The sequence below is a fragment of the Vigna angularis genome, chromosome 1 (assembly GCF_016808095.1).
Source record: "Vigna angularis cultivar LongXiaoDou No.4 chromosome 1, ASM1680809v1, whole genome shotgun sequence".
Classification (NCBI taxonomy): Eukaryota; Viridiplantae; Streptophyta; class Magnoliopsida; order Fabales; family Fabaceae; genus Vigna; species Vigna angularis.
Genome location: NC_068970.1, coordinates 16112956 through 16183703, shown reverse-complemented (window position 1 = coordinate 16183703; position 70748 = coordinate 16112956). Strand labels below are relative to the sequence as shown.

Genomic DNA, 70748 nt, shown 5'->3' with positions numbered 1-70748 from the left:
AGCACCTTCTTTCACCACCATGAAACTTCATAATACATCTCACACTTACAGTCATCCAAAGCTCATGGAGAAAAAATGTGTATCAACCTCAAGTTAGATTTGAAAACATTAGTATCCCACTGATCCGTTCATTTTCCTCGTCCTCAAATTCACATATCCAAATACAAATATCAATCGCAAATTCATCCTTCACTATTGCTCTCAACAATGAAATAACCGGAAATGAACATAACATTAAAAAAAATAATTAGAAAAGTAAAAATATACTGTCAATCGAATTTAGATCAAATTAAAAGCATGTCTTAACTTTTAAATTAGTCATCCACTAACAAAAATTGATTCACTGTAAATTTAGCTTTCAGAATTAGCAACCATTCATAGACTGGAAGAATTAAAATAATATATTTCAAAAAGAGAAAAATTGGAGTGGGGTGGAGGAGAGCTTATCGATTAAAAAAGTAAGGATGAATATTATTTTATCTCAAGATATATATTCATGATAAACATTAACAAATACAAATTGGTTTAAATTAATTCTTTAGGTAAGTATGCTTTGACAACTGTATTTTATTGATAGGACTGACGCCCCATCTTTATGTTCTATTATTTTTTAAGGCCCGTTCTAAGAAAAAAAAGAGAGAAACAAAAAAGACATTTAGAAATTTGATGAATATATATGCAATGTAAATAAAAGAAAAAAAGTTTATATAAAAAAATATATAAAAAAAATTAAGAATTTTAACTTCTCTATTTTTATCATTTTCATTATATTATTCCCTCTTTCTCTCTTCCTCTCTCTATCTCTTTCTTTCTCTCTCTCTCTATATATATATTCTCAACTATTTCTAATTCAAAAAGTAGTGGAAGAGTTTAATTAGTTATCCTTGAGAAGATCTTGGAACCCTCCAAATTATTTACATATATAAATTAATATATAAATATATTTCTTAAAATTTTAATATATTTTATATATTTAATATATTTAAAATTTATGTATACTAATATAAGAATTCTGACACCTCTAAAATACTTTCTAAAACTGTCACAAGAATGTGAGTTATGATGAAAGATTAACCAAAATATTTTATAAACTATATTCATGATAAAAAATAGTACGATATAAAATATCATTATTAATAATTTATTTCTCTAATTGATAAATGTATTTAAGATTTTTTTTTTCATATAAACAAGAGACAAATGAAATATGAAGACATAAAAATATTATCCTTTTGACATATGAAACAAAATATACAAGATATCCAGTTTTGACTCTTACTTTGAGTTATTAGTATACATTTTGAAGAGCAAGTTATGTTTTATGAATGAATATTTTTGTCCTGATTCTGCACATGGAGTGTAGCAGAGCATGCACCTTCCCAGAATACTGTTACGACAGAATGAAGTTCGGCATTTCAGCATTGAAATATGTATGACACATATCTACACCTCAGGCCATTACTATAAATATCAACCCATATCTCTGCTTCCTATATCACAAACCATTCTATCATCACTTCTTTTCTCTCCTCTCTTTACCTCACCTCATTATTTCTCATTTCGATATATATGGAACTTAGTTTTAACCACCAACTTTGCCTTCTTTCTGTCATACTCTTTCTACCTGCACTGTGTTTATCACAGGACACTTTTACATGCTCCAGAGCAACATACTATGGCAGCCCTGATTGCTATGGGAATCCAAGTATATCACCTTCTTCTAGTTAGCTACCTCATTATATACCCATCTCATCTCCTTGTACATTTTTTTGCATCTTTCAATAATCATCTTGCATGCTTTTCAAACCAAAATTCAAATAGTTTACTTTGGTTGGGATGCTTTTTCTGTACTGTGGTAGTCTGACATTACACTATAGCTCCTTATTTCAACATTGTATTCATCATTAATTTTTTCCATCTAATATTTAACTACTTTACTTTATTAAATAAAAAGACTTAATTTATTGCTTTCTCCAAAATCAACACGACATTTAAAGATGAACATACGAATTAATATTTTAGACTTGTATTTCAAGAACAGTTCTGTAGAAGTTGGAAGAAAATCATTAATTTATTATTATTTTCAGAGGGAGCTTGTGGCTTTGGCGAATATGGAAGAACGGTGAATGATGGAAGTGTGGCAGGAGTGTCAAGGCTATGGAGGAACGGGAGCGGTTGTGGAGCATGCTATCAGGTAATTTTCTTTCGCTTTTAAAAAAAAATAGAATTTTTATATGTGCTAATGTAAACGATGATGATTCAGGCTAGGTGCAAGATACCACAGTATTGTGATGAAAACGGAGCATTCGTGGTGGCAACAGATTATGGTGAGGGAGACAGAACAGACTTCATCATGAGCCCACGCGCCTTCTCGAGATTGGGACGCAACGCAGATGCATCTGCAGAGTTGTTCAAATATGGTGTAGTGGATATTGAATACAGAAGGGTCCCGTGTAGTTATTCTGGCTACAATGTCGTGTTTAAGGTCCATGAACACAGCAGAAACCCTGACTACTTTGCTGTCGTGGTTCTCTATGTAGACGGAACATACGATGTCACTGCTGTTGAGTTGTTTCAGGTAAATATTTTGATCAGTTCCTCCACTTATTTGCACGCAGTTAATTCTAAGTAGAACAATTTCTATACATAAAAGCTTTCTCTTTTTTGTACTAAAAAGTGGTAAAAGGAATAAGGACACTAAACTTGATGATGTTAATTTTGCAGCAAGACTGCCAAGAATGGAAGCCATTGCGCAGGGCCTTTGGGGCAATGTTTGACTATAGCAACCCTCCAAGTGGTGAAATCTACTTGAGATTCCAGGTCAGTGGCAGTGCAGGGATTTATTGGGTTCAGTCGAGGAATGCTATCTCTAGTGATTGGACGGCCGGAGCAACATATGACACCATGGTGCAGCTTAATTAGGAACAAAAAACCACTTCAAGATTCCAGGAACAGATTCGAATTAGATAGGCTTTTGTGTGTACTGCTGTCTGTGTCTCTGTTCTTGGGGACTAAAATAATGGGAATTCATGTACTTTTCCATCTTAGATAACATGAATTTGGATAAAATAAATGTATCATCTCCTTTCTCCTTTATTGGTATCTCATCTTTAATTTTCTCTGTTATCTCTTTTTGATTTTGCTCAATTACGAAGAGAAATGAAAAACAAGCGAGACAAGTATACCGTAGTAATTAGAATTGAAAAGTAGAAACTCTTGTTTTGTTGAGAAAAGTAATTTGTATTAGTAAACAAGGCAGAGTAGGAGGCTTACGTTCCATTATGGCTGCATGTAGTGGAGTTTGCAGAAAAGAAGATAAAGAATATAATGGCAATCTGTCTAACTCTATTCTTTCTACAAGGATTAGCCACCAACATCAATCCATTAATCATGCTCTTTCTTCATCTATTACATCAATTTTTGCATATGGCCACAAAATGACCTTGATAACATCACAGTTCTTAGACCAACAGGCAACAACATGAAGTACAGTATCTGCTCTGTTCCATGATTCACCTAACACTGTTGCCCCCAGACAAGCTATTACTTTCAACTCAAAATATTAAAATATTAAATTTACAAAAAGATTCAATATCAATAAATTAAAAACAAATTTACAAAAAAACTAAAACACTATTTTCAACAAAAGAAAAATGTTAATACAGTTAAATTTATAGATCCTTCTATTTATATATAAATCACTTTACTATTTTTCTACTGATTTAAAACTTCATCTCACATTAAATTAGTCTCTATCTCTAATGGATTAAAATAAGTATTGGATATGTTAAATAGATTGGGGGTTATTTTGCGGGTAATGATTGTTTATTTACTCTGTGAATCAAGTTGTACTTGCTTATTTGGATACGCCTCTGCTGCTTTATTTTGGATAGAATGTAGCACTACAAAAAGAAAGTCAAAAACTAACGAATAGTCAATTGATTTGTGCCCATAGGTATACACTTTACTGTAATTTAACTACACGTATAAACATCGTAAATATGATGTATTATGTAAACAGTAAGATATATATTCATTTTATACTATATCAACGGAATTTTTAGTCAATATTCTAGAGTTTAATTAGATTATTGCTAAGTAAATAATACCCTTAATATTAAAGATAAATTTCTTTCTTTGATTACAAAAATTTAGAATGATTGTTTTCTTATTAAATTTTTAAAAGTTCTTATATGAAATATTCTACTTATAATATAATATCTTGAATTATAGAATATTATATATATATATAATAATATTTTATAAATTCAAATTTATTTAAATTATATAAAAGTATATAGATATGCAAGAAATCTAAATAAAAGGCTTTTATCATATAAAGGACTTTGATAAAATCCAATATAACTGAAAGATTCTGTTTTAGAATCCAAGAAAAACCAAAGTGGACATTAGTTAACAAGAAGTCTTTTTGAGGAGAATTCAATTCAATTAAATAGTTGGAACAAGATTATTAATCCTGAAATTACTTTCTGATTAATTGTAATTAGTTGTTTTCTGCTTGTTCTTTAATTTTATTGTTTATAGTTCTTTATTTTACCTTTACTGCTATGTTAGTAATATGTTATAGCTTAAATTACATTTGTTGCACCTTACCCTTCATTGCTCAATTGTTAAATCTTTACGTTTGGCTTGTGACTATGCATTGGAAATTCTAGTTTTTGCATAATATAATTTTAGCAGTCCAATTCATTAGTTCTGTTTTAGCATTTACCCCATCAGAGGATTTTTCATTTCACTAATCTTTTAGTTCAACTAGTTGTAGTTCAATATTGAGTTTGTCCAATTACGTTCTTCAAGGATATGAAATCTTTTTAAAAGGTTATAGGGTTCTCTTCAGAAATTAAAAAATTAGGAAGTGTGTTTTATAAAATATATTTTATCTTGATTTGAGTTTATTAAAGTAAATAAAATAATAGTTGTTTATTATCATTTTGGTAGCTTCCAGATCTTAAGTAAATGAATTACTTCTGTCATCCCATTTCCAGACACCTTCCTGGAAATTTCTGAATTTGTTTTCAGAGTTTATCATAACACTTTCATCAATGTAGTGATGTGATTTCTGAATTTGTTTCCAGACCCTATATCATCATCATCATTTAGATAAATTTGCCTTTTGTTTGATTGAGCTCTTAATTAATGTAGTGACGTGAATGTCGGAAACGATAGAAACCCTCACACCAAATACTTCTGGAATGAATCGTTTACCTCTTTGTATCGATTCATCGTCAACCAAGAATAGTAAAGGTCAATCAGATATTTGGGGACATTTTACTAAACAAAAACCTTATTATGCGAAGAAGGCTAAATGCAATTATTGTGGTGATTTGATTAAATATTTGACTGGAACAAGCGAGATGAGGAATCATTTGGCGAGATGCAAAGAAAATCCTAATAGAGAAGCATTCAAAAGGCGAAAGCTTTTATCATCAACTACAGAAGTTAGTGTTAGCCCTTCACCAGCTATTTCTAAATTTGACCAAAATGTATCTAGTTTGAAGTTGGTGAAGATGTTTGTGAAGTCCGAGCTTCCTTTTCGATTTGTGGAAAATGAGGACTTCCGTGACTTTGTATGGTCCTTGCAACCACGATTTGAAGTCCCATCCCGCACTACATTGAGGCGTGAAATGTGGGAACTCTATGAAGAGGAAAAAGCAAAGTTGAAAATGTTTTTATCAAAGCAGTGTGAGAGGGTTTGTTTAACTACAGACACATGGACTTCAATCCAAAACCTAAATTACATGAGTTTAACAGCTCACTTTATTGATAATGATTGGAAACTTCAAAAGAAAATTTTGAATTTTTCTCAAACAACAGGACATTCAGGGGAGCTCATTTCCAAACATGTTGAGGCTTGTTTGAATAATTGGGAGTTGAAGCGAGTCCTTAGTATCACCGTGGATAATGCTACATCAAATGATGTTGGAGTTCAGTACCTCAAAAGAAGGATGTTATCATGGAACTGTATTGTCTTAAAGGGAGAATATGTTCATATGCGTTGTTGTGCTCACATATTAAGTTTGATTGTGAAGGATGGCTTAAAAGAGATCAAATATTCAATTTCAAAAATCTGGAGTGCAGTTAAATATGTGAAATCTTCTCCCGCTAGATTCGCTAGATTCAAGGCATGTGTTGAACAAGAGGGAATTTCTTATTAAGGCATTGTTTGTCTTGATGTTTGTCAACACTCAATTTTGTCCGGGTTGAAAAAATGTGTTTTTATTGGTTTTTTTTTATTTTATTTTTATTTTACCTTTTTGTTTTACTCTATTTTTATGTATTTAGATTTTTGCTTTTAATTCAATTTCTATTTTTCTTATCTTCAATTTGTTTTAATAGAATTAATTAAAATAATTTTAAAAAAATAAAATAAAATAAAAATAATAATAATAAAATAAAATTGAAATAAAAAATAAAAAAATAGAAAAAACGTGGGAAATGGCGTATGGGAAGCGTGTCTGAGGAGGGGGGACCAGGTTGTTAGAATGGAATATTTTCCAAGATTTTGAGAGGGGGAATTTGGTGGGATCAGAGAGAGAAAAAAGGAAAAAGGAGGAGGCACACGGGGACCTTCATCTGGGATCATCATCATCCGGATTGACCATATTTTTCACCTGGAGAAAAAGACAGAGGCTAGCAAAAGGAGAAGAAAAAAAAAACCCATTGGAGACGCAAGGTTGGCAATAGCAATCGAGAGGTAAGTAATATCTAACACTCTTTATTCTACTGAGTTACTTACTTGCTCATGAACATATCTCCGATTGTTGTTAAATTTGTATGTGAATAGTGTTGAATGCACTGGATATTTGTATATGTTCGTTATTACCAAATATCATCAATCTTCACCTCCAACACTTGATTTCCAATACCCATGATCATTCCCTCATTCACTCATAAACCATCATCCTCAACCTGCATTATACAAAGCCACAGTCTAGAACAATGACCAATTTCCAGCATCCAAACACAAGCCCATACTTTACCTTCACTGAGCCAAAACAGGGATTGGCCACTGTGTCGTTCACTGTCTCCTTCAACCGCGCAACACCTATCTCCCTTTCCATTCATTCTTGTTCAATCTAAGAAAAGGCACACGCCACCACCTTCAGGCTCACCATCCCGTTGTAGAACACTAGATTAGGATAGTGGTGCTGAGGGGAAGAGGAGAAGGTTCTCTGTGCTTTTTCTCGGTGAATCGGACGACGGCTTCGGCGGCAGGCGACGCTACTGGCGACGCCATAGACGACGCTACTGGCGACGCCATAGACGACGTTTCGCGACGATCGATTTGAAGAAATATTGGCACATGTGCGGCGGAGGAAGACCCTCCCTGGAGATCGCTGTTTTCGAAAAGAGAAAAGTGGAGAAGGTGGCGTCGTGGCTGGTGGTGGGTTCTGGTGGCGCGAGTTGTCGCCGGCGAGGTCAAGGCGTGTTCTGGTTGAGGTGACGGTGGCCGGATATGGTAGAGGTGGCGGTGAGTTCGTGGTGCAGAGCAGGAGACCTTGGGTCTCTAGAGAAGACGTGAGCTGGGGAGTGGGAATGAGGATGAACCTCCTGAACCCCTAGAAAATTCTAGGTTAGAAATTGACCATGTGGGCCAGGCCCAGAAATGAGCGTACGTCCAGGAACCTTAGGCCTCTTTTGGAACGCTCGTTATTTAGCGTCCGCTAGCCATCTCCACACAACGAACGCTCGTTATCTAGCGTCCATTCGCCATTTTTCCAACGAGCGCTCGTTATTAGGCTTTCATCCCCAACGTCCGTTCGCTATCTCCCCACAACGAACGCTCGTTATTTAGCGTCCGTTCGCCATTTTCCCAGCGAGCGCTCGTTATTAGGCTTTCATCCCCAACGTCCGTTCGACATCTCCACACAACGAACGCTCGTTATCTAGCGTCCATTCGCCATTTTCCCAGCGAACGCTCGTTATTAGGCTTTCATCCCCAACGTCCGTTCGCTATCTCCCCACAACGAACGCTCGTTATTTAGCGTCCGTTCGCCATCTTTACCCAACGAGCGCTCGTTATTCAGCGTTCGTTCCAGGCGTCCGTTCGCCATCTTTCCTCAATGAGCGCTCGTTATTCACCTTTCGTTATTTAGCGTCTGTTCGCCATATCCCACAACGAACGCTCGTTATTTAGCGTCCGTTTGCCATCTTTCCCCCAACGAACGTTCGTTCTCTCCCCAACGAACGCTCGTCATTCAGTTTCCATTTCTAAACGTCCGTTATATTCCCAACGAACGTTCGTTCTCTCCCCAACGAACGCTCGTTATTCTGAATCTGTCCCCAACGTCCGTTCACCCATTCCCATTTCTTTTGTTTATTTATTTTATTTCTTATTTTATTTTGTTCTATTTATTTATTTTAGACATCTACTTATCTTAAAATATATATTTAATAATACAATATTTATAGTTTAAATAAAAAGAATTTATAAAAATATTTTGAAAAGGTTTAAGCACACGTGCGACCGCTCGCGTAGGCCTTGTGCTGAAAATCTTTTCCTTTTCTTTTACAAAAGTTAAAAATCAAATAAAAATATTTTGAAAAGGTTTTAAGCACACGTGCGACCGCTCGCGTAGGCCTTGTGCTAAAAAACCTTTTCCTTTTTTTACAAAAGTTTAAAATCAAATAAAAATATTTTGAAAAGGTTTTAAGCACACGTGCGACCGCTCGTGTAGGCCTTGTGCTAGAAAACCTTTTCCTTCTTTATTAAAAATACTAAAATATTCCCAAACTACAAGTAATCTCTCAGCCAGAACTACGTGATCCTTGATTCTCCATCAAAAGTGGAGATACGTAGGAGCAAGGCTAGACCTTGTCAGGTTCATTTCCCCAGAAATCCAAATTCATCCAAAGCAATTTCCTCAAACAAATCTCAAACCAATTTCAAAACTAATTTTCAAGCAGTTTCTGAAAGAACTATGTAACCCTGATTTCTCATTTTGAATGAGAATACGTAGGAGCAAGGTCAATCCTTGTTGGGCCCAAAAAACTAAAAAAATATATTTTGTTTATTTAGAATTTTATTTTAGGGAATAGTTAAACATTTTGAAAACCACATCATATTTGTGCATTTAGTTAAAGGTACTGCCTTAGGGCAGGCGTTGTAGGGTGCTAACACCTTCCCTACGCGTAACCGACTCCCGAACCCAGAATCTGGTTTTCGTGGACCGTGTCTTATTATTTTATGGTTTTTCCGTAGTTTTCCAGAATAAACTATGGTGGCAACTCCAAAATCTTTTTTCAAAACCTGTTTCTTTTTGGATCGTCGTCCCGTCGCGATTCCGGTTGCGACAATGTTGAAACAAGGTGGAATTCAACTTACTTAATGTTAGAGACAAGCTTGAAGTACAAAGATGCCTTTGTCTTGCTAGATATGCAAGATAAGAAATTTAGTGTTGAAATGGCCAAAAGTAATGGTGGTGTGCCATTAGAAGAGGATTGGGAATATTCGAGGTCTATTCTACCATTTATAAAGATGTTTTATGACTCTACCCTACGCATTTCTGGTTCTTCTTATGTCACCAGTCATATGTATATGAAAGAGGTGTTTGGAATTGGTAAAAGGAACCGACAATATTCTGAGAGTAGTGATCTGAGCATAAAATTGATGGCAATCAGGATGAAGGGCAAATATGAAAAATATTGGGGAAATCCTAATGAAATTAATATTTTATTATTGATTGTTGTTGTGCTTAACCCTTGAAGTAAGTTGGATTTTGTTAATTACTTCATTGACTACCTATTTGAATCTAGTATGGCCAATGAATTGAAATCAAAATTATTGTCATCCTTAAAAACACTTTAGGAACAATATCAAGGTATTGAGGAGGGTTCTCAAAGTAGCCAACAAGAATCTCAACTAGATGATGATGATGACTCATGACATGAGTTTCTACTTAAGAGCTACAAGACGTAGATTTGATTATATATCAAAGCTTGATAAATATTTGAGAGAGGATCTTGAACCTTATATGAAGTCAGTTGAGCTTGATATTTTACATTGGTGGAAAGTCAACTCGACTAGATTTCCTATCCTTGCGAATATGGCTCGAGAGGTGTTAGCCATTCCTATCTCTATCGTAGCATCAGAGTGTGCATTCAGTACAGGAGGAAGAGTGGTTAGTCCTTATCGTAGTTGCCTAACGCCTAAAATAGTGGAAGTGCTTGTTTGCACACAAGATTGGTTAAAAGGAACACCTTTCTCTATACTTTTTGATGAGGATCCTAAAGAACTTGATAAATTTGAGCAATGTGGGATTATATGACAAATTTATATATTTTTTAATTTATATTTTAAGTGTTCAAAAATTATGAAATATTTAATTTATTTTTGTAGAGATAACCTCTCAAGATGAAGTGGGACCTTCAAGTGCTGCTATTAATTTGGATGATTGAAGCTTTGCCACAATTTGTTAGTTATCTAAAGTACATGTGCGTAAGACTATAAACTTAATGCTTTGTTTTTCATGTTGTTTTGTCTTGGAGACAGTACACAAATGCTCAATATTGTTTTTTAAAATTACTACTTTTAATGTTAATTTCAATGTTGTGCTACAAGATGATTCATACATTGAGAGCTACATAAGCACCATCGGAGTTGATTTTGTGAGTACAATATAACACCTGTTCAATTGATCATTACATTTTACATTGTATGTGACGCCAGTGTCAGACATTTTCTTCACTTCTTTGTTCTTTCATGGTATAGGAGAAAATGCTCTCATGGGTTTGCCAGAGATAGGACTTGCAATAATCCCTGCGTATGTTTCATACAATTTTTTTTTCAACCTTTTTCATACTGTGTCTTTGATGTCATTTATTTCTGTCATGTATCTCTTTAGTTTTGTGATCCAATAAAGTAAAAACATTAAATCTAAAGATAGATTGTGGATTATATTTGAAATATGTAGACAAATATGAATATAATGGTGAATTTGAATTGTTTTTAATTTTTTGATGAATGTGTGTAGTAAGGTCAGCTTGATGTTATACTAAAAAAACTAATCCATTTTTACTAAAAGTTAAATATATTATTTTATAGTTCAGATTTTAAAACTGAACTTATTAGATTTTTAGTTCAGTTAATTCTAAGAGAACTATATTGTGCTTTTTCATTCCTCTCTCATTCTTCTCAGTTTTTAAATTATATCATATCTTTTTTTCCAGTTGAGGGAATCCTTTATATCCCTGTGTATGATGCAAGTCTATGCTTTCAAGTTTGACCAATGAGATCTATATAATTGCACAAGAGTATGACCTTGGTTTGATTAATCTCTTTTATAGGTCAATAACACAGATGCAGAGGGTAGGCTTACTCTTGCAGATGCTCTGGTGTATGCTTGTAACCAGGGTGCTGAGTGCTGTAAAGGTATGGTGCTAAGAATCTGAATCTACAGTTACATAAATCATAATGTATTGGTGTATAGTTTAATATTTCGCAAGTGTTAGATTTGACCGATAACTATTTTATTTCTAATACAAGTTCTAGAAAATGTTGTAACCTTTCTAATTTGTCCTGTTGAACTAAAGTTCAATTGTGTTTTTTACAGTTCGTTGATGAAAAGGTTCAATGGCTACATATTGACATGGTTGGTCCAGTTTGGAATGAAAAGCAGTACTGTGCAACAGGATTACTGCATGTATTATAAGTAAACTAAAAATTAGTTTACTGAACTGCACTATGAGTGGACTAAAAACTAGTGCAGTTCAGTTCACCCGAACTATTTTTAGTTCAGTTTAGTTCAGACGAACTGTTTTATAGTTAATTACAATTTTTTATACTATAGTGCAGTGGAGTATACTTTGTCCACCCCTAGAAAGATGTTTGAATGCCAATAACTATTAACAAATTTTGGATCAGGTCTCCTTCTCCTTTGTTTTTTCTTCTTTTTCTCTTTCTTTGTTCTTTTTCCAGCTTTTTCCTCTTTTTTTTCTTCCTTGTCCCTCTTACTCGTCCTTCACTGTTGTCACTATTATCGCATCAACCACCTCAAACTCTTTATCTTTCGTCTTCTCTTATTCTATTGTAAATAATATGCAGGGAGCATACAAAGGTTGTGGGAAAAATTGTTTAAAAAATGAATATAGATAACGCTAAGTACATTGCAGAATGTATTAGGGATTATGTTTATTACAATTGCGCTCAATGTATGCATGTGTTCTAGTATGTATACATGAAAGTACTGAAAGATTAAAGGAAATTAGGGACTGCACTTTTTTCTTTTTTTTATCACAAGTTATGGAGTGAATGAGTGGATGCAATGAACCACGGTGTAGTTGTATTTTCACCCATGCTACAATATAGAGTTACATCTTTTTGCATCTTAGATTGTAACTTCAAGTTAGATAAATGTCTTTTTGTTGAAAACTTGTGTATTCATAAGGTCTCTAATTTGGTCGGAGAAAATCTTATGGTTATATAAGATATAGTCATTTGTACATAACTGAATTACATTCTAGTTTTCTATTATTTTATAAAGTTTTATTTTTGCTCATAAAAAAATAAAGTCAATTCATTAGCCTGAATGACAAAAAAAATGTTTGTTATACCTTTGCAACTTATAATATATTCGAGTGACACTTCTACCACGTCACAGAAGACGTAGATATTGAGACAAAACGCTTGCAGAAGCGCCAAATGATTTTTTTTTTTTAAAATTTGTTAAACTTGTCGCTTCATCTATGCATATACATGTAAAAAGTAACCTATTAATTCTAACAAATGATTTCTTTTATTTACTTTTAAATTTGTTAAAATGTCTCTTCCACTAATTTCTCTAAACATTATTCTGTACTTGAAGAGATATTTTATTAATAATTCTTAATTTTTAGGCACTTTTTATTCTTTAGTCGTTATCACTTGTATACATTTTGTTTCATCTGTTATGTGAGTGTTATTTAATAGCCTCTTTAATTTTAATAAACGTACTCAGTTGGCAAGAGTAACAATATACATCTTTTATTCTTTTCAAACAGGTATTAGAGTCCATGGTTCAGGTCTGGTGACCGGGCTCAGACGAATATGTCCCTCTGTGATCAGGTGAAGCCCTAGAAGGTGGTCAGTGCCAAATAGCCAGATGAGTCATGAGAGGTGGAGAGCAAGAGATGCTCAGTGGTTTGACTATGGATTGTGAAAGAGGGCAAGGAGATGGTCAATGTTGACCATGGTGTACTCAAGGATAAGAAAAGACTTCCGCTGTAGGGGAGGTGAAGGTAGGAGAACCATAGTCCTTTGTTTGAGGGAAAGATATTGGGTACAAACAAAGTCCCACATTAGACAAAATAAGAGATGAACATGAGTTTATATACACATAAGATACCTCCATTGGTAAGAGACCTTTAGTGATACAAAAAGCAAATTCATGAGGACTTAGCCCAAAACGGACAATATATTATCAGTGCGGTGATCTTATGTGTGTGTTGAACCTTCCTACAAATCTTACTGCAAATTCACACTCATAACTTGAAAGTTAATTTTCCATAAGAATAATTAAGGAAAAAATCCAATTAAATACAAATACAGATTTAAAAAAGTAATTAAAAAGTCTCAAATAGTTTAAAATCTATGAAACGATTTACGACCACTAACAGAAACAACAGCAATTAATAATAATAATAAAAATAGATACACTTGCCTTACACGTTAACATTATTAGAGACTAATTTTTTCATGAGATTTTCTATTTGACCTGATCCAGTCCCATGCAATTACGATTTGATCGGATGGAACAAAAGAATGAATCTGTGGGTTCATTATAACAAAAATAAACTTGCACGTTATACACTTTTTTCGCAGTAGAACTTTTGAGTCATAATCAAACTGTAGTTGTATAGAATAGAAATAATCAACCTAGTTGCGTGTGCGTTCTTTCATTTATCTATTTATATTATAGCCTTTAAACTAATGTTATTATTTCATGCTTTTTTATTTAAATTTTGTGTGAATGGAAAATATGACTCTGTACCAAACAAGGAATACAAAGATTTAGCAGGTTAATTATAATTAAGTTAAATTATAAATAGATATAAGTAATTGTTTTTAATATATTAAGATATTGTTAAGTTTAATTTTAATCCTCCAAAATTATATTTCTTTGTTAAATCTCCAACACCTTAATTGCTGATTACATGGTCAGTATGACATTTTAAAATAATCACTTATGTGTTGTATTTAAACTTTTACGTACTATATCACCAAGCAAAAGAAAATTTAGTCTTTAGAAAAATATAAACAATTATCCTTTTGTTTCAAGGGTGTCTTATTAATTCAGCCCTTTTATTTACCAATTTTATTATTTATCCTTCAATCTAGTTTCTTAAGGGGATTATAGTTAAAAAAAAAAGAAAAAAAGTAGCGGGGAGATAGGATGGAGGACGGAAAAGTCTTCCGAATGAGCTAAATTTGAATGTGTATCTATACGATGGAGAGACTTAAAAAGTATATGTAGAACAAACAATGAAGATAATTGATTTTGAAAAATTGGTTACAGGAGTAATACAAACTTTTGGCATGACAAAAGACTGGACAAGCGTTATTTAGTGTTGGCATAGACATTTCTCAACTTAGGCCAAAAGAATGATACAATTAACAACATGAGTTCATGGAAGCAAAATACATACAAGTATAGAGTTTAAAAGGTAGAAAAAGAGGTTGAGACTCAAACAAATTTAAGAAATTTAAGAGTTAAATGTTAGAAGTATGATAATGGTGGAGAATATGACATTAATGAATTCAAAGAGTTTTGTTTAGAGAATAAGATCAAAATGATCATTACAGTTCCATGAACATCAGAAGAAATGATGTGACAGAAAAAATAAACATAACCTTAAATGAGAGAGTATAAGATGTATGAAAATTTACTTAAGACTACTTAAGTTATTTTGGGCAGATGCAATAAACACAACAACCTATCTTATAAATAGAGGATCATCAGTTTCTTTACATTATAAGTTACCAGAAGAGATATGGTATCAAATGAGGTAAGTCTTTCACACTTGAAAGTCTTTGGTTGTGCTTCATATATTCAATTGGACTCTAATAGTAGAGATATATTGGATCCTAAGGCAAACCGATCATTGGCTATGGATCTGACATGTATGGTTAAAAGTTTTGGGATGACCAAAACAAGAAAATTATCAGAAGTAGAAATGTTACTTTTAATGAAAACATGTTCTATAAAGGTAGAACTGTAGAATCAGAAAATGCAACACCAGAGCAAGTATCATCAGAAGAAATTTCAGAAAGTAATGTAGTCAACTGAAGGCATAATATAGAGGTAGAGCCTGATTCAAAACCGGAACACATAACAGAGTCAGAAACCCCTGAAATCATGATTAGAAGAGTTAATAGAACAATTGTAGCACCATAGAGGTATTCTCCTTCATTACACTACTTATTGTTAACTGATGATGGTGAATCTAAGCATTTTGTTGAGGCTATGTAGAGAGATGAATATGTTAAGTGAGAGTTAGCAATGAAAGATGAGATAAAGACTCTTTCTAGTGAATTCTCCCTCAAAAGACTCATCAATTGTTAAGTTGATAACAAAAATAACAAGCACAAAGAAAATCCATAGCAAAAATTTTCACTCATGATATTAAATAAGAAAATCTCAATAAATAAGATGTGGTATAAAACCTCTTCTATAAGCTAGTTATCTAATCATACTTACACAAGCTTCATTAATTGTTTTTGTTTTTTCTTCACCCTCTCTTGGTAGTTTATTTTCCTTTCTCACTAGAAACACTATGAACTTTTGTTTTTTTTCTTCCTACTAAAAAGTTAATGCAAAAAGTTACATTATTTTAAATTGTATAATAGATTGATAGTACATAAACAAAATTATTATTTTTTAATTAAATTAACGTGAGCCAATAAATTGGTGATTTGTCTAACATCATTGTAACTACAACAAAGTTATTTTTGCCTAGATTTGTGGCCAACTTGTACCTTTTCTTTGGATTCAACTCACTCTTTAAATCAAATTGAGATATTTAGGATGCAACATTGTGTTGAACTACACCAACATTGATGGAGATTGCTTTGAGGAAGCTCCTTCAACATAAGATGATCTCCATGATGAGTTAATGAAGCTTCTTCAAAGAGATGGACTCCTTATGTGATCAATGAGAGTAGAGGAATGAAGAGATGAAGATGTTGGTGTTGTATGGTGTTGTATGGTTTTAAAATGAGTCATATATATATATATATATATATATATATATATATATATATATATATATATATTCGGGCATGAGGTCGAGTCACTTTAAATACCTACACAATTTTTGAGTAGCTAACTCAAGTCTTCGTCTTCACTTCATCGTTGGGAGGGGTACTTGCCAAAGGTTCTCCGATGCTAAAGTCACTAAATTGTCTATACGATATTTTTGATTGCTCACTCTGTCATGTTGTGATTGTGGTTTCCATATACGATGATCGTACTTGTACGGGAGTAGATGACATTACAGATAAGACTGGATCGAAGTAGCTGACGCGAGAGTTGGGATATTTTATTTAGGAAATGACTATTTATTCTATTTAAAAGTCTCATACTTGATACTTTTATTTTAAAAGAAATTATTGGAGATTTTCATTTGAAACAAACAACGTTTATATTTATGTTTTGCTTCCGCATTTTAATCAAATAAAGTTTGATTATCTAAAGGAGTGTTTTATGAAAATATTTTACTAAAAATTTTGACACCATGACATGTCGAAAATCGGGATGTCAGCATAATGGTAATAAATGTCAATAAATACCTCTTACCTTTAACTTATATTTATAGTTTTTGGCATGGGTTTGAAATTAATGAAACATTAATCACAACCCAATATCTCTAATTACTATTTACCTTAACCCTTGTAGAAAAAACATGTTTATTGACTAAGGTCAGACGTCTATGCTCCTGATCGTTCGGTCTTACCTTCTTATTATGCCACGTTCAATCATTACTTAGCTGCTTCTTACTCTCGGAGGTTGTCCGACTAGCTTGGTGTGAGGTGATGTATAGCCGTCTGGGCCATACAGTACTATATATATATATATATATATATATATATATATATATATATATATATATATATATATATATATATATATATATATCTTTGGCGATTAATGGCATACATATATACTCTTTGCGTAATTATTTAATAATACAAATAATTTACTTTAATTATTTAAATAATTATTTAATTTGGAAAAGATAAGTTGAAATAATCTTACAAGATGTGATATATATATATATATATATATATACTTTTGGCGATTAATCGCGTACATATATATACTACTTTGCGTAATGAGATTGTTCAATGTACTATTTAAAATAATACTAATAATTTACTTATATATAACATTTTTTACTTCATTAATAAAGAGTGCACTAAGGTGATTTAGAAGAATTGTATAAAATAAATATTTATAATCTGACTGGAAAGGAAACTCTCATAGAAAGTGACGAATCAATTTTATTTTTTAAATAAACATCGGTCTACAATTAACATGGTCAATATTTCATACTTATAACATAAGGATTCCAAATATAAAAAATACAGAAGAGTGTATTGTTTTCATTATTCAATGTTGTCCACAACCCGATCTTCATCCGATTAGAATTTAGACAATTGGAAAATCAACCTCATCTTATCCACGTATGCCAACATATATCTCAAACACATGCATTCAAGTTTACTTTGTCTTAAGGTACGACACAAATATTACCTAACCCACCGTGAAACAGTCGTGGTCTGGTGAGAGAAAACGCGTGCACCTTTTAGCCATCTAAAACTTACAGTAATTAAAATATGCCCAAACAATTTATATGATGCATCAGATACTTTATTTAGAAGAAAATCACTATTTCTAATGGTTAAATAAAAATGACAGTTTACAGAATTATTTTAAAAGGTTAAATAAATGATGGTATAATTTGCTATTAATTAGGGCATGTGTAGGGGTTGATCTTTTGATGATATAGAAATGATTTCGGATATTATTATATGCGTAATGAAGGACCCTTATCTCTTTGATCCAGTTGTCTGAATCTTCTAGCATGTACAATAGACGCCAAAGTGGAGAAAAACTGGGGTGTATCACAATATTATATGTATCTAGAACTAAGACTGTGTACTATAAATACATCACCCCATAGCTTTCTTTCATCCCATTCTCATATACTTCATTAGTTTATCGTCTCTCTCTCTCTTCTACCTGGGAATTTAATCTGTGATTATGGAGCTTAGCTTTAAGCACCAAATTGGCCTTGTTTGTATCATACTGCTCTTTCCTGCACTGTGTTACTGCCAGGAATATACTAAATCGAGAGCAACCTTTTACAGTACTTCTGATGGTTATGGGACTCCAAGTACGTGACTTTCCTATATATCTATTTATTTCCAGACAGTACATATCCTCTCATTTTCTCCCCCTTCTGTTTCTCTTTTTTTCTTTATGTCAAATCCTAAATGAATGATAATTCTGGATTGCATATAATTTTATATTTATTATGTGACAGCAGCATATTGGTTTGCTATAGCCAGCCTGCAAAGTAGTTTTGGAGGGGAAGGGAGAACAATTGCATGCTTGTTTTCTTTTTCTAGCAAAAATATTTGAAGAATGTACTGTTAAGATGCATGCTTCTCTTTTATGATGCTTTTTACATTTTAGATACAAAGTGATCACTTAACACAATGGTATATGCATATTTTAGCGGGAGCTTGTGGATTTGGCGAATATGGAAGGAAGATGAATTGGTACGATGGAAGTGTGGCAGGAGTCTCTGGGCTGTGGAGGAATGGAGTTGGCTGTGGGACATGCTATCAGGTTTGTTCTTAAATTTCTTTTCAATAACTAAGGTTTCTCCTAAGACAACTTCCGAAGATTAGACTATGTCATCACAGAGAAAAAGTCACGAACTTATTGTTTGACCAGTTAATTAGGATGTTAATAACTATACATGTAATATAGCTCCTTGGTTAAACAAGTTAGGCTATTTGGTCAATAAAACAAGCATTTATATAATAGAAAAAAAAAATTGTGTAGTATTTGACTAATTATGCAATGTTAATTTAAACCATGGTTCAGGTAAAGTGCCTTATAGAAAACCTATGCGATGAGAATGGAGCATACCTGGTGGCAACAGACCAGGGTTACGGAGACAACACAGACTTCGTGATGAGCCCACGCGCCTTCACACAACTGGGACGTGATGAGAAGGCTTACGAAGAGCTTAAGAAATACGGTACAGTGGATATTGAATACAGAAGGGTTCCATGTACCTACACAGGCAACGTGGTGTTCTATATCAAGGAAACTAGCAGCAACCCTGGTTACTTTGCTGTGGTCATTCTTAATGTCAACGGAATAAACGATGTGACTGCGGTTGAAATGTGGCAGGTATGTTTTTATTACGTTTGAAATGGTTTAAAGTGTTTTTATATCTTTAAGGAATGATATAAAATTGTTTGAATGATGTGGATGGTGCAGTCTGGAGAATGGAAGGCACTTAACAGGAACTATGGAGCAGTGTTTGACTTTGCTAACCCTCCGAGTGGCGAGATCAGGTTGAGGTTTAAGGTGAGTGGCATGTCTGATTGGGTGGACCCCAAGATTGTCATTCCTAGTTACTGGCAGCCTGGAAGCACTTATGTCACCGAGGTTCAGCTTAAATAGAAACAACAATCTCAAGAACGTATATTGCAAATAATGGCACTCTTATTCAGTTCGTTTCTGATAGTGTGTGCCACTCTCTCTCAAGAACAAATATATTGCAAATAATGGCACTGTTATTCAGTTCGTTTCTGATAATGTGCCACTCAATGTCCTCTTGTTAGAAAGGGGATATCCATGTACTTCCCATTTAAGATTTCGTGTAATACGAATGAAAATAAATGTGTTTGTTTCGGATAATTATAACATATTTTATTAAGTCACAACTATCAAAATCAAAGCAAAATATTATCAAAATAACTCTAAGGTATTAAAAATGCTGGGATAAAGCCATGTTAAAAAATGTTTGGTTAAACATATTATATATTTATATATGGTGTTTTTTATGTGAATGGGATACTTTTATTCCATAATTACGAAAATGACAGTTGATCAGAAAATGACGAGTAGGAGATAAGTCATTATGATCCAGGTCGACTTCTAAAGTAAAATTGTATGGAATGAAAATGAGTTTCTTACTAAATCAGAATAAGCTAAATTCGGAGAAACAGTCGAGTAGCAAGGGCAACTCAAGTCAGGCAGCTGATTATTATGGATAGGCTAACCAGACAACTGAGTAGTGGGAGAAAAGAGAGCTCGGCAAAAAGCTCGGTGGAGAGTTCTGCACAAAGCTAGGTGAAGGATTTGGTGAAGAGATCGATGGAACATGTTTCATCAACTCGAAATAGCATGATGCCAACTTGACAGTGAGCGTAGAGAGGGTTCGCTGAAGAGTTCTCCAAAGAGCTCAATAGAAAGCTCCAACGACCAATTGGAAAGCTCACACATATCATCTTAAAGTTCCATACAATAAATTTGTTCGAGTGTTAAGAGACGTATTTTTTATCTTTACTTTTATTTTTATTTTTATAAACAATTAAAGTCATATTAAAGAAATAAATAGGATGTTCCAGCCGAAGTTAGTATATATGTATATATATGTTAATCGCAAACATAGAAAACCACACAACATGTAAGTTTAAGCCCCTCCAACTCTGTAACAGACATTTTCCGTTTCCAACACAGACACAGATTGAGAGCAGCTGATAGCATTTGTGAATGATAAATATCGGTTACTAACTAAACTGTACTTTGTCTTTCCTGTAGTGGTTCTTGTTCGCGAATTAGATGTGTAAGTAAATGTTTCAAGAAAGTGAGGAGATAGGTTACAGATATGTCATAGACGTTGGTTACAAGTTACAACTGCATATACCGTTAAGGATTCTTGATGTGAAAAATATTGATGCCATCCTTGAAGCTAAGATTTTTCTTGTTTTATTTTACCATAGGTTCTTGATGTTGTTACATATACTAAGGTTCGTATTGTAGTTTGCATGGTAGAACAATTATGGATTAATAGCAACAGACAAACATTGGATTGAAAGAACAGTTATGGATTAACTTAGAAGCAGATTACCAACTGAATAATAAATGAAATTAAAGTTATGAATAATAAAAGAAATTTATAGATCAATCCATTCCATATGCAGTATGCAGTATATGTTGAATGGAAATTTATTGGTTAGGTTGAGGAACCCCATTATTGCAGTGACTTTGGCAGCAGTACAAAAAGAAGATTGAGGGAGTAAGATAGTGATAAGAAACAAATGAAAGGAGATATATGTGAAATTAACGGTGATGGGGTTGTTGAGAAAGTGAGAAATTTTGAGTTTTGTCTAATAAAGCTGAACTTGGGAGTCATAAGTAGCTCCAGGGTTCCAGTTAGCAGGAATAGGGATCTTGGGAAGGAGCCAATATTTATAGCCAAGTTGAAACCTGAGACGGATTTGACCGGTGGGTGGGTTAGCAAAGTCAAAGACAGCCCCATGGGCCCTGCGGAGTGGCTCCCATCGTTTCTGCTCTCTCTGCCATATCTCTACAGCAGTGATGTCACTCATTCCATTTACGTTGAGAAGCACAAGAGCAAAGTAGGAGGGGTTTTTGCTGCTTTCGTGGACGTGGAGCTTGATGTTAGAAGGGAATGTGCAGGGAACCCTTTTGAATGAAATATTCACTACCCCTTCCTTTAACAGTTTCGCAAAAGCAGCTGCGTTCTTTCCCAATTCTGAGAACCCGCGTTTGCTCATTATGAACTCTGTTCTGTCTCCCTCGCCATAGTCTGTTGCCACCACGTACACTCCTTTCGCGTTGCAGTATTCTGCCCTTTTGCACCATACCTGTTTCATCAAATATATACATTTTAAACATTAACAACTATGTATCAGTACATTTGAATTTTTCTTTTATCTTCTACCTTGTAGCATGCACCACAACCAGCTCCATTCCGCCATAGTCCTCCTGATACGGCTACAACATTGCCATTGTTCATCGTCATTCCATATTCTCCGTATCCACAAGCTCCCCCTGAAATATTATACCCGTTGCCACCTCATATTCATTGTATCTACGAGGTGCTATATATGACACTATAGTGTACGAATGTATGCTTGGTACAAAACAAACAAATTCCAAGAGGAAGAAACTTACTGGGATTCCCATAGCCACCAGGGCTACTGTAATAGCTTGCTCTGGAGTTCGTTGCATATTCGTAGCAGCTACACAGTGCAGGGAGGAGCAATATCGCACACACCACACCGACTTCGTGCTTAAAACCGAGTTCCATGCCTAAACCACGACACAAATTCTCAGCCAGAACTGATGTCAGAAGTTAGTGTAATATAGGAAAATGAGAGAACTGCAGTCCTCTTTATTGTGTAGCCTCAGCTCTTGACTCTTTGTTGCTTGTACCATCCCTGGTATATTCCTAATTCTTTTTCCTTTTCTGTAAGCCATTTTATATAAGTTTAATACCCGTTAACTGGTTTTGAACCATCTAAATCTTGATGATTGGAAATTTTTTGTATTGATCCATGTAGTATTTTTGCTATTGATTTCATTAAATACATGCTTTTAAACTATAAGGAAGTCAGAGGTTTGGTTTTGGGTCAAAACCAAAGGGTATGTGGAAAAAAAATTGGAGGCCACACCTTCAACATCCTGTATGTTATGCCGAGAAATTGATATTTAATTATTTAATTATTTAATAATTAATGATCAGACTTACAACAGTATTATCAAAATTGACTCGTTCTAGCCAGCCGAATTGATCAATCGGAAATCTGTAAAACAATTCATTTTATGCTGGTTGTTGGTGGATTATAAATCTTAGACTGATTAATTAGTGTGACTTTACACGTTTTCAATTGGAGTGGTTTGTATTAGATAGGTTTTATATCAACAATGAATGAAGTATTAAAGGATAAAGAGATTAAACAACTAATTTTGATCATTTTATATGCTCTACATGTGATCTAGTATCCAGCACGCACCCAGATTTATGAATTAGCTTGATCTCAGAAAAGGTCATGCAACTGGAAGTATCGTAGATTGTAGAAAAGGTAGGTTGTCTAATAATATTAACAAAAAGGATATCAAGTTAACAAAATCTCATTATTCAAATAGTTACTTACTAACTTTGTTTCGCGAGTGATTAATATTAATTATAACTATGATAACACAGCTAGGTATAAACATAATCCTACACGATAACATTTACTCCTGCTTTAATAAATTGTAGTTGACCTTGCGTGTGATAATGGTGTACTAGAATGGCTTGAAATGATCTAAATACAGCGTAAAAGTAATTTTGGATCAAATTCGATTCAAACTTAAAATAGGGTGGTGACTTTCACACCCACGGAAAAAAAAAACCTACTTTACTGCCTAAAGTAATAATATTTTAATTATATTTATTGTATTTTTAAACTTAAAATTCTATTATACACGGTATTGTATTATTAAACTGGGTTGGTAATTGAATGTGCTTTTTTTAAGAATGTCAAAGTATTATTTTCCCATGAAAAAAACCCAATATATATGGTTTAAACCGTAGTTCAAAATCAGTAAACAGTAGTACACAGAACCGAATTATTCAAACTAGTTTAAAAAAGAAAGACCTACTAAACAAAGGAATAGAACTGCACCACCCGCGGTATATGCATGGAGTAAGATCTCTAAGGCTGTGCTATAAATATCTGATGTATCTTCGCTTCCAATCTCATAAACCCTTCTCAAATCTTATGCTTTGCTTTATCGCATTGGTCACAATCTTGTAATCAATCATATTTTATTTGCGTCTGAGAGTTGAATTTGTGATGGAACTCGGTTTTAGGCACCAACTTGGCCTTGTTTGTGTCATATTCCTCTTCCCTGCACTCTGCAACTGCAAGGAATATTTCACCAACTCAAGAGCAACCTATTATGGCAGCCCCGACGGCTACGGTACTCCAAGTATGTTGCTTACGTTCTTTGCTTTTGCAGCCTCTAGGACTCAACTAGTGGCATGCATGCCTATGTTTGATACTAAATATCCTCTTTTTCTTTCTCGTTTAAAGTGCGTTTTAGAAGAATAAAAACGTGATAACATAAGAAAATTTTATTATGTATGTATGATGATTGTAGCCGGAGCATGTGGATTCGGGGAGTATGGAAGGAAGATGAATTGGTATGATGGAAGAGTGGCAGGGGTCTCTGGGCTATGGAGGAATGGAGCTGGTTGTGGCACGTGTTATCAGGTAGTTATCACACATATGAAATTTCCTAATTCAGTGATTAAGTATTAATAATAAATTAAACACTGATGATAAAATATGAACGATGACGGTGGTGGTGCAGGTAAAGTGCAAAATACCAGAACTGTGCGATGTGAATGGAGCATTCCTGGTGGCAACAGACCAGGGTTATGGAGACAGAACGGACTTCGTAATGAGCCCACGGGCGTTCTCAAGATTGGGACGCAATCAAAATGCATCTGCAGAGCTAAAGAAATACGGTACAGTGGACATTGCATACAGAAGAGTCCCATGTACGTTCATGGGCAACGTCTTGTTTCACATAAAGGAAAGTAGCAGCAACCCTGGTTACTTGGCCGTTCTGATTCTGAATGTAAATGGAAAATACGACGTCAATGCTGTTGAAATGTGGCAGGTATGCATGGAGACAATTTGAACGTAAGAATTTATGAATATGAATAAGGTTTAATTAACGTTGTTGAAATGTTGTGCAGAAAGGGCAACAACGATGGGAACCCCTTCGAAGGGTGTATGGGGCAGTGTTTGACTTTGCGAATCCACCGAGAGGTACAATCCTGCTGAGATTTCAAGTTGGCGTTAATTGGATGACACCAAACATCCCTATCCCTTCTAATTGGAAGCCTGGAGCTACTTATGACACCAAACTTCAGCTTTAAACATCAACACATTATTACAAATAACTCTCCATGCTTCTGTCTAAAGGGGCTCCAATAAATAATGGGGATTCTACTTTCCTATAACAATAAAATCTTCTTTATGATCATTAAATTGATTTCTATGTTAAATTAAAAAATATAAATTTAATGTTTTCAACATTATATATATACCGGGACCAGTTAAAAAAGTGTATACTTAATATTTTAATGCAGGAAATAAATTTAAAATTAGAGATTTTATTCATTATTAAATTCGAATGAAAATTCCCCTAAAAGCTAAAAAAGAACATATTAGCATGAACTAAATTTAATAAACAAAAATGTTACCTTTTATTCAATCGGAAACCATTTTCTTAGTCTTTGCTCATCAAATGAACCCCCTAAAAACTGAAGAAGAACATATTAAATCATAACATAACATAATAAACAAAACATTAAGCAAGTAAAACAACAAAAATGAATATAAAAAAATAAAAGAAACAATCTATAATACTACGGATCAACCCTTTCCATTAATCTCAATCATGCACAGTGTTCACGCTAAGAACAAGAGCAAATAGAGTGCATTCAAAAATCAAAGGGCAAAGCTTGTATGACAAACAATGGAAAAAGACAATAAAACCGTTGAAAGTGAAACTAGAACGACACTGAGATGGGCAATAGAATCATTTTCAGTTGTTGTTCCCAAATCAAAGCAACGAATAAATGTTTCAGAAATGACTATAAACCGTTGAAACGTACGTATTAGGAGAAGGAAAATTTCTTTTAACAAGTATTTTTTATAACTTTTTTATAATCTATGTGATAATTGGTGATTGGTCTGTTTTAAATATATAAACCAATAAAATAATGATACATAATCTATTATTAAAAAATTATTAAAAAAAATTATTAAAATATCATAATAGAAATAATTATTTTAATGTCTTTAGAAAAGTTAGCAATTAACAGAGGTGTGATTTCCTTTAATGACTTATGAGTTGATCCGGATCTCGTCTAAAAATAGGTCATATATTTTTTGGTCTATTCAATTGGAAGTTTTTTTTAAATCTATGGGTTCTCTAACACTAACTTATTTCAGTACTTCACAATCCTTTTAAGTGAAATACTTATCTATCTAATTTCAAATTAAAACACATATTTTTAGTATAATTAATATAAAGATATATTATTACATTATTTTAAAAATTAATTTTGTATTTAAAAACTATTATATATGTAGTTATTATTATATATAAATTATAACTTGAATACAAATATTAATAAAATATTTTATCTTATTAAATTATGTAACATATAAAATTATACATTTTATTAAATAGTTTAATATGTTATAATTTTATTATATATAAATTAATATTTTTATATCATATTTATTATTAGGTTATGTTATGGGCTTATAGCCGACCGAACGGTTAAGGTGCAAGAGAGCCTCTAAGTTATTTTGAGCTCATGGCCGACCGATGGTACCTCCTAAGCAAATGAACTGAGCGGACAAACAGTTAACCACTCGGTAAAATGGGCTCGGAACCAACCGAACGGTAAAGGTGCAGAAGAGTCGGCCGACCGATGATACCTCTCAGGTCAATGAACCGATCGGTAAAAAGAGCCGTTAAGGTAATCAATAGTAATAACTGTCAGGGAGTTAATGAAAATAAGTGTCATTTATTGACAATTAATATTGTCATTCATTGGTGGTTAATGAGTCAGACCTAACGGTAAGCTCATTATAATTTATAAATATATTTCTCGCAAAAGAGACAGGTAACTTTTTTGGAACTTTGGACTTGAACTGAACTTAGAGCTCTGATAATTAAATCTTGATTACAAGATTACTACGCGAAGTCACTGACTTGAGCGTCGGAGTGTCTTTTGCAGGCACCCTCCTCGCGGCTTGGACGAAAAGAAGAGAAAAGACAACACAACTGGACATCGGAGCAGACAACTTTGAATGTTTTGGATTAGGATTCTAAATCCTGCCGAAACAGGTTATATTCTTATAAACATAAAGAATAATTCTATTAAAATATATATCCTTATTTTTATATCCTTATAAACATAAAGAATAATTCTATTAAAATATATATCAAATGACAAAACAAAAATTAAAAATTAAAAATCATTTAACATTGTATTTAGTTATAGAAGTTAATGGGAAAAACGAAGATATTTTAGTTAAGATTAATATCTAAACTGTAAAATCAGATATCGTGATTTCACATGATATTTATAAGTTAAATTCCACAAGTAATCGTAAGATTGATAGAATTGTTTAACAAAATTGTAAAATTGTAAATTATTGTTTTTTCTACTACACCACCTACTGACACTCTTATATTCTCTTTAAGGGTGTATTCTTTTGGGTGTATTTGGGGAAGATGATTTAGGGGAGATGATTTGAATGGATTTGAGTGGATTTGAGGGTAATTTTTTAGTTGTTTTTTTAGTGGATTTGTGGGTAAAGTTTGTGAGAATTAGTGTAGGATTTGATTGATGTGATAGATTTTAAAAATTAATTTAATTGGTAGAAAATGAAGATTACCAAAATGCCCCTAGTTATAAAAGTAATATAAAATGTTATTTTATGATGTTATATTTAATTGTAAAAATGTTTATAAAGAGAAAAAAATTATGAATAATTTATAAAATTAATGTTTAAAAATTATAAAATATATAATGTATTAAAATGAATTTATTTTTAAAATGTAGTATTTGCTTGTAATATAATTTACTACGAAGTGATATCAATTTCTTTGTTACGGAAGTGAGAATGATTAACATTAAAAAAAAAAATAATTAAGTACGAAGTTATAATATTACATGAGGTTAAAAAAAGTGGCAACAAATGAACATACAAATATTCTTTTAATAGTTTATCATCATGTTTATTCAGCAAGGTATCGTTGCAATGCATTAAAACGATATTGTATTGGCATCCCTATTAGACGTCTTGTATGGGATGGATGTGAAGATAAAAAGTCGAAGCACTGTCTGAATAAGTTTTGATCTTCAATGTTCATAGTCTGTAACAAGTTTTCAATTTCTTCTGTAGTTGGATTAGATGATTGAATCCTAGCATTTACCAGGGATATTCGACGGTTCATGGCCTGTGTACGTCGTTCAATAACAGCAGATAGTCTTCTTGATAGATTAATTTGTTTTTGCACTTCATCAATGATTCGAGAGTCCATCTAATTTGCAGATGAGAAAGAACACAATAAAAAAAACTAGCAGAGCTGATGTTAAGGACAATAGCATTAATAAGTAATGTAACATTTGAAACACATACATTGAAATTTAAGAAAATTCAAGTCATGTAATACATTATCGGAAATATAATGATCTTAATCATCTAAACGGTGAAGAATCAAGTTCACATTTTGATTGAGGTGAGCAAATTAGCGGTTCATGTCTAGGGAAAGGTTTGCCAAGTTATCTTCAATACGTTGAACCCGTACCTGCATTAGTTCCATACCCTGCATTTTGTGTCTCAAGTCTTGTACTCCTTCCCACATTTGATTAATCATATTAGGATTTGATAGTGGTCGAGGAGACTGCACAGGGTTTTCATGATGGTCTGGTTGTTCTTCTTCTTCATCATCATCTAGGTCGTGTTGCCAAACACTGTTGACATTAACAATTTTCATCCTCTTCAAAGAATTGATTGAAAAGTGATGTCGAGACCCTATATGAGTGTTGGCATCGGCATCAACGTTAACTCCACAATATGCCATGATATGTGTCATAAGGACACCGTATGGGAGGGGTGTGTCACTGCCCTTGCATTTAAGCATATGCTGCATTATGTGATGAGGCCAATTGATTACTATATTATTTTTTAGCACCCATATCATAAAAATATCTTCCTGCAATAACCTAGCAAAATTCCCAGGTCGTGGAGTCAACATATGCACAGTAACATAATGCAGAAGCCTATCATTGATATTCAAACAACCAACCGTTAAAACACCTTGACCACCCTGCAAATCTGGTATAATCATAGTAGCTAATGCCATGTCCCGATCATATGGAAAGTCCTCTGGGATATTTGAATAACACAATTTCTGACTGTCGTACTTCAAGTTAGCAACATTCAACCAATCAGCAGGTTTGAATCTAATTTTTCTCTTATTTACCTCACTGAGCAAATATCCTTTTCCAGAAATCTTTAGATTTGAATAAAATACTTTGATTAAATCTGGATAGTAGGATCCCTGTAATGTAAGAAATTGGACCACCCCTTGAAATAGAAGTTGTTGTTGGAAAAATAACCCTGAACCGGTAAATGATTCAAAATTCATTATCTTCGGAGCAACTATACTCCTTGTATAGAAATCAGCGGCATAATTTTCCATTTGATGACTGTGAGTGAAGAAACGACGCTGATCTAATTGTTCCTCTACAGATGGTCTTACATCGGCTGCATCTTCTGCTTTAGTGAGGGTTCATTTTCCCTTACGACTTTTTCTTGGCCTTTTGGTTGATGATGAGGCCATTTGACAATTTCTATAACAAAGTAATTGATGAAAACAACAACATAGTAAGTCATAAAAAATTACTTATATTTAATAATGAGAACAAATAAGAAATCATAACATTGGTCCAGCAAATTCTCGTCAGCAATGTTCATAGAAGTCAACATTTCATAAATGTCCGCCTCTGTATATGTGTAATTCGGGTTGCGACGGAGTATTTTATTTCTATCTTCCATTGCTGACACTTGACGCACGGCTGCATCAGAGATCACACCAAAATGAACATTTGATGAGCTAAGCACATTTACGAAACCATCCAGGCTGGTGGTCAACTTATCAAACTGAGAATCAATAACATCGACCATAGGTGCCTTCCTTTTCGAGCCCCGTGAAGATGAAGTTCCACCGGATGGGACAGAAGGCACAGATTGAGTCTGTCCTGGACTATATTCATCCACAGATGGAGGAGGTGATGGTGGAGTTGGGTCTCTATACCCCGTCCACTCAGGCTGTTCAGGAATGTACTCAATATTTTGATTCAAATCAACACTGACACGAGGAGCAACCCGCTGTCGACGAGCTTGACGAGTAGTCCAAACACCACTCCTAGTGGCTCGATTAGCTGCCCATAACTCGACCATTAAATCATAATGTCTTATACTATTAACTCTCTACTTTGCCGCAGTTGGCCTGGACTGAAAGAACAAATACAACAAACAGAATGGTTCATCATATTATGTGTTATAAGGATCCACAAAATGTTTGCATTTTTATAAATACCTGAATGAGGTCCATCCAAACTTCATCCTCAGCGTGGAATGTCATACTAACCGGGTTCCACGCAAATCCACTCAATCTAGAAAACAAGTCATGTACCTCCCGCCATTTATCTTTCAAGACTTTCTGACGATTTTTAACATTATTTTTTGTTATTGCGACATACCCAGAGCTATGAAGATGATGAACTATGTTACTATATGCTTGGGATGTCCAGCTTCCGTCAACCCTATTACCGATTCGTGATTCCTCAATCATAGAGTGTAGAAGACGTGCGTCCATGTCCTCTATCCACTTCATAAACTCTCTAGTAGGAGCAGAGGACTGAACGTATGTTGCCTTACCTCTATTCATTTTATACCTATTTCATCAACAAAATTGTAAGAAGTTAACATTAAACATCCTTAATTTAATGTTCAACTCAAACACAAAATATCAAATAGTCATACAATACAACAAAATATAATAACTAAGAGTTTTCATAATCTCGCCACATATGATCGGCTATAGAATCCCTAATACTACTACCAATCCTATGGTCCTCTTCTATGACTTGAGATGATGAAACATTATGGTCTTCCCTATCATTCAACTCGTTATCAACTTCTTCAAGTAATGAGTCATCGTTATCCACGCCACGAAGGAAGTTGTGTAAGATACAACATGCTAGTATGATGTCTGTCATTGTATCCAATCCATAGTGTGGTTCAGTGCCACTTGCAATGATAGGGAATTGTTTTTTCAACACACCAAAGGTTCTTTCAATAACATTTCCCAACGACGAATGACGATGATTAAACAGCTCACGTGCATTTTGTGGTCCTCTGCGTGTATATTCTTTAAGGTGATATCTGACACCTCTATATGGAGTCAAAACTGTGTTTTTCAACATGAATCCTGCATCACCGAGGTAGTATTTTCCTACAAATTTGCGCATATAAATGTAATTAGTCAATACACAATTAAATCTTCAACATCTCAATGTAGACACTGACCTTGGGGGATAACCAACGGATCATCTCGATCAAGAGCATTTTTTAAAATTCTAGAATCAGATGCAGTTCCTTCCCACCCAGCAAGAACGTAAGTGAATTTCATGTCAAAATCACACGCCACAAACACATTTTGTGTTGGCCAGTCTTTTCTTCCTCGAAATCTTTGAGCATTACTTCTTGGGACCTTCACACGAACATGAGTTCCGTCTATGGCCCCTAAACAATCCTAAACATACAAATAACTAATCATCATAAAACTGAATAATTGTTAGCATCTTTTGATCACAAAACATCTACACATATGATGAAGTGAGTACCTTAAAGTACGGGTAGAAGCGATTGTTGTTCAACACATATGGATGAAACTCATTTCCTGAGGGTTGAATTAGAAATTCAGATTCCAAAGTTAAGATAGCATCCAACACATTGTGAAAGTGTTTGCTAACCGTGGAACCGGATCGATGAAAGAAAAATGTGACATTGTGATTCTTAACATTATGGCCAATTATATGAAGAAATTGAGCTACTTGTTGCTCTACAGTAGACCGAATCGCATCCTTAACTAACCTAGTTGATCTTAGTTTCTCACAAAGTGTAAGAAATGCCTCTGGACCCATTTTAATAATGTCGCGACACCGATTAGTATGCACAAGATATGACATTAATTGCTCCCTGCGACGGTCTCTGTCCGGTAGGTAATTGCTTACACTACTCGAATCAGTCGAGTACATATGCAAGTTACTCAACGCGTGTGCAACAATGCATAACATTGTCAGTGCAGCCAATGAAGTGGTTATTTGTAATTGTTAACGTATCATTGCGATAATATTGAAGTTTATACCAACCACATCATCATCAATATCTTCACCGTCCAAATATGATAAATCTAATTCTCCTTCCATCTATATTTACTTAACCAAAAATATAACATTTAACAACCATATAAAGACAACTAAAATTAACAATCAAATTCATTTCATATATTCATATATTTATATTTTATTAACAAAATCAAGCATTCATACGAGCAATAAAAAAAATTACATTCATATATATATATATATATATATATATAATTATATATATATATATATATATATATATATATATAATTATATATATTGAGTAAAGTATTATCAATGTTCATGCACATAAATTTAATACAATAATATAAAACATACCTATTTCACTGTCAAACTTATCAAGATTTCTTCAGCAGATTTCAACGAAGATAGAAAGAATGCTACCACCCAGTAAGATATAAGATGAATATTTTTTTTCTAGAGATTCAAATATAACATTAGCTATTCCACACGAAACCTGTTCAGAAAATACATGAATATGGTTATATTATATACTGCTTTAAAAAAATAAAAAAAATAAAACTTGGTTAAATATGTACCTTTTCTTAGCATGCGTCTTCAATGACCATCAAATAATGCCTCACCACAACCATTTATGAAGGTGAACACAAGGTAATGCAACATCGTTGCTCGCATACAGCCACCAACCTTTTTCCAACCTCAAAACATGCTCTACTCATGGTATAAGACAAAGTTCAGTATCTGTGTTTCAATCGTCTTCTGTAACCAACAAATCAAATTCCAAATTCCAAGCAGAACGTTGTCTTTAACAATATTTTTCAAAAACGAAATGGACACAACACATGTGTCTAACCTGGTCAGAGTAGTTATCCCTAAGATGAAGTTATTAGCTTGCCAACTGCACGTTAATCTTTCCAAAAACCTACAACACATACAAAGGGTTAGCCTCGTGCAATTAAAAAACATATTCTTGAACATGTACAGGTTCAGGGAACCCATTTCCGTCGACGCCCACGACGTCGTGGGGTTGCTGCTGCATGTAGGGCTTCATGGATTCCTTTTCTGGCGAAGCACACGGTTCATGATGATGGACAGAGTTTGCCTTTACCCTACACAGAAACGTCTTCCTCCTCCTCTCCACCTCCCTCTCCATCTCCATCAACCTCTACTTAGATTTCCAGTCGTCCATGGCCACCACCACCACATGTCCTCCAACAAACAAACCTTCATCCTGCACAAATCTCCCTCATCTCCCTCTTCTCCATCCTCCCTTTCACGCTGGACCCATCCATAGCCTCAGTAATGACGACGGGAATGCACCATTGGAACTGGATTGTGCATGATTTCGTCAATCATAACAGCAAGCTGTAACCGGTTACGTTCACGTGTAACCGATTACACCAGGGCGTGGAAATCTTCGAAAACGTGTAACCGGTTACAATCTTTGTAACCGAATACAGATCCCACTTTCGGACTCCGTCTTCATCGTCAACCATGTGCTTCGTCGGCGATTAACCACTGTCTTCTTCTTCATCACCATGACCAACTTCAACCTGAAACAACCACACCAAAATTCAAAAATAATTATTACCTCTACTCCGTCCTCACTGCCGACACAAAACTCCAGCACACACACACTTCTCAGTCGCCACACTTCTCAGTCGCCCTTAGCTGCTCGAACGAAACCTCTTCACCCTTAGCTTTGTACGTCCAAACACGCATCAACACACACCAAAGACATCTATCAAGCAACTACTTATTAATCTGGTCTTGTGTGCGTGGTCACACCTTTGTTTTCACATTCAAACTCCTCTGTAGTGCATTGTTTAGTCAAACAGAGAATCTCCCCACATTGCTATGCCTGCAAAAGAACGCTGCAAGCGCCAGAAATGCATTGGCGAGGATACTGGAAAGTGGTATATCACATGGCCAAGAACAGTCTTCCCTACTCGTGAAAGCACAATGACTTTTTTATATTATCTTTACTATGCATGGGAATAACGTTTTCATGGATATGCATTTTTTATTGTAACCCTGGCTGAATACGTGTTTGGAAATTTCCAATTTGTTCAGGGCAAACCAGTCTTTTTCTTCAAAATCATCGCAAATCTTCTCAAATTAGCGGGATGGTGATAACGTATCAATCTCGCAAATCCTCGCTTTTCCCTCTGCGCAAATCGTCCCAACCGAACATCAGTTTCTTCACAAATCAGTCCTCGCAATTCACCGTGAATAGTACTATCCACGCATACGAACACAACGTAAAGGAGACCTAAACCTAATTAAAATTTAATACAATTAAAAATGTATTACAACGTGTATTATTAATTGCAATACCATTCAATTAAAAATAAATACAAATAAAATTTACTTTCTTATTTTTTCATTTGACCTAAATAAAATTTAGAACAATTAAAAATTTATCTATCCTATTAAAAATAAATACAAATAAAATTTACATTTTTGTTTTTTCATTTGACCTAAATAAAATTTAGAACAATTAAAAATTTATCTATCCTATTAGTATTACAAGTTGCAACATTACTCAACATTCACCCTCTTGAATAAATTCAATTAAAATTGAATTAAATTAAAACTAATAAGTGATATTTTAATTAAAATAAAATTTAAATCTAATAAAAAATATTATGATTAAAATTATAAAAAGTTTATTATTAAATTTGATTAAATATGAAAAAGAAAATTAATTTTTAATAATTTATCTTTTATTTAAAATATAAATTTTATTATTTATTTCAGGATTTACAATTTACCTTCTAGTAGAAGACATTCACCAAGTTCACAGTTAACCCTAACCACAATCCCCAGAGCCTTCTTTTCATCCTTCCCGCGTTTCCTCGTCCCAGCAAAAATCATGAACGATTCATCTGACCACTCCCCCTCACCCGCTTCCGCCGACTCCCCGCCTCACGCCAACTCCATCGTCATGGTGTCGCTGTCCGACTCCCTGGACCCCATCCCCCAAGAGGTTTCCCAAACGCCGGCGGAGGCCGCCACCGACGGCGATGACCCTTACGCTGTTAATGATGCCGCCGGTGTTGACGCTGGGACACAGGGGTCCGTCGATTTATGTGAGGGGTCGAAGTTAGGGTTTTCGGAAGTTCAACTGAAGCAGGAAATGGGCGTCGGTGAACGCTCGCACGGAGCACCAAGAGATGTTTTGGGCGAGATTCGTGATGGCCGGTTTGATGAGTTTGTGGTTTCCGATGGGGAGCTGTCTCATTCGGGGCCGTCACCGGCGAAAAAAACAAAACTTTCGGAGGTCGATCTGGATGTGGATTCTTCAGAGGGTTGTGTGGAAGTTCAATCGCAGAAAGGGGAAGAGAGTATGGGGAATTGCGAGGGGAAACTGGTTTCTAAAGAAGGAAAAGCTTCAGACTGTTCTGCCAAAATTTTAGAAACCGCCGTTGGGAACGTCAGTTTGAGTGCATCCGAGAAAGTGGCGGAAAGTAACTCAAGTGATGGTGTTGTGGAAGGTTCTGGAAAGGGAATGGATGTGTTTGAAGTGTTAAGAGTTCTTTCAGAGATTAATAATGAAAAGGGAAAAAATCTTGATAATTTGACTTTGTTGGAAGTGGCAGAAGCTTGTGGAATCAATTTTCCTCGTCCAAGGTGGTGGCCGGAAGACTTTGACTTTTACCCATAAGAATAGTGTGAGGAAAACTGGAAAACTATAATCATTATGTTATATTGCTTGATCTTCTGGTTATTTAGAAGGTTATTTCAAAGGTTTTTCATTCGTGTCTTTTGCGCTTGGAATTTAGAAGTTTCTTAGATGTCTCTACTTTGTTGTTTAGTGGATGATAGAATGGTAGGGTTCCAATTTATATCTGTTTCGGAAGGATGTCTGTTTGTCTATTGTAATTCTGGTCCAAACCTTTGAATCAGAATCACTAACCTCTTATCTACATGTCTTTATTGCTTTGCTACTTTCGTTGTGTTGGCTTTTTCAAACACAAAAATGATATTATATTTTTTGAGAAATTATTATAAGAACTAGCAAATTTATATAGACCCTTTATATGATTCTTACATATATCATCCATGCTTATGTTTAATTGTATATTTTAGAATACTGAATAAATTGAAACTTTTCTTTCAAGCTCTAGCTTTGGTATACTGATAAATAATTTTTATAGGTAATTCACGAAAAGTTTAGATTTTTATTATAAAGTAGGTTATGTGGATACAAAATGTTTAAGAGAAACTAAAATTTTAGAATTTTATTAGAGTTAAATTTTCAATTTTTGTTTAAAAAAATTAAAATTAAAATGTTTTATACTTTTTACTCTTTCATTATATTAAAATATTTGAAATTAGCTAATGTTTTATTTTAAAATTTTAATTTTTAATAACCAAATTAAGAAATTAAATTTATTTACATCAATAACGCATTTAAAAACGTAGGAAATTTAAAACAAAATATTTTTAAACGTTTTAACTTCTCTAAAATTTTAAATATTATTGTCCAAACACAATGTAAAAGTCGAAAATATCAACAATTTCCGATACTTATTGCGAAGTAATCGGTAAGTGAAAATGCATGACGCCAACGACTATTCTTCGTTCATAGTGTGACAATTGTATCCTACTCATCAGCACCACATTACGGATTCAACAACAAAAAATCAATTAGAGTTTACTTAGTAAACAAACACACCAGTTTTGCCTTTGCTAATAGCAAAATATGAACCATGATGTTGGGCTTTTGCTGCAAAATGAGTAAGAACTTTTCTTATAAGCAAAATGAGTAAGAACTTATAAGCAAAATGAGTCAGATGATGTTTTTTCATCAAACACTTTATAACCCAAATTGAAGACTCATTATCATTACCGCACAGAATAAGATATAACATATAATGATCACATTCAAAGACATTTTAGAGTAACACCAAAGATGACAAAAATGAATAGTTATAATTTAGACACCAATAAAGGCCATTGGAAACATAGGTGAGAAAATTATATTGCTTGGTTTCTAATCCCATGAAAAGAGTAGAAAGAGATCAAAACCACTAAAAGAAATAGTTACAAGAGACTCACAATAAATAATCTTCAAAACATGTTTATCGTTGCTATTAATGATAATCTGTTCCAACGTGACGTTGTTCTTTGAAAATACTAAAGACAATAACTCTGCAGTTCTTTGTCATCTAATCCATCCATAGTTGTCTCATGCATATATACGGTTTATTATTTAGATGGAAGTTTGAAGAGTTGAGATTTAAACCTACTGGTATAAAAAGGTTGTGAAAATCATTAACAAAACATAAACTACAATTGCATACAAAACTCCGGAGTTGATCACTCCGCATTTCATACTATATGTTACAATCTATAACCAACCTATACAATGAAAAAAGCCCATTCAACTTCCATCCTTTGGCAATCCAAGCTCAAGGTTGCAAGGAAACAAAAACACAACCATCATATCTCTTGTACAGGAATTTTGGTGTTTCAGATGCAAATATTTGGACCCTATTAAGGATGATGAGTAACAGTTGAGTGTACTGAGCTACTAGTGGTGCAGACCTTAGCACCATAGCTTAAAGTTGGGAGCAGGAGCTCTGCCTGCGGAAAAGAACTGTTAGAAGGCACATCTAACAGCAGATCCTCAGAACTCTCACCAACATAGTTAAAAGAATCCAACATGTGCAAGCCACCAACACCATGTGGCAAAGAAAAAAGGCTTTCTGGGCTGAAGCTTGAGCCTTCTTCTACAACTTCTTTGCCTTCACATACAGGATTTATAATCACCCTTATGGGGCTCCTCATTGTTGTCTTCAATTCTGAAATTTGTACAATAACTTGCTTAGCGTCAAAAATGCTTATTCAATTAAATCATAAACGGCTGAGAAAACCAAAACAGCTGAGTTCTAATTGTAGCTTCTAACTGGTATCAAAATAACAGTAACACAGTTGTCTTATCATGTCTCAACATAAAACCACAGCATATATTCAACATCTTGCAAAAGAGGTATGTGAATACTTTTATTTTTCTTTGTTGACATAGGATTGTCATCTAACCTGCAAAATTTTGATTTTGGCTGTCATGCTCACGTATTCTCTTGGCATTTGTAATATTACTTGATTCCATAGCAGTAGATCCTGGACCATTAGTTTTTCCAGCTTTGTTTTCACATTTCTGCACCCATAGAAGGATGCAATATATGAGTCTTCTAGACCAAACCAATCCAGTAAAAAAATTGAAAAACTAACTACAATGGATCGGTTATTAGATCCAACATTGAAAACTAGACCAAAATTTTATAGATAATGCTTTGGAAAGTAATATTTTGCCAAAGAAAATTTTATACTATTCCATACCTAACGTACAAAATTTCCCTGTTCTACCACAACCAAGCTCAGTTTCTTCTCTTGAATTTGGATATGAAATCCAGGAATGATATGATTGATATTTTATAAATTATATTTAGAATTTAGATATACATTTTGATGTATTTATTTAAACTTGTATTTAGTGTATACAATGAACTTCAGACTTACATTTTATATATTTAGATGCACTTCCGTATTAAAAAGTTAATAAATAAAAACAATGACCCAATCCAAATCAATTTAAATTGGATTGGATATACACTTTAAATCACATTCACACATAGAATTATAAGAAAACACAAAAGCATTAGTATCTCAATAGTAAATCAGCACAAACCTTGAGAAAATTATAGTGTTCTACCCATTTTGATTTTGACATATTAGATAACACAAGCCTTTTCAATGTCTTCCATTCTTCAGGTTTTGTCCCCAACAAAGAGATGTCAAAGACACCTTCCCCAAGAAGTTGCTGAAAATAAGTCAAGTTCTCCTTGAATTGGAAGCTACTGAACATGTTTTTAAGGCTGCAAATACAACCAGCACGATCAGTCACTAATGTTTGATCTAGTATTTAGTCTAGATATCTTTTTATGCCCTAACGAGTTGGATCACTACACAAGCCTTTTTTTGGGTAGAAGGGGAATGAAAAACTAAGCCATTTGTTACTTCAAAATTGTGAACAAATGAGAACTCAAATTAAATGCCTTAATTCTTTTGATATAGAACATTTATAGCAATTGTTCGTTTAGAATTACAAACCCCACCTCCCTCCTTTGAAAGGACGGACTTGAAGAGTAAAGGGCACAGCGACATGCTAAACATCAAAAGATCATTATATGATCAATAATGATATATTCAGTGCAAACAAGATAAGAGATTCTAACCTATCAATAAAATTAGAAGTATCAACCACAGGAAGATACTTTAGTAATTGCTGCTGCTCTTCATTTGTCAAGTTCCTCATAAACTCCTCATAGTTCACCACATCCTAACAAACATAATAGCAAGCAATATTTAGTTATAAATACGTGCAAAGAATAAGACAGTAGTCATCCTCATGACACAACCCAAAAAGCATGACGATATTATTTGTGGAAAATGAGTATTCCTGTTCTCAAAAGAAGTCTAAAACTCAGTAGCTATCTTGCAAGTCCTGAGAGTAGTTATATAAATGAAAACAGATTATACTTTTGTGTTAGTGAGAGAGAGAGAGAGAGAGAGAGAGAGAGAGAGAGAGAGAGAGAGAAACCAATAGTATTGTTAGCAGCAATGATACAAAACCATGCTATTGATACAAAAACTCGTGCAACTCACATTTAAATCTATTGAGCACAACAGTGAATTGTGATTTCCAGGAACTTGTTTTTCAAGCTGAGACTTGTCCCTAAAAAAAAAAAAAAGAGAGTAAATTTTATCACTTCTCCGATTGAATTTGCACACTTATCTCTAATTTCTACATAAAGTCACATGTATGTATAAACAGGTTGACATCCTCATACCCATTCCAAGAAAATTACCAAAGTTATGCTAGCACATTGTTTCTGCATAACTGACTAGAATAATGAAAGACTGTAAACTGCTGAGGAAAACATGCCTTTCAAGTTTCTCTTGTTGCATGATTTGGCCAGCTGAGTTTTCTATCTTTTCAATTCCTTGAGATGAAAAGTTCATGCCACTGTGATCACTACTATACAAAGGAATCGTACTAGAGAATGAATATGCTTCATTCATTAGGCATTGTTTATTATCAACTGAAAGAGAGCTGGCCTCGGACTCTTCATCACGAGCTATAGAGCTAGGATGCCTGATGAGAATGCTTCCATGTCCTATCTCAACAGAGACCATTGGTGTGTCACTTTCCAAAAGAAGATCCTCTTCAGAAGATGCAGAGAAACAAGACTGTTGTTCATGAAGAATAGTACACAGGTCTCTTGTGAGCTTCTCAACAGATGAAGGCTTTGGACGACCTGAACATGTTCTCTTTTTAGAAGGCACCATGGCATCCCAGACCACTGACATTGCAGGACCTACATAAATCACACTATCTATCTTAAAATATATGCTTTTATTGAAGAAACAAAGGAATCTGTTTTGAACTGCAGTAAGCCGCAATTAAGAACCAGACATGTTATGTCATGTAATGTAAAATTCGACATTTTACTATAAAGCATTGATAAAGAAATATAGGTATAAACAAATAAAAGATAATTGATAATTCATGTTTAATTTTATAGCTTGCCAACAAAATTGTTGAGATAAAATGGGTTCTTCATTACGAAATTTTTTTGAATCACTTTTGAATTCTTAAATGCACACTCGTATTTATGATGTAAAATTAGAATTAATATTAACTTGTTTTCTTAGAGAAAAAACAAGGCCTTGCTAGTGGATCTGTAATTCCACAACTGATCTTTTTCCTTTACCCTTCCTTCACATCATTATCCAGTTCTTGATTAAGCTCGCATAAATCAGGACAATCATCAAAACCCATGCTATTTCAATGGAAAGGACAGTGCTGCCATAATCAGTTATGTAGAAACATCTTCCAATGAAATCAGAAAACAGTAATAGTCCAACCTGTCAAATCACTAGCATCTGTGCCACCAAATTGAGCACAGCTCTCCGAGTTAGAAATAGCTGACCCTGAGCTTGATCTGTTGCTTGTATCTTCATCCACAACCTTTAGGTGTCCTTGATTATAATCTGGAACGAACCCTCCAGATGCAGCATTATCATAGTTCTGCTTTCTCTTGACCAATTTCACTTCTTTGTTCTTATTTAGTGATATGCTTTTTACCCTGGAAACTTTTTGATCCTCATAATCAGCATTTTCTGCCCGTGCATGCAAAGGGGTATAATTTGCAAGTGTTCCCTTAGTCCTCCATCGAGATCCACATGCATTGCATAGTACAGGCTTCTCAGGTGGTCCGTTACGCCAAAGTGGTGTGCCTAATGCAAGGCTTTTTCATTAGAAAATCTGTGAAGTTTAAAAATTCTTGCAAACAAGAATCGAATAGAATTATCTGTGATTGAAAACAAAGCCAAAGTGTACTAAAAATTCCAGCAAACACATTAAAGAATGAGACAGCAATCATTAATTACTATAAAAAAGATCCAGAACTTCTGCATGAATGGTTGACTATCTTCCCATGTTTACAAAATTTTAGATAACGCATAGCAATATCCTTTTGCAAGAAAAACTACAGATTAGTTTACACTTCACATTCATCAAGCAGCAGATATGGACAAACTCAAGTTAAGAAGACGTGCAGAATGGTAGAAAGACAATGCTTTCATTTGAACCAAAACAATTAACATTTGTCCGCTCAGTGCTTGTTGCAGTACTGTTAAGGCTAGATAAAAATTTTCGTTTGTCCGTAGAGAAGTAGTTTTGTTCTCAAACACTGGCACTCAAATTCTGAAGTGCAAACCAATAACACATAGACAACAGTTTCAAGTTTATCAGAAAAACAATGAACATCTCTAAGGCTTAAGTTGTATCAAGGTTATCAGCATAGTTGAGAAAGATTGAAGATATAGAAATGATTAGTCATAGCAATTGAACTTTCATCCCAGCCAGAGACAATTAAGTAAGATCCACGAAGGATGACTGCAATGCAAGGAGAAAAAAAATTCTAACATACAATGAGAAATTGCTAGGTAGACAAAGTGACAACGAACAACTCTGTAAAATCCTTTCGGAAATGGGTAGATTACTACGGACATTTTGCAAAAGCACAATTATCTTCCTTTCCTTTTCTTACTTTCTCTTGTTCACATAACATGCAAATGAATGGAGATTGGGTTGACTCTTCTGATAAAGATGATTTAGAACAACAGATGTTTTGCTTATTGAGAAAAAGGTTCGTTGTAATATTCAATCCATTCCGAGATTAAATTTGCATGAATTACATTTGCACACACTTCAGACATAGTCAAGGAACGCAAAGACCCACTGAATGAGACACAGAACACATCAACAGAGGAAGTTAATATAATTGAATTTTCCAGAACTTCCATTTCCAAATATTCTGGGCAACAGGAATGTTTATATGGTTGAATTCTAATACATCCAAATAAAGAACATTAAACTAAATTATCCCATTTGTTTAAATTGGCCAGAACTTTTCCCTTGCACGCATCTCAATTTCTTATCAAAATCACAATCCATGCCATCGGTTCCAAGACAAACTTCAAATTCAAAGAGACAAATTTCAAAAAAACCCATAACTCTCAGGAAAAACTGCAAACAAAAGATTTCATATTGGAGAGACAAGAACTCACTTGTAACTCCACAGTGATAGCAAGGCCCTTGCTTGCCCATGTCTCAAACTTTTCCTCAAGTAAAGGGGAAAATATGTAGAAAAAATTGCAGAAAAAAGGGGCAAATAATTCTTTAACGAAAAAGAAAAAAAAATGTTTTTTTTATTAAATACCAGTTTTTTTGAAGGCTAGTATTAATGGGTATTGAAGGCTTTCTTCTGCAGCAAACCCAGAAAACAGTTTGCAAGAACAAAGGCAGCAGAAGCCAATACACCCAGAAGAGTTTATGTTTTACTGTCCTTAAAAAAACTCACATAACATCACAGAACACACAGAATTACAGAAATTGATATCTGGGTGTTGTAGCTAGAAATCTGTACAAGAGAAAAAACCAGTAAAGGAATCTCGGAAATGACAGAGAAAAGAAGAAGGGAAGGTGCAATGGAGAGAGACAGAAAGAGAGAGGAAGGTCTGAGTATGTGACTTCTTGTTGTATTGTACAAGAAGTAAATGTCCAGCTTTTCCTTTATTTATTTTTTTTAACCCACTTTCTCGTCTCTCTCTCTATTTTCTTTTCTTTCTTTTTTTTTAATTGTCTTTTGTTGTTGTTTTATGAGAATATTTTTTGGGTTCCCTGATGTTATCTGAGATATTTCAGTTTCCATTTTGTAAACCAAAGTAAAAAAAAAATCGAATTTACGGTGTAAAAGAAATCGGACAGATTAATGCTGAATCACAAACGTCCCAGAATAAGAGAAAAAGAAATGAAATCATTTATTCAGTATAGTTTAGCAGAATATAAATTTCTAATTTGCTCATGTTTTAATCTGTATTTATTTTTTTCTAATTATGCATATCACAGGTTTTAAAACATGCTGTTGATTCTGAGAGAAATCGATAAGGGAATATCAATATATTATTGCATATATCATGGTGAATGTAGACTTTTCTTTGCTTTGCTTTTAATTTTTCAAATCCCCATCTTCACCATTGGGAATTTGGTCTAAAACAGTTTCTACTAATGAGATAATATCGATGGCCATGGAGGAAAAAAAAATCAAGCCCAAAACTCGATAGATCTCAAAACAACAGGTGAAAGAAAAAGACATTTTTTTTTTCATAATTTTAGGTTTATGAAATGATTATGTATGATATTATATATCCATGATTTTATATTCTGTGTCTGTGATGGCATGATGTTGATAAATTTGAGTGGCGTTGATAGAGAAAAAAAAAAAGAATAAACAGAGGGTAGGAAGGAACAGGTGTGTGAGAATTCGTTGTGATAAACCCAATCAAGACCGTTGATTAAGCCAGGGCGGTTGATGTTGGGGCCACCATTAGTGATATGCTTTTGCTTTAGTTAGTTTTTTAATCTGATTTGAAACGAACGGTGATTAAGGAGGGTACGTGAATCTGAAACTCAATTATTCAGAGGAAATGGCGAAGACAGATAGAAGAATTATGAAGCTAGGGGCTAGAGTGAGGAAAGAAGAAAAGGAAAAAAGGAAAAAAGGAAAGTAAAAAATGAGATATTGAAATTAATAAATTGAAATTGAAATTGTAGGAAAAACAGTGTGGGCATGATACATAGTGGGTATCTGATGAATTTGACTAATTTGGTGGGTTGTGAAGTTCCTTATCTTGTAGTGTGTTTTCCACCCTTTAATCTAACATGGGAAAAGGCTATTGAGGATGGAGTGAATGTGTAAAGAAAATTGGTCCAACCCATCTCTCAAACTGTATCATTAAATCACCTTCATTGACTAAGGACATTCTGGACTAGCAGCCACACCATTATTTATTTCCCCTTTTACATCAATTTTTTTATTTAAATGATTAAAAATTTACATTCATTAAAGATAAATAATAAATTAAATAATTACCTTTCTACATTATTCATCTAAAATGCTTTTTCTCAATTCACCAATCACCAACTAGTCAATTCTTCCTTCTACACTATTCAATTTTAACCCTTTACCATTTCCTCCTCAAACTCACCTCTCGACACGCATTCTTCATAATGCCACAATTCAGCTAACGTCTTTTTAATTTTTCAAAAACAAAATTCGATTTTGTTTCTTACTTTTACAGTTATAAATTTTATTCTTATATCTTTTTAATTAATTCTTAATTTTTTAATATATATAAATATACACGTCCTTTTAAGTTTAGCAGTTAGTAAAACTGCCTTTTACTTGGTTAATGCATGGTTTCTGATATATTCTTTATTTTACTCTTTATTTGTTTTTAGTATTCTCACCTTCTACTCTTATGATAATAATAATAATTGAGATTCCCTCATACTTGTTTGATTGTTTGAAAGTAACTAATTCAGACTCTTTCTCTAGATACTCTGTTGCACTCTGTTTCCAAAACAATAAAAATCGCCTATAAATCTTTTATTATATCGTTTTATCCATTTCCTTTTTCTACAACAATATAATATAATATTTTAAGTATACACCAATTATCTCAATACTCATGAAAATACAAAACAAAGATATAAAAGATATTTAATATTTATACTGAATAACTGTTAAAACTTAGCAGAGTAATTCGTGTTTTCATGATTTGTCATTTGCAAAATGTATGATTCAATAGAATAAGTTAATATACTGTCTCTGTGGCTCTGTGTTTTCAGAGCACATTTAAAATATCCTAAACTCAAAACACATAAAAATATGTGCTCGGCAGAAGGAAGGACCATCTGGTTTTTGTTACAAAGATGGAACATGACATCAAATAAGGATAATATGTACTCAGATATCGATAGATACACAACGTGGGTTATAAAAGAAAGAGTTTTAAATATTAATAACACTAAATGTTTCATGAAAAATAATTAATGTTCCTCTGATGAAAAAAAAACAAAAAAGGAAGAAAAAGAGTTTTGAAATTATGAGAAAGAAACTATTTTTAAATTTGATCAACTTAACAAAATAATATATAAAGTTAATGATAAGGAAGTTTAAATACATTTTTAGTTTTTAAATTTTGTTAATATTCTAAACTTTTGATATATTTTAGTTCTTAAATTATAAAAATGAATAGATTTAATTATTTTAATTCAATAATATTAAATTTTTTAAGTGTTAAATTATTTTTAGACTTTTATTTGAGTTATTTATACAATTTATTATATTTCAGTTTAAATATAAATTTAGAACACTTTCAACATATAAAAATTAACATCCTTAAATTAAAATGATTATATCTATTTATTTTTAATATTTAAAGATTAAAATAAATCAAAATTAAAAAAATAATAATAATTTCATGTTCAAATTTAAAAACTAAAAAGTATATTGAATCCAATATTTTTAAACATTTATTATTTTGTATAAATATGCAGATAATTTCCTGGATTTAGGGAACTTATTCTCATATTTGTTTTATAAGACATTAGTAATCCGGTGAATTATCATCTTTTTAAAAAAATTATAAACATTTTAGCACGTGCTTAAGCTTAAAAAGTTATATTAATTTCCTAAGATGCTAAGTGTGGAGTAAATGTTATACCTAAAAGTGATATTATTCATAAGTTGGTAGTAAAATTAAAAAAAAAAGACTATACATATTAATCTCGAATAAGTTGGTTGTGAAATTTAATAAAATTATAAAAAACTAGACATCATAATCTTGAATTGAAAGAAGTTAATATGAAGTAAGTTTTTTCTTTCTTCTTTTATGAGCTTGTTTAAAGCTTGTTAATTAGCTATGCTTTTAATTATTTTCTCATAAAATTCAAAACATAACTAATTTAAACCTTATAAAATTTACTAAAATATAAGTGGTAAAGTAATTCACCTTCACTCGATCATATGTTCCACTTTAAATTTACATTCACTCATATTGAATTACTTTGTACCTAAACTATTTTTTTTTAATAAAAAAAAATAAGAGAAAAATAACATAGTGGTGAAAGACATTCTCAGACTGCAGGATGATCCCTGAAACTAAATTGTGATATACACTTTACACAATTAAATTGAGAATGTATTATTTAATTTGTTTTTACATTATCTATTATTTAAATATTATATTTGTATAAAAAAAATTTAAATCATGGTAGTGAAGATTGTAGAAGGGACCTACTAATGCATAACTGCCCTTGATGGACCTCTTCCCTTGGTTTCTTCCTTCAAAGGGGTTATTATTGGGTGTGACCTTTCAAACTGTGAGGTCATTATGTCTGGCAATGATCTAGAGTGGTTAAGATATATTGTGACTCACTTTATCAATGTAATTTTGAGTACCCTTTATTAAGATTGATACTTATAAAGATTCAATTCAATAATTTTATTCAATATTCTAAAATTAAATTCTTTTAATGTGCTGCTAATATATTTTTTAATTTCTACAACAAAATGTTAGGCTCATTAATAATAACATTGTCAGCTATTTATTTATGAAAAATATTAACAATAATGTTTAAATGTATTATCGTTTCTTATGAGATATGTTAACATTTTCTTTAACAATTAAATGATACTATAAGTTGAACTTAAATTCCTAATTTTGAAAACTCTGAGAACCAACTGTATTATTAGATTAACAAAAATTACATTATGATAAATTTATGAAAACCAAAACCAAATATTTTAAATTAAATTAAATATGAAACTAAACATTAAATATTGTTATAGAAAAATTATACCATTAATTATTTGTATTCTTTATTTTTTTACTTGCGTGTTCAAGATAAAAAAAGGTATACTATTAACTAATTATAGATTATAATAAATATAAATTTTAATTGGTTTTATTGCCAAAAGTGAAGAAACCTGTTATATATATATATATATATATATATATATATATGAATGAGTGTGTAATTAAAAAAAAGCTATTGAAATCTTTTATATCTAAACTTTTAAATATATTTTGAAGTTGATGCACAAATTTATGAAGTCGTAGTAAACTTAAAATTAGAACATTTTATGTAGAAAAATTATATAAGTAATGAATTAAAGAATGGTACTTTTTTTTATTTGATAAAGTTTAGTTTAATAAATTTTATTTTTACAAACAAACAGAAACTAATTATTATTTTTCATTTATAAAATTATGGATCCACCTATTCACTCACATACCTCTTATGTAAAAGAGAGAATAATTTTTAATATAAAAAATATACATTTTTTCAATTTAAAAAACTTAGTTATAAAAAAGTTGTTTGAATTTAAAAGTTACGACTTAATCTTTGAATACGTGTACCCTAAGATGGTAAGGTGCATGTTAAAATATTCGACTAGAGCAGAAACGTTAATGTTAATTTATTCATTGGTTGATTGGTTCTGGTCTCTGATAAAGAAACCTGATCTCCGACACAACCAATGACCGTTCACACCCAATGATCGTTTTCTAAGGGTTTTTTTTTGTAATGAATAAATAATAGTTATCGACATGTATTTTTTTTGTCTGTTACACCACATTCTACTTCTTATTCTCTGTTGTGTTGTTTTAGTGAAAGTTCAAGACAAATCTCTACCTAAACCACACAAATTTTTAAATTTCTTATAATAGTGCATATATAATTGTTGCCAAAGAAATAAATAGTAATTGAGTGAAGTCTCCTAACTTGCAAAAGACTTCCAGTTATTTCAGATAAATGAATTGGGGTATTAAATAATTTATTTTTTTTATTTATTATTATTATTATTATTATTAACTGTATTACTTTATCCAAATTTATTTATATTGAAGGTTAGTAAAATATTATTAAAATAAAATCCTAGAAAACATAAAATTCATTTAAAAATAAGGGCATGATATATAAAAGTTGAGATCTAAGCAATATTATATTTTAATTTTTAAAATTAATGTCATAAATAGATATTATTATAAATTATATTTGTCGTTAAAAGTGTGAATTGAATTAAATAAAAATATTATTTTTAATTATTTAACCGAAATTTTATCAAAAGACATAAAATAACAATATATCATGCCTATACTTCATTAATGCACAAAAACTGCACATAAATTAGTTAACTAAAATTATACTTTATTTTTATAACAACAACAAAAGTAATACATAGTCAATTCACCATTTGTTGTAAATGATTTCTATTTATTAGTTGAATAAATTAAATTATTATTTTAATAACCCAAACAATGATATTTTAAATGATAATAAAATACGATATATTTTTGTAGCTGTTTTTAATTGTCAAAAAATATGATAAAATATTATATAATAAAAATAAATTGTATGGTAGTTTCTAATTATTAGTAAAAAAATTATTTGGAAAAAATATGAGTATTTAAGTATTTGTTGTAACATCCCAATATATAATATTAAAATATAAAAGAAATATCACATAATTAATAAAGTAGATTAGTTAACCTATAGGAATATAAAATTAATTTACAGTAATTATAAAAATAAACTTTATATAAAAAAGTACTACGATCAAAACTATATATATCTAACTAGTCTAGAGAAAACTAAACATCTATTGTTCCTCCATCCAAAGTTTGCTCCACAGAAATATTATTGTCCTCTGCTTACACTCACGAGATGATCATAGCCAAAACATATGAACAATAAGAACACCCAAGTACAAAAGAAACAAAACAGGGTAAAAGTATTATTATCCTATAATAATTAAGATTTCAACACATATCACTTTCCAAGCCAATAATAGAACACCCTAAAAGCATACAATGAACTTAAACTTGACTCATCCGAATATAGTATGAATATCGAACTATGGTGGTTCATGCACTTGTAGTGATGAAACAATTGGTCCACACAAGCTATCACACAATGTTATCTGTTAATCAATGTCTTAGACTAAGGTAAAACCCCTCGACTAGGATCTCCTGCTACGATCACCAAATGTCTCACCCCTCTCTACTTGAGAATGTGACCCTTAGAGTGTCAGGATAAATCTAAGTACTTAACTTCCTACATTCATACTAACAACACATTGATCTTCATCAATAAAAATTCTCCTTAGACAAAAATTGCTCAAACACTCCTACAACACAAAAATTACTTAAACAACACCTCTAGACCACCCATGACCTATTCTAACAATTTTTACCAACTTCTAACACTCCTACATTGAATTCTAAACTACCATAGACCTAAACAAAGGTGTATAACCCATCTTATACTAATTTTACATTGTTATGCAACAAGATTTTAACTTAAAACAATTAACTCCTCAACTTATAGACCAAAATTGAATTTCACAAGTTCTAGCTCACTTTTAACCAACTTAGGGATCCCAACAAGTCATAAATGACTTAATAACATACCTCAAACATTCCTCTTTGACATATAACTCTTAATTCAAAATCTCATTAGACCAAACCCCCAAAATCAAGCATAAAACCTTCCTCAACCATCCTCTTGACTCATACTTACTTTAAATCTCATATTTTTATCAATTCAAGCTTTCAACAAGTTCTATTTGACCTTACAAAATGTCTCACATTGTTATTTATCCCTTTAGACTCATACTTCTAAAAATCACCTATTAAACCCCTTTTTAAAAAACCTAGTTCATGTTTTAGCCTACATCATTTCTTGTCAACACATAAACAAATTCATCACTAACCACTTCATAGTTACAACACATTCCAAATCAAATGCAATTTGTCAAACACAATTAGTGTTAACACACTCATTTCAAACATCCAATTCAACATTCATTCAACTCATATACTAATGACTTTCATTTCGTACTTTATAACTCAAAATTAAATAAAACACTAGTTTCTCTTACCTTAAATAGAACTACATAGCTCTAAGATTGTCCCACAGTCGCTTCAAACGCAAGAAACTCTAGAAATGTCTACAAACTGCGAAATTGAAATCAAAGTGAGTCCTTAGGACCACTAATCAACAAGGAACAAGAAAAGAGAGGTGGACAACACATGCCTCACTCATAAAGTAGAGATTTTAGGAACAGAACAACGGAATAAAAAAGAAGCAGAAACTTACTAGCTCTATAAAGAAATTGATCGGGTAGAAACATAGACCTCACTGTTGTAGCCGTTTAGGTACCTCCTGGTAGTCAAAAAGATGACTTACGAGTTAGAAAAGGTAGAGAGAAGGTAGAGAACTAAAGAGAAGAAATTTTAGAGAGTTGGTTTGTGTTATAAGTAATGAAACGATTTTAAGAAATTCTATTAATATTATTGAATTACTTTAAAACTAAAATACCCAGTCTCATTATTTTAAAACACCTATCAACTTTAATACTCTAATTTCTTGGTTCTTACATTCTCCCCAACAATAAAAAATTTTTACTTCGAAAATTAGACTTACTAAGAAAACATGTGAGAATAAGACTCTCTCATGACTCCTTTTAACTCCCACGTAGAGTCACTTGTTCTTCTATCCTAGACAACTTTGACTAAACTGAAGGCTTTTCCTTTAAGTTGCTTCGTCTGACTCTCCACAATCTCAACAGGCTGAACATCCACTAAAAGATCATCCCTGACTTGCACATTTACCACTTTTAGCACATGAGAGGGGTATGACATATACTTCCTGAGCTGTGAAACATGGAATATCGAATGATGATTTGACAACTGAGGAGGCATAGTTATCTCATAAGCCACTGGTCTTACTCGACGTAGAATCTGATAAGGACTAATGAACCTAGGAGACAACTTCTTAGAACGAATGACTCTTCCCACACCAGTAGTAGGAGTCACTTGAAGGAAGACATGATTCCCAACTGCAAACTCAAAAGGTCTTCGTCTTTGATCAGCATAGGACTTATGCTTGCTCTGAGATGCCTTCATCCTCTCATGTATCAACTTCACTTTCTCTATGGTCTACTGAATTAACTCTGGTCTCACCAATAATGCTTCTCCCTCCTGAAACCAACACAGAGGCGTCCTACATCTTCTACCATAAAATGCTTCAAACAATGTCATACCGATATTCGCTCGGAAGATGTTATTGTAGGTGAAATCTATCAATGACAACACTTCATCCCAAGCTCTCAAGTGATCCAACACACATGTGCTCAACATATCTTCAAATGATTGAATCGTCCTCTTTGACTGACCATCTGTTTGAGGATGATATGCATAACTCATCTGTAATATACTGTCCAACTCACCCTATAGAGTTTGAAAAAACCTCGATGTGAACCTTGGATCCTTGTCTATACAATACTCAAAAGTACACCATGCAGCCTCACTATTTCTTTGATGTATAACTGTTCAAGCTTCGCCATAAACATCTTCAAGTTCATTGCCAAAAAATAAGCATTCTTGGTCAACCTGTCCACCACAACCTAGATAGTATCATAACCTTTGACCATTCGTGGTAAATGGATGACAAAGTTTATGGCAAAACTATCTCATTTCCACTTAGGCACCTTCAACTATTGTAACAAACCACCATGTCACTACTTAGTATCAAAAGAAACCCTCCAACTAAGAAAAGGAATTTAGTGAGCTCACAAAGTAATCCCTAAAGAGAAAATGATATATTAAGCAAAGCAAGCCAACGTTAAGTGAAAGCTTCTAAGCGAAACAAAATTAAATCATTCAGAAAGAACAACTATTAAAAACAAAATTGTATTTATAATCCGACAGTTCTAACTCTTAGGTCAAGATCGAAGAACTTTATTACAAGAAATTAAATAGAGTTATTAGAATCTTAAATAACTTTCAAAATAAAATTTCTTAAAATTAAGATTTATAACTTTATAGGAATATATATATATATATATATATATATATATATATATATATATATATATATATCCTAAAAATATTAACTAAAAATAACATATTCATAATTTTGGATAACCTTAAAATACAAAAGAAAACATAAAAAATAGAAAATAGACGGACAATTTTTCTAATAATAATAATAATCTCTCTTAATTTTAGAGAGTCTATAAAAAAAAGATGAGACTTATTTTATCCATAAATAATTTCACACTCGGTACAAGAAAGATCAAACACTAAATGTAACACCCCAAAAAAAACATTTATTAAACATCTCACACACAAATTATTTCATTAATAATAAAAACATCGTACAGTATTACAATCATCCATTTAGGAGTATCATAGTTCACACTGGAAATACATTATTATTTTTTTTTAAAACCTCATTACAACACTCCTAAATTTATTTATTTATTTCTTTAAACTACTCTTCATTTTTCTGCTGCTTCCTCCTTCACTTGTATTGGTTCGGACGCCGTTCCGGCATCTGCTCCCGTATAACATAAACGTTATACGATCATCGCAAAAATAAGATTTTTCGGCACAAACAAACAAGTAAGGGTGAGCTAACATGCAACACATCATTTATAAAACATGCATAATTGCTTTGATATAAACATCATATAATATTTATGTCAGACATCCTCATACCATCATACCACAATTCCTATTAGACACTCATCCCACAATACCCAATAGACACCACAATACCCAATAGACACTCATCCCACAATACCCAATAAACACCACACTACCCAATAGACACTCATCCGGATGATACGTTGATGAGTGGTCGCGGGAGGTTATGCACTTGTGATAACTTCTACTTTTTCTTACAAATATACTTCCAAAATACTCCATACCATTCACAAGGTTAATCCTCAACACTATGTCCAAAACCGGCACATAGACCAGGATCTCCTGCCCCTCTCACCACATAATTCATCCTTCTCTACTTGAGACTGGATGATTATTAGAGTATCAGGATAACCTCCGACTATAGGACCCTCAACATCAACATATACACTAATATCATATCATTACAGAATCTCTCCATTAGACTCATATCATGCTCATATTCCTCAACTCATATTATACCATTACAAAATATCCCCATAATACTCATATCATGTTCAGATGCATAATTTCATATCAACATCATAAAATACATTCATCACAGAAATCATACAAGATAAATATATTACAAACAAATTAACAATAATAAAATATTACTATAAATGGTCACCGGAGAAGAATCAAATGTTTGACAATCATTAAAATAATCTTAATATATAAAAATTCTTGGGGAAACAAGAAGTTGAATCTGGCAGAGCCGGTTAGACAACTTCTAATCCTTTCAGGAAGATGCAATAAAAATTAAATAGAACAATAAAAGTTATGGGAAACAAGAAGTTGAATCTGGCAGAGCCGGTTAGACAACTTCTCATCCTTCCAGGAAGATGCAATAAAAATTAAATAGAACAGTACAAGTTCTGGGGAAACAAGAAGTTGAATCTGGCAGAGCCGGTTAGACAACTTCTCATCCTTCCAAAAATACAATATAAATAAATAAGAAAACAATAAAAGGTATGGGGAATACAAGAAGTTGAATCTGGCAGAGCCGGTTAGACAACTTCTAATCCATCCAAAAATACAAAAATAAACAACTAATAATATAAAAATGGCATAACATAATCAACATCACATTTTACAACTATCACACTTGGATCTAAACACAGAAGCATGTTCTCATTCAAAATTCAAGATCATACAGAAACAAAATACTTCATATTCAAGATTTAAGATCAGACAAAAGCAAAATATTGCATATTCAAGACTCAAGATAATACAAAACGAAATACTCAAGGTTAGCTCCTCTTACCTCTATTCCAGACTTAATCTCCTCCTCTGAAACCGTTCTCCGAAAACTTCCAGAATTTTCCCTCTACAACTAGAATTTCCTCCAACTCTCTTCTCTCACAAATTTTTCTAGAATTTTGGTGCAAGTTTCAGCCTTCCCTCCCTTACTATTTATAGCCAAAAAAATTTACTATTCATTTTTACTATTCATTTTTACTATTCATTTTTACTATTCATTTTTTACTATTCATTTTTACTATTGAAAAATATTATTTTAATCACCATTTGCTAAATTCTTATCTCTGATGATTCAATTCTACGTTGAGTGTTTATCTCTTCCACAATTTTTTTTTTACTATTCACTTTTTACTATTCATTTTTTTTAAACCCTCAAAAATTACTCCAATCCTTTATCTTAAATTGTTAATTTTTCTTATCAAGTTTTATTATTAATTATATTTTCTACCTTTAAAATTATTACTACAAAAAAAATAATTGATATTATTTATTACAATAGATAACATTTTTTTTTGGACTTTACATTCTCCCCAACAACAAAAATTTTCGACCTCGAAAATTCGACACTTCACAAAAAAAGATGGGGATAAGAATGTTTTACATCATCTCCTAATTCCCATGTAGAGTCACCTGTTTTTCTATCCCAAACTACTCTCACTAAGTCGATAGTTTTCCCTCTAAGCTCCTTTGTTTTAGTGTCTTCTATACAAACAGGTTGCACTTCTACGGGATAGATCCTCTCTGATTTGAATATCTTCTACTTCTAAAATGTGAGAAGGATCATGAACATATTTTCTTAATTGAGAAACGTGAAAAATTGGATGGAGTTTGGCTAACTGAGGAGGTAACGCCATCTCGTAAGTGACTGGCCCAATTCTTCTCAAAATTTGATATGGACCAATGAACTTAGGAGAAAGTTTCTTCGAACGAAGAGCCCTTCCTACTCCTGTAGTTGAAGTCACCTGCAAAAAGACATGATCTCCGACTGCAAACTTCAATGGTCTCCTCCTTTGATCAGCATATGACTTTTGTCTGCTCTGCGAAGCCTTCATTCTTTCTCGTATCAACTTTACTTTGTCCGTGGTCTGTTATAGTAATTCAGGTCCTATCAAAGCCTTTTCACCGTCCTGGTACCAGCATAAAGGAGTTCGACATCGTCTTCCATACAGAGCCTCATAAGGTGTCATTCCAATACTAGCATGAAAGCTATTGTTGTAGGTGAATTCCACTAGAGGAAGTACTTCATCCCAACTACCCAGATGATCCAATACACACGTTCTGAGTAGGTCTTCTAACGATTGGATGGTTCTTTCAGATTGTCCATCGGTTTGAGGATGATACGCAGAACTCATTCGTAACTTGCTGCCCATAGCTTCCTGTAGAGTTTCCCAGAATCTAGAAGTGAATCTTGGGTCTCGATCTGACACAATGCTTGAAGGGATGCCGAGCAATCTTACTATCTCTTTTATGTACAGTTGTGCCAACTTAGCCATTGACATTCTCAGATTTATTGCTAAAAAGTGAGCAGTTTTCGTCAATCGGTCAATGATGATCCAGATAGAATCATTACCTCTCACTGTCCGTGGTAAATGAGTGACGAAATCCATGGCAATGCTATCCCATTTCCATTCTGGTATGTCTAATTGTTGTAGCAATCCTCCAGGTCTCTGATGTTCCACCTTTGCCTTCTGACAAATTAAACAAGCCGCTACAAATTATGCTACTTCCTTCTTCATTCCTGGCCACCAAAAGGACTCCTTCAGATCATGATACATTTTAGTCATACCGGGATGTATGCTAAAACGACTTTTGTGTCCTTCTTCAAAGATTAGTCTTTTTATCTCTGCATTGTCTTGTACACATATTCTACTTCTAAATCTTATTACATCATCAGATCCTAACCTAAATTCTTTAGCCTTATCTGTACTAATCATTTTTGTTATCTTTTTCAAGCCGAGATCCAACAACTGCTTCTCTTTAATTAAAATGAGAAAATCGCTAGATATAGTCAGACTACTACATCTAATGAAATCTTCTCCAAACTCCATCTGTAACTTCAGATCTCTGAACTTCTCCACCAACTCTTGTTCTTTGATCATCATATGAGAAACATGAATTGCCTTTCTACTCAAAGCATCGGCTACCATGTTTGCTTTTCCTGGATGATATAGAAGTTCGAAATCATAATCCTTCAAGAATTCCATCCACCGTCTTTGCCTCATATTCAGCTCCTTTTGGTCAAATAAGTACTTCAAGCTTTTGTGATCGCTGAATACTTGAAATTGAGCTCCATAGAGATAGTGCCGCCAAATCTTCAAGGAAAATACCACCGCTGCCAATTCCAAATCATGAGTAGGATAGTTCTTCTCATGAGTCATTAATTGTCTTGAAGCGTATGCCACCACTCTTCTTTCTTGCATGAGCACACATCCTAACCCCTTATGTGAAGCATCACAGTAAATCTCAAAAGACTTACTTGGATTTGGAATAATCAATATTGGTGCACTTGTCAACCTGTGCTTCAATTCTAGGAAGCTTTTCTCACACTTATCCGTCCAAACAAACGGTTGATCTTTGCGAGTTAGTTGTGTTAAAGGCGCTACCATTTTAGAAAAACCTTCTATAAATTTTCTATAGTATCCAGCTAAACCCACAAAGCTCCGGATTTCCGTCATAGTCTTTGGTCTCTCCCACTGTAGCACTGCTTCCACCTTGGTTCGATCTACTGCTATGCCTTGAGCTGATATAACATGTCCCAAGAATTGTACCTTCTGCATCCAGAATTCACACTTTGACAACTTTGCATATAGTTTCTTTTCTCTCAAGATCTCAAGCACAATTCTTAGATGCCCCTCATGTTCTTCTCGACTTTTGGAATAAATAAGTATGTCATCTATAAAGACTACGACAAACTTATCTAAGAAGGGTTGAAAGATTCTGTTCATGTAATCCATGAACAAAGCTGGAGCATTAGTTACCCCGAATGGCATAACTACATACTTGTAATGCCCGTATCTTGATCTAAAAGCAGTCTTCTGTACATCTTCAGCTTTAACCAAAATTTGATGATATCCAGACCTTAGATCTATCTTTGAAAATACTTGAGCTCCATGCAACTGATCCATCAAATCGTCAATCCTAGGCAAAGGATACTTGTTCTTGATGGTTAGCTTGTTCAACTGCCTGTAGTCGACACACAGTCTAGAGCTACCATCTTTCTTCTTCACCAGCAGTATCGGTGCCCCCCATGGTGATACGTTTGGTCGAATGAATTGTTTTTCCAATAGCTCTTCAATTTGCTTCTTCAGTTCTGCCAACTCTGCTGGGGCCATTCGATATGGAGATATCGATACGGGTCCAGCTCCAGGTGTTAAATCGATGGAAAATTCTACTTCTCGTTGAGGTGGCAATCCTGGTATTTCTTCTGGAAATACATCACTAAACTCATTGACTATGGGAATATCAAGATTTTGTTTATTTTTCTCAATTTCCACATGAGTCAAGATAATGAAACACAGAGATCCTTCTTTTACTTCCTTCAACACTTGTTGTAATGACAACAGCTCCGCTTCTTCAGGATCAGGGAAAATCAACTCCTTCTTGTTACAGTCTATAAGGATACGATTGGCAGATAACCAATCCATTCCTAAGATTACATCTAAACATTGTAAAGGTAAAGATATAAGATGTACTTTGAACCTACGTCCTTCTACAATGATTGGACATTGAGGACACATCCTCGATGTTTTTATCAATTTAGAGGCCGGTGTAGATACTATAAGATCATACTGCAGCTCTTTTATGGGTAGGTTCAACTCTTGAATAAGAGTTTCAGATAAAAAGGAGTGTGTCGCTCCAGAATCAAACAACACATTCAAGTCTCTACCAGCTATATTACAACATCCAATGATGAGGGTACCTGATTTGGCAGCTTCTGCTCCCGTTAGAGCATAGACTCTTCCAGTCGCTTGTGGCCTATTGTCAATCCTTCCCTGTTGAGGCGGTTGTTGAGGTTGAGTCGTTTCTCTTCTTTTAGAGGGGCAATCTCTAGCAAAATGTCCTTCAGCTCCACAAAGAAAACATTTGTTGCGCACATTAACTTGTGGACAGACGCTCTTCAGATGAGGTCCTCCGCAAACGAAACATTGGATTATTCTCTGCTGGTGTTGTTGCTGATGAGATTTCCTATGAGGCTGTGGTCTGTCATAAGGTCGATTCCTTACATGTTGTCCAACTCGTGACCCAGATGGTCCTCCCACCCTTTGTAACTTCTGCTGAACTTTCATCTCCCTTCTTAACCTTTCCGCAACTTTGGCATGTTCAACTAAAGCAGAAAACTCTTTAATAGCTAAAGGGTTCAAGGCTAGTTGTATGTATGCTCTCAATCCATTTTTAAATTTTCTACACCTCCATTCTTCATTTGATGGTTGGGTGTAAAAACGTCCCAACTGTTTGAACTTGTCTACATACTCAGCCACCGACTTGTCACCTTGCACGAGTTTCAAGAATTCCACCTCTTTTGCATGTCTTACACTGTCCGGAAAGTACTCAGTGTAAAACTTATTCTTAAAAACTTCCCAGCTAATAATCTCACCACCTTCCTGTAATACTAGCTTCATGTTGTCCCACCAGTGTATTGCTTCCCCGAACAGCTGATACTCGGAATATGCCAACCTAGTTTCTGATGAGCAATTTTTCGCATCAAAAATCTTTTCCATATTTCTTATCCATAGATCAGCCTCATCCGAACTTGTTCTCCCATTAAAAGTAGGTGGACGGTGTTGTAGAAAGTTTTCTAAGGTCCATTCCCGAATCCTTTGAGCTTCTACAGACATGCCATTCTCAGATAGTTGCCTTAAGGCTTCCACATGTTCTCTTTGGTTGGCTTCAGAATTTAGCCTAGCCGCTTCTAATTGTTGTAGAGCTGTTTCGTGCTGTTGCACTAAAGCAGCGCCCTGTTGTTGAAGAGCAGATGTGATAGCCTCCAAAGCTCTTGCCAAGCTAGGCATCTCAGGGGTTTCACGGTTGGGTTGTCTACGTGTCATTTCTCTCTGTTCACACAGAGAATTATTGTTATTATGATTTATAATATGAGTTTGTAGGATAAATCCACAACTCTTAGGTCGTCTTAAGGACGAACCGCTCTGATATCACTAAATGTAACACCCCAAAAAAAACATTTCCTAAACATCTCACACACAAATTATTTCATTAATAATAAAAACATCGTACAATATTACAATCATCCATTTAGGAGTATCATAGTTCACACTGGAAATACATTATTATTATTTTTTAAAACCTCATTACAACACTCCTAAATTTATTTATTTATTTCTTTAAACTACTCTTCATTTTTCTGCTGCTTCCTCCTTCACTTGTATTGGTTCGGATGTCGTTCCGGCATCTGCTCCCGTATAACATAAACGTTATACGATCATCGCAAAAATAAGATTTTCCGGCACAAACAAACAAGTAAGGGTGAGCTAACATGCAACACATCATTTATAAAACATGCATAATTGCTTTGATATAAACATCATATAATATTTATGTCAGACATCCTCATACCATCATACCACAATTCCTATTAGACACTCATCCCACAATACCCAATAGACACCACAATACCCAATAGACACTCATCCCACAATACCCAATAAACACCACACTACCCAATAGACACTCATCCAGATGATACGTTGATGAGTGGTCGCGGGAGGTTATGCACTTGTGATGACTTCTACTTTTTCTTACAAATATACTTCCAAAATACTCCATACCATTCACAAGGTTAATCCTCAACACTATGTCCAAAACCGGCACATAGACCAGGATCTCCTGCCCCTCTCACCACATAATTCATCCTTCTCTACTTGAGACTGGATGATTATTAGAGTATCAGGATAACCTCCGACTATAGGACCCTCAACATCAACATATACACTAATACCATATCATTACAGAATCTCTCCATTAGACTCATATCATGCTCATATTCCTCAACTCATATTATACCATTACAAAATATCCCCATAATACTCATATCATGTTCAGATGCATAATTTCATATCAACATCATAAAATACATTCATCACAGAAATCATACAAGATAAATATATTACAAACAAATTAACAATAATAAAATATTACTATAAATGGTCACCGGAGAAGAATCAAATGTTTGACAATCATTAAAATAATCTTAATATATAAAAATTCTTGGGGAAACAAGAAGTTGAATCTGGCAGAGCCGGTTAGACAACTTCTAATCCTTTCAGGAAGATGCAATAAAAATTAAATAGAACAGTAAAAGTTATGGGGAAACAAGAAGTTGAATCTGGCAGAGCCGGTTAGACAACTTCTCATCCTTCCAGGAAGATGCAATAAAAATTAAATAGAACAGTACAAGTTCTGGGGAAACAAGAAGTTGAATCTGGCAGAGCCGGTTAGACAACTTCTCATCCTTCCAAAAATACAATATAAATAAATAAGAAAACAATAAAAGGTATGGGGAATACAAGAAGTTGAATCTGGCAGAGCCGGTTAGACAACTTCTAATCCATCCAAAAATACAAAAATAAACAACTAATAATATACAAATGGCATAACATAATCAACATCACATTTTACAACTATCACACTTGGATCTAAACACAGAAGCATGTTCTCATTCAAAATTCAAGATCATACAGAAACAAAATACTTCATATTCAAGATTTAAGATCAGACAAAAGCAAAATATTGCATATTCAAGACTCAAGATAATACAAAACGAAATACTCAAGGTTAGCTCCCCTTACCTCTATTCCAGACTTAATCTCCTCCTCTGAAACCGTTCTCCGAAAACTTCCAGAATTTTCCCTCTACAACTAGAATTTCCTCCAACTCTCTTCTCTCACAAATTTTTCTAGAATTTTGGTGCAAGTTTCAGCCTTCCCTCCCTTGCTATTTATAGCCAAAAAATTTTACTATTCATTTTTACTATTCATTTTTACTATTCATTTTTTACTATTCATTTTTAATATTCAAAAATATTATTTTAATCACCATTTGCTAAATTCTTATCTCTGATGATTCAATTCTACGTGGAGTGTTTATCTCTTCCACAATTTATTTATTTTTTTTTTTTACTATTCACTTTTTACTATTCATTTTTTTTTAAACCCTCAAAAATTACTCCAATCCTTTATCTTAAATTGTTAATTTTTCTTATCAAGTTTTATTATTAATTATATTTTCTACCTTTAAAATTATTACTACAAAAAAAATAATTGATATTATTTATTACAATAGATAACATTTTTTTTTTGGACTTTACACAAAGGTTAGCTAACAACCCCATATAAAATAGAGAGCAAATTAACACACACAAAAAAAAAATCAAAATAAATTAACAATATAATGTATTGTGAAGCAAATAAAAACATAAAACAACAACAGGGGTTACAAACGATAAGATCGATTACAAACCTTTATGAAAACAATAAGAGTGAAACTAAAATAATGATGATGAGAATGGTGATGATAATAAAATCATTATTAAGAAAAAAAAAGGTACCGTTTAGCTAATTAAAAACGTTATAAAGATGTTAATTTGGGATTTGAAAAGACTTAATTATCCAAAGAATTAATACAAATTTTAAATTCAAGATCAATCTTCATACCATGGAGAAAGTCAACTGCATACTTTTAAGAAAATTTGAAATCACATTAACTTAATTTCTAGATTGATCACAATGTTGTTTCTTTTTTTTTTGTGTGTGTAAACATTTCCAAGAGTGTAAACCGTTTTTTTTTGTGTGTGAAATCCTGGAGAAGTATAAACTGATTGGATGAATAATAAAGTGGAAGAAAATGTGGGAAAGAAAATTGGACAATTCATAGAAGCTTCTAGCCACATTTGAATGTATGAATTTTAATTGCTAAGAAAGAGAATAAGAAGAAAAAGGTTAAAAGATGGAAGAATTATAAGGAAAGAAGGAAGAAATGTTTGTAATGAGAGTCAATAAGACAGAGAGAGAGATAAGTAGGTGGATCTAAGATGCAAAATTTGGAATGAATGGGAGAAAATAAAATAAAATAAATAAATGAAAAAAGAAGTTCTCATCTTTGTTGTTTTGAGTTTTCATTGTCCCAACATTGTTGTTTTCTGTTTTAAATATAACATTTTTGTGAAATCATGGTTATTATTTATAATTAATAATTGGCTCACCTTTGAAACATTGTATGAAGCCTATTTGTGTGTTAATAAAGTATATATTATTTCCCTGGCACTCTGATTATACGGATAATACTAATTAAATGGGGACAAATTTTATGCCATGATATCGCATTCTTTCAAGCATTATAGTGCGCACATGTGTTACAGATTTTCATATTATATCACACTGAATTGAGGGGTACAAAACCTTTTACCCATATCTTCCATCTTATAATATACTTATAAAATTTGAAAACACTCAAATTTTTAAAAATTATAAAATTTGATACTTGTATGTACTATAAAAAATCAGTCTAGAGTTAATCGTACCGGTGATTAAGATATTAATTTAAGATTTAATTATTTAATTAGAATTAACTTTTCATCAAATCAATATTAATAAACTAACACCAATATATAGCGTAACACTGAGCTATGAAAACGGGTTATCCGGCTCGATCCGACCCGACTCGACCCACCACGGGTTGATCACTTAGTGAGTCAACCCAACCCGGCTCATTTATTAGCGAGCTAAAAAAATTCGAACCTGGTCTGACCCACCACGGGTTGGTGAGTAAACGGGTTGGGTCACTGGCTCACTTAATTACAATTTTTTTAAATAAAAAAAATTACAAACTTTCTATAATTCAAATATAAACAAATTTGACTCTCAAATTTCACTTCCAACATGGATGTTTAATTAATTTTGAAAATAAAGAATTTAAATAATTTTTTCAAGCAAAAACCAAATAATAAATATTTTTTTATAAAATTAAAATTAAATTTTAATAAAATAAAATTAGGTAGGTGAGTTGGTGGGTCAACCCGGCCCACCACAGGTTCAACCCGCATGAACCGGGTTGAAATCTGATCTGCATAAAAAAAATACAATTTTTTCAAATCCAATTCGGCTCAAACCTGTGATGGACTAGATTAGTCTACGGGTTGTGACCCATCTTGAGAGCTGTAACGTAATATATAAAATAATATTACAACAATTTATATCCATTCCTATATATATATATACAAGTAAAAATCCTTAAACTTCTCTTTAAACTTCTCTTAGTCACCGTGTGAAACTTTAAAACATAAACGTGAGATGTGATTAAGAGAGAACAAATTATCATATTAACTTTAAATATTATTATAACCATCATAGAAGACACTTTAATAATTAAATTTCAAAACATGTTATTTTTTTAATAATTACTATAATAATATAATATTACATCATATCACATTTATTATTATTATTATTATTTATTATATTATTTATTTATAATTTTAAATCATTTTTAAAAACAAATTCTTATTATAACGAATTATTAAAATTGCAGTCAATTACAAATTTTTATTTTAAAAATTGTAACAGTTTGTTTTTTAAACTCAACGAGCCATTCATCCCTAAAACTAAACTTTAATAAAACTAATTAATTAAAATTCCAATGATACTGTTTTCTTATTTTGAAAACCCTATAATATTTAACTAAAAAAACACCCTAAAAGTTTTAAAAACTCAAAACGTCTCCCAAATATATCAATTTACATATTCAATGAACACAATAATATAACCTAAGAAAAATTCAATATTATTAAAACACTTACTTTAAAAAATTCAATAGTATTAAAACACTTACTTTAAAATTAAATGTCTACGGCAACTACAAACTGGAATTTAATAAATATAGCATGTTTTAAATTTTTTAAACACTTACTTTAGAAAAAATAAACATAATTCTAAATATTCCTCCACGGTGAGTACAAAATATCTTTTGTCATAATATAAATTAATTAAAGTATGTCTAACATTATTTATTTTAGATTTCATATTATCTTATATAACAAACATTTTTTTCACATAATACTTAAAATCCATATACATTTACAATTTTTCATACCACCTAAAAGACATGAATTTTATAAAACAATAATATATATATATATATACAATAATAAAATAAAATATATTTTATTACAGGAAATTAAAGTTATTTCATTACTTACATTTAATCTATAAACAACTATATCACATTTCTTAACTTCAATCTAAAATTTTGTTTATCACATAATAAATATTATACATATAGTCTCGTTTGTTGAAATGATACTTTACATCATTTTCATAAAGTACATAAATAAAATAAATATATATTTAGCTTTATGTAAATATTATTTTTAGTTTAGGTATTGCCTAGAAGTGAATTAATTTGGTATGATAAGGTACTTGATTGAATTGAACAAGTTAACTTTATATTTGTTTGTTCTGTCCAGGAGTGTGGATTGGTTGTAATTTTGTTCTTTTTTTAATATATATATATATATATATATATATATATATATATATATATAATATGGTAAATGACTGATAAAGCCTTAACAACCTAGTAAAAAGCTCAATGTTTCATAACAATCCTTTCGAGGGTAAAATCTTTTATAACAAAAGTAATGAATTTTCTAATAAACTATTTATTTTCTCTTTTATTAAGTAACATAAGAAAAACGGATAATACCAATAGTAAGAATTTATCAGTAATTTTCAAAATTCATTGATAAATCAAATTTAATGATGGTATAATGATGTCCAAAAATTTGTTGCAGAAAAAATACTGTACTAATGATCAAAACTTCGTCTGAAATAATCTATAGTTAATTATTGACAGAAAAAAAAATCTCTTGAATAAATACTCATAAGCAGCTATTTACGAATTTTTCTTATCATATTAATTTTTTTTACGAAACAAACAAAGTTTATGGTAGGAAATTTAATATCATTTTAACAATAAAATTTATCAACAAAAAATTTGTCATTAATAACAATTCTAGATTATTGATACAGAATTTACTGACAATTTTTTCTGATGGAATTTGTTAATAAATACATTATTTATAGAAATATTTGTTAATAATTTAAATTTTAATTTACTTGACAAATTTTATTGACAAAATTTATTAACAAAAATATTCATTAATAATTAAATTTTGAAAAATTATAATAAAGTATATTAATAAATTTTGTTTTTTAACAAATTTATTTTTGTTAGTAATTACAATATTATCGTAGTATATAATTTTCAAGTATCATTGTTGAAGGATGTTTTACATAACTTTCATATAATACAAGTAATATATATTTAATTTAAGATGAAACAGAATTTGGAAAACAATTTAAAAATAGAAAATATATTTAATTTCTTTAAAACTAATAATGTTCTCGTAGCAATATAGCAATTCCAACTGTTTTAGAAAATATTAATCATAAATAAAAATGAAATCTTAAATCATATGAAGCAATCCAATATATTCAATCTTCTAGCAACCACAATCGAGATGAAAGTAATAACAACCGTTAACTCAACTTGAAAGCCAAGGTCAGACCAAATAAATAAACATAAAGAACCAACCTAACTTATACAAATAACTAATAGTCAGATAGATGCATTTCATCTTTAACTACAACATCAACTTCACATATTCCACATGAAAACCTTTTCATAAAATAATTATAATTTTAGATCTTCGTTAATATGTTCATTAGTATCTCAACATAAAAAGTCTTATTGAAACACTTTTTTACAAATAACTTATTAATGGTGAAAATTAATATTTAGTGGAAAGTGAGAGAGGTGATGGGATGAGTGGAGGGAATAAAGGAAGATAGAGGGAGAAAAAAAAAAGTTCTAACATATAAACGAAATTTTGATATATAACTTTAACATCAAATTAACAATACAACAGAATGAACCAAAATAATCTTATTTAACAAATATTAAAAAATATAGAATCACAGTGAATCATAAACTAAAATATAAAAATCAAATTACTAATTAAGGTTTATTATTAATAAGATCCCCTTTCTGCATTCATTTAGAATAAGAAAAAATAATTACTAAAAAAGTAATATTGCAAAATTATTAACACATATAAATAACAATTCTTAAGAAGTAATTATTTTTATCTATTATTATGAAATAGATAATATTTATAAAAAAATTGTTACATGTTGTAATATTACGAACGCATAAATTGTTATTCGCAAATACTATTTTTCAAATTATAGGCCAAATTACTAAATGTTTAAATAAAAATGTTTAAGTTTAAAAGTTCACGCAATATATGTTTAAAGTGTTGTATTCAAACATTGTAAATAAATTGAAAGTTACGGGGCTAATGCTAGAAATGCTAAAAAATGTTCTTAAGAGTTAATTTGGCTCTCCATTAACAAATAAATTAAAAGAACAAGTGAGTAGTTCATTAAATTGTTAACTTGAAGTGGATTGAGTGAAGGTTATAACTTTTTGACATATAAAAAATAAATGGGATTGAATTAACTTATTTTTAATAAATATTTCATGTTGTAGAAAGGTTCATTACACATATAGATCTCCATACTTGTGAGGTATTGTCCACTTTGGGTCAAACCCGAGGTATTGTCTCCTTTAGATAAAGTCTTCAAGGATTTGCTTTTGGTACTATTTTAAAAGGTCTCTTACTAATAGAGGTATCTTATGTATATATAAACTCGTGTTCATCTTTTGTTTTATCTATGTGAAACTTTGTTTGCACCCAACACATGTTTAATAATTTTACTATATAAAAAATAATTTTAATAAATATTTCATACATAGCATGTTATTAAAGTAAATGTTTAATTCTTGTGTCATGTTTTTGGACATTGAGTTATAAAATGTATTTATAATTATTGTTTAGATATCAAAGTATTTTAAGAATCATTCTTTAATTTATGTCATAAGTTGTTGTGTTATAAAAATTAAAAAACATTTAAGTACATTTTTCTTAAATTATAAAGACTATTTAAATATTTGTATTGTATTATAAGTTAATAATATATGTAAATTGATTAAGTTAATATATAAAAAGAATAATCAAAATAGTAATAAATATATAAGTGTCAGAAACTATCAATATAATAAAAAAAAATTAAAAATAAATATGTGACAATTTTATACAAAATATTTCAAATAGTGATTATTTTAAAAAAATTAGTTAATAATTAAAATTTTAGAAAAAATAATTAACAATTATATTATAAAGAGTAAAATAAAAATAAAAATTACCTAAAGGAAATCCTCTTATATATAGGTTTGATAATAAATTTTTAAGCACTCAATCGATCAAGTCATTCAACTTGATTATAATTAAATTGGATTGAATTAAACTATTTTATACAAACAAATCTAATCTAAAATTCAACTAAAAAAATACTTGTATGGTAGGATACCTAGAACGACCGATCGCCCACTTAATCGACCACCCACTTAGTCGACCACTAATGGTAGACAACATTCGGTCGTCCTCAGTCGATCGCCCACTCAGTCGACCATTGATGGTCGACAGCATACGATCGTCCTCAACCGATCGTACACTTATTACGATCGGTTAAGGACATCCTAGGATTGATCTCCTCCCCCCTTCACAACAATCGTCGTAAACGATCCTTATCTAACGATCGTCTATTGATAGATCTAAAGGGCGGTCGATCAGTTTCGGTCCGAATGGACATATTAATCCTGAGAGAGCGGTTAAACATATCCGGTTATAGTGCCACAAATCACGGAGTCAACTGACCCAATATCTAGCACGACTGAACAGTTATACTCTCCACAACCAGATTCTCAACCAACCGGAAGTTAAGGTAAACGGTTCATTATTACTAAGATAAATAGGCGAACTAAAGGAGAAAAAAGGTACGGTTTTCCCCTAGAGAGAGAAAATTAAGAAATAAAGTAATATCTTCTTCTTTGAGTAAACGGAAAATAGTTAGATTGATCTTTCGTCTGACTTGAGCGTCGGAGTGCCTTTGCAGGTACCCAACCCAGCTTCTCTCAAAGAGCTTCCGGTAGGAAGGAGACGCGACATCCACAGCATCTGGGAAGGGATTGGAGGTGATTTACTGCGCGCATATCTCGGCCTACACAATTCTACCGAAACATTTTGGCGCCCACCGTGGGGCCGAGGTTCGATATCCCAACGAAGACCACCAGAGCTATGGAAGACATGAACACCCGTGATTTGATCAAGCAGCTGCAGACACAGATCGAGGCGCAAGCACAAACTATAAGGGAACAACAAGAGATTCAAGGAAAGCAAGCCGTGGAGCTGGCGGCGCTGAGGGCACAGCGTCCTCCGCCGGAAGTGTCAGCATCCAATCGCCATGAGGATAATGAGGGAAGCCACCATGGGGGACCATCCGAGCCTGCCGGTGGAGGAAGGAAGGGGCCAACTTCTGTGCGCCTCACTAATTTGCTTCCGTTCACGGAGGCCATCATGCAAGCTCATATGCCAGAAAAACCTCCCCCAATGCTAGAACGCTATGATGGCTCCACCGATCCCGACAACCATTTTCGCAACTTTGTCGATGCCATGGCGTTCTACACGGATAATGACCCCGTCATTTGCAGAGCTTTCTCATTATCCCTGAAAGATGAGGCACTCGAGTGGTACCACACTCTCCCTCAAAATTCAGTAGACTGCTTCGCCACCGTTGAGGCCCTTTTTCGGAAACAGTACGCTGCTAACAAAAGACCGGAGATGACCCCTGCTGAGCTCGTAAATACCAAGTAGGGGAAAGATGAAACCCTAAAGGCTTTCATGCAAAGGTACAACGAGACGGCCCGGCGCGTGAAAAACGTAAATCATACCTTCATTATCAGCAATCTCCCTTCGTGTTTAACACTGGGATATTTTGCGGAGCAGTTGTACGCGGATCCTCCCAAATCTATGGAGGAGCTCCAATCTACAATTGCGAAATTCATCCGAATTGAGGACCTCAGAAATTCCAGGAAGAAGCAGCAACAGGACAACCCAAACCAGGAGGCTAAGAAGGCCCCCAAACGGCCGGCCAATGATTTTAAGACAGATCGACCACCCCGAAAAGAGTCAGGATGGATATCTAAATACGATCGCTACACATCTCTTAACGCGCCTAGGACAAAAGTGCTCGAGGAGGCTTTGCATGCCGAACTCCTAACCATTCGACGAAAAGCCACTCCAAAGAATGCGGACAACAATAAGGCATGTCGCCTGCACAAGAACCACGACCATGATACAGAAGAGTGTCACATGGTGAAAGATGAGTTGGAAAGACTCATTCGAGCAGGGTACCTCCAAAACTATGTCAAAGAAAGGACAGCCTCCAGAGCGACAACTCCCCACAGAAAGGACTCTTCCCGATGAAGTCCCGAGCGTTCACCTCCCAGGGACGACCGGCGCCGAAGGCGATCCCGCAACCAACCCCGGCGTCCAGAGAGAGAGAGATCGGTCCGAGGTCGAATCGACACCATACCAGGTGGCTTCGCCGGAGGAGGGGCATCAGCTTCTACCAGGAAGCGACATTTGAGACAATTAAAGTCGGTGAATATGGTAGATCGACAACGTCGGTGTATACCCGATATCACATTCACTGATGCAGACTTCCACGCGCCCGACCCTGATCATGATGACCCCATGGTCGTCACGGTCGAAATAACTCGATATGATCTCAGCAAGGTCCTTGTCGATCAGGGAAGTTCGATCAACATATTATACTGGTCCACCTTCAAAAAGATGGACCTATCCGAGGATCTAATAGCCTCTTTTAACGAACAAATTGTAGGCTTCTCAAGGGAAAGAGTCGATACGCGAGGGTACCTCGACCTACGAACTTGACTCGGAACATGTCGAGATGCCCCAGAGCTTCGAGTCAAATTCCTATTGGTAGAGGCCAATACCTCGTACAATGCTTTAATAGGTCGACCGTGCTTGAACGCATTTGGAGCCATTGTGTCCACCCCTCACCTGGCCAGGAAATTCCCCACCGAGCGAGGCACCATCTGTACTGTCCTGGCCGATCAACGAACGGCTCGACAGTGCTACGTCGTAGGACTTAAAGTCACACCATTTTTGCCGGCTCGAAGGGCAAGAAGAGCCGAAACAGCGTAGTCGACTTGGACCCCCGAACCAATATCGACGAACGTCTCCATCCCCAAGGAGATGTCAAACCCTTCCCGCTGGAGGCGGACGAGTCCAAAACCACGAACATCGGCGGGAGCCTTGCCCTACACGATAAGCAGGATCTGGCACGTATGTTACGAACTAATGCTGACCTATTCGCGTGGGTAGCAGCCGATATGCCAGGGATCCACCCCGGCGTCATGGCACATAAGTTGTCGATCTTCAGGGAGGCGCGCCCGGTTGCGCAAAAGAAACGACGCTTTGGGGAGGACAAACGCGAGGCCATCCAAGTTGAGGTCACAAAGCTCATGAACGCCTAGTTCAT

The 70748-nt window shown here is 33.1% G+C and overlaps 9 protein-coding genes across 13 annotated transcripts; 4 read left to right on the top strand and 5 right to left on the bottom strand.

The window, feature by feature from the left end:
• Positions 1-1498: 1498 nt before the first annotated feature.
• LOC108339627 (expansin-like B1) lies at positions 1499-3096 on the top strand. The gene is made up of 4 exons (XM_017576798.2): positions 1499-1705; positions 2088-2194; positions 2264-2578; positions 2725-3096. The coding sequence occupies exons 1-4, from the start codon at positions 1570-1572 to the stop codon at positions 2920-2922; spliced, it is 756 nt and encodes a 251-aa protein (XP_017432287.1). The 5' UTR covers positions 1499-1569; the 3' UTR covers positions 2923-3096.
• Positions 3097-18187: 15091 nt separating this feature from the next.
• LOC108339471 (expansin-like B1) lies at positions 18188-19937 on the top strand. The gene is made up of 4 exons (XM_017576601.2): positions 18188-18393; positions 18739-18851; positions 19113-19424; positions 19515-19937. The coding sequence occupies exons 1-4, from the start codon at positions 18261-18263 to the stop codon at positions 19698-19700; spliced, it is 744 nt and encodes a 247-aa protein (XP_017432090.1). The 5' UTR covers positions 18188-18260; the 3' UTR covers positions 19701-19937.
• Positions 19938-21210: 1273 nt separating this feature from the next.
• LOC108342094 (expansin-like B1) lies at positions 21211-22589 on the bottom strand. Its single transcript, XM_017579802.2, has 3 exons — positions 22224-22589; positions 21991-22100; positions 21211-21913 (listed from the first exon to the last, which is right to left on the bottom strand). Exons 1-3 carry the CDS (start codon positions 22357-22359, stop codon positions 21413-21415), a joined length of 747 nt encoding a protein of 248 aa, XP_017435291.1. The 5' UTR covers positions 22360-22589; the 3' UTR covers positions 21211-21412.
• A 1138-nt stretch (positions 22590-23727) lies between these two features.
• Positions 23728-25120, top strand: LOC108340093 (expansin-like B1). The gene is made up of 4 exons (XM_017577322.2): positions 23728-24026; positions 24198-24310; positions 24411-24722; positions 24802-25120. Exons 1-4 carry the CDS (start codon positions 23891-23893, stop codon positions 24982-24984), a joined length of 744 nt encoding a protein of 247 aa, XP_017432811.1. The 5' UTR covers positions 23728-23890; the 3' UTR covers positions 24985-25120.
• Positions 25121-28255: 3135 nt separating this feature from the next.
• LOC128194456 (uncharacterized) lies at positions 28256-34963 on the bottom strand. 4 transcript variants are annotated; one of them, XM_052870100.1, is made up of 6 exons: positions 34830-34963; positions 33647-34333; positions 32909-32977; positions 32634-32766; positions 32413-32551; positions 28256-30597 (listed from the first exon to the last, which is right to left on the bottom strand). In XM_052870100.1, the coding sequence occupies exon 6, from the start codon at positions 29337-29339 to the stop codon at positions 28383-28385; it is 957 nt and encodes a 318-aa protein (XP_052726060.1). In that variant the 5' UTR covers positions 29340-30597; positions 32413-32551; positions 32634-32766; positions 32909-32977; positions 33647-34333; positions 34830-34963; the 3' UTR covers positions 28256-28382. The 4 variants fall into 4 exon arrangements, with proteins under 4 accessions (XP_052726060.1, XP_052726058.1, XP_052726056.1 ...); XM_052870098.1 differs by having other exon boundaries at positions 32634-32814; positions 32909-34333; XM_052870096.1 differs by having other exon boundaries at positions 32909-34333.
• LOC108329084 (uncharacterized) lies at positions 30131-30590 on the bottom strand. The gene is made up of 2 exons (XM_017563090.1): positions 30240-30590; positions 30131-30154 (listed from the first exon to the last, which is right to left on the bottom strand). The coding sequence occupies exons 1-2, from the start codon at positions 30588-30590 to the stop codon at positions 30131-30133; spliced, it is 375 nt and encodes a 124-aa protein (XP_017418579.1).
• On the bottom strand, positions 30690-33208 carry LOC108329091 (protein ALP1-like). The gene is made up of 5 exons (XM_052878072.1): positions 33038-33208; positions 32073-32133; positions 31549-31604; positions 31232-31457; positions 30690-31157 (listed from the first exon to the last, which is right to left on the bottom strand). Exons 1-5 carry the CDS (start codon positions 33206-33208, stop codon positions 30706-30708), a joined length of 966 nt encoding a protein of 321 aa, XP_052734032.1. The 3' UTR covers positions 30690-30705.
• Positions 34964-37310: 2347 nt separating the features above from the next.
• Positions 37311-43187, bottom strand: LOC108346414 (GATA transcription factor 26). Of its 2 annotated transcripts, none has more exons than XM_017585499.2 (8): positions 42700-43187; positions 40993-41364; positions 40010-40442; positions 39730-39799; positions 39300-39403; positions 38753-38939; positions 38104-38221; positions 37311-37865 (listed from the first exon to the last, which is right to left on the bottom strand). In XM_017585499.2, the coding sequence occupies exons 1-8, from the start codon at positions 42737-42739 to the stop codon at positions 37558-37560; spliced, it is 1632 nt and encodes a 543-aa protein (XP_017440988.1). In that variant the 5' UTR covers positions 42740-43187; the 3' UTR covers positions 37311-37557. The 2 variants fall into 2 exon arrangements, with proteins under 2 accessions (XP_017440988.1, XP_052734455.1); XM_052878495.1 differs by lacking the exon at positions 42700-43187 and adding an exon at positions 42060-42693.
• A 25292-nt stretch (positions 43188-68479) lies between these two features.
• Positions 68480-69667, top strand: LOC108329115 (uncharacterized). The gene is made up of 2 exons (XM_017563153.1): positions 68480-69040; positions 69188-69667. Exons 1-2 carry the CDS (start codon positions 68480-68482, stop codon positions 69665-69667), a joined length of 1041 nt encoding a protein of 346 aa, XP_017418642.1.
• Positions 69668-70748: the final 1081 nt, after the last annotated feature.

What these genes read in the sequence shown, in the direction of transcription:
- LOC108339627 (XM_017576798.2), top strand. Translation starts at nt 1,570, where the DNA reads ATGGAACTTAGTTTTAACCACCAACTTTGCCTTCTTTCTGTCATACTC. An exon ending in GTTGTGGAGCATGCTATCAG is followed by an intron (nt 2,195 to 2,263) that starts GTAATTTTCTTT and finishes ATGATGATTCAG; the next exon opens with GCTAGGTGCAAGATACCACA. An exon ending in CTGCTGTTGAGTTGTTTCAG is followed by an intron (nt 2,579 to 2,724) that starts GTAAATATTTTG and finishes TTAATTTTGCAG; the next exon opens with CAAGACTGCCAAGAATGGAA.
- LOC108339471 (XM_017576601.2), top strand. Translation starts at nt 18,261, where the DNA reads ATGGAGCTTAGCTTTAAGCACCAAATTGGCCTTGTTTGTATCATACTG. An exon ending in TGATGGTTATGGGACTCCAA is followed by an intron (nt 18,394 to 18,738) that starts GTACGTGACTTT and finishes TGCATATTTTAG; the next exon opens with CGGGAGCTTGTGGATTTGGC. An exon ending in GCTGTGGGACATGCTATCAG is followed by an intron (nt 18,852 to 19,112) that starts GTTTGTTCTTAA and finishes ACCATGGTTCAG; the next exon opens with GTAAAGTGCCTTATAGAAAA.
- LOC108342094 (XM_017579802.2), bottom strand. Translation starts at nt 22,359, where the DNA reads ATGGAACTCGGTTTTAAGCACGAAGTCGGTGTGGTGTGTGCGATATTG. An exon ending in TGGTGGCTATGGGAATCCCA is followed by an intron (nt 22,101 to 22,223) that starts GTAAGTTTCTTC and finishes ATAATATTTCAG; the next exon opens with GGGGAGCTTGTGGATACGGA. An exon ending in GTTGTGGTGCATGCTACAAG is followed by an intron (nt 21,914 to 21,990) that starts GTAGAAGATAAA and finishes TTGATGAAACAG; the next exon opens with GTATGGTGCAAAAGGGCAGA.
- LOC108340093 (XM_017577322.2), top strand. Translation starts at nt 23,891, where the DNA reads ATGGAACTCGGTTTTAGGCACCAACTTGGCCTTGTTTGTGTCATATTC. An exon ending in CGACGGCTACGGTACTCCAA is followed by an intron (nt 24,027 to 24,197) that starts GTATGTTGCTTA and finishes TGATGATTGTAG; the next exon opens with CCGGAGCATGTGGATTCGGG. An exon ending in ATGCTGTTGAAATGTGGCAG is followed by an intron (nt 24,723 to 24,801) that starts GTATGCATGGAG and finishes AATGTTGTGCAG; the next exon opens with AAAGGGCAACAACGATGGGA.
- LOC128194456 (XM_052870098.1), bottom strand. Translation starts at nt 29,339, where the DNA reads ATGGAAAATTATGCCGCTGATTTCTATACAAGGAGTATAGTTGCTCCG.
- LOC108329084 (XM_017563090.1), bottom strand. Translation starts at nt 30,590, where the DNA reads ATGAATAGAGGTAAGGCAACATACGTTCAGTCCTCTGCTCCTACTAGA. An exon ending in TTTGGATGGACCTCATTCAG is followed by an intron (nt 30,155 to 30,239) that starts GTATTTATAAAA and finishes TTGTTCTTTCAG; the next exon opens with TCCAGGCCAACTGCGGCAAA.
- LOC108329091 (XM_052878072.1), bottom strand. Translation starts at nt 33,208, where the DNA reads ATGGAGAGGGAGGTGGAGAGGAGGAGGAAGACGTTTCTGTGTAGGGTA. An exon ending in GAAATGGGTTCCCTGAACCT is followed by an intron (nt 32,134 to 33,037) that starts GTACATGTTCAA and finishes AAGTAAATATAG; the next exon opens with ATGGAAGGAGAATTAGATTT. An exon ending in GCTTCTACCCGTACTTTAAG is followed by an intron (nt 31,458 to 31,548) that starts GTACTCACTTCA and finishes TTGTATGTTTAG; the next exon opens with GATTGTTTAGGGGCCATAGA.
- LOC108346414 (XM_052878495.1), bottom strand. Translation starts at nt 42,141, where the DNA reads ATGTCCGTAGTAATCTACCCATTTCCGAAAGGATTTTACAGAGTTGTT. An exon ending in CTACCTAGCAATTTCTCATT is followed by an intron (nt 41,365 to 42,059) that starts GTATGTTAGAAT and finishes GCCTTGCATTAG; the next exon opens with GCACACCACTTTGGCGTAAC. An exon ending in TGTGCTCAATAGATTTAAAT is followed by an intron (nt 39,404 to 39,729) that starts GTGAGTTGCACG and finishes TATGTTTGTTAG; the next exon opens with GATGTGGTGAACTATGAGGA.
- LOC108329115 (XM_017563153.1), top strand. Translation starts at nt 68,480, where the DNA reads ATGGAAGACATGAACACCCGTGATTTGATCAAGCAGCTGCAGACACAG. An exon ending in AGATGACCCCTGCTGAGCTC is followed by an intron (nt 69,041 to 69,187) that starts GTAAATACCAAG and finishes TTTGCGGAGCAG; the next exon opens with TTGTACGCGGATCCTCCCAA.